This window comes from Helianthus annuus, chromosome 13 (assembly GCF_002127325.2).
Source record: "Helianthus annuus cultivar XRQ/B chromosome 13, HanXRQr2.0-SUNRISE, whole genome shotgun sequence".
Lineage (NCBI taxonomy): Eukaryota > Viridiplantae > Streptophyta > Magnoliopsida > Asterales > Asteraceae > Helianthus > Helianthus annuus.
In genome coordinates this window covers 153,778,837-153,840,799 of record NC_035445.2, presented here as the reverse complement: position 1 = coordinate 153,840,799, position 61,963 = coordinate 153,778,837, and the positions used below count along the sequence as shown (strand labels likewise).

General features: G+C 40.3%; 2 protein-coding genes across 2 annotated transcripts; one reads left to right on the top strand and one right to left on the bottom strand.

Moving 5' to 3' along the window:
- Window positions 1-22,041: 22,041 nt before the first annotated feature.
- Window positions 22,042-26,185, top strand: LOC118485498 (protein HOTHEAD-like). Its single transcript, XM_035981650.1, has 5 exons — window positions 22,042-22,316; window positions 22,843-23,484; window positions 24,040-24,425; window positions 25,045-25,511; window positions 25,971-26,185. The coding sequence occupies exons 1-5, from the start codon at window positions 22,214-22,216 to the stop codon at window positions 26,029-26,031; spliced, it is 1,659 nt and encodes a 552-aa protein (XP_035837543.1). The 5' UTR covers window positions 22,042-22,213; the 3' UTR covers window positions 26,032-26,185.
- Window positions 26,186-45,404: 19,219 nt separating this feature from the next.
- Window positions 45,405-46,438, bottom strand: LOC110899758. Its single transcript, XM_022146647.2, has one exon. The coding sequence runs from the start codon at window positions 46,436-46,438 to the stop codon at window positions 45,602-45,604; it is 837 nt and encodes a 278-aa protein (XP_022002339.1). The 3' UTR covers window positions 45,405-45,601.
- Between the last annotated feature and the right edge of the window lie 15,525 nt (window positions 46,439-61,963).

The window sequence follows — 61,963 nt, the reverse complement described above, 5'->3', positions numbered from 1 at the left end:
AAATGCAACTGCAATCGATCTTCAGCCAAGTATTCATCTTCTCTTGTGTAGACAAATTCCCCCTTGACCGACGATCCAGGTAAGTAGTATCCTGATGCTCATTGTATAAGATTTCCCCCTCAAAGTACGCGTATCCGTGTTGAGTGTTGTGCAATTTCCTCAAAAGGATCAATTGACCGATCTTCCGCTGATCTTCCAATACTCCAACCGGCATATGATAAAGGTTCCATTCTTAAACAACTGCATCAAGTCTTGATCTTCAAGTGTCTGTGCAAAACATTCCACGCTGAACCGTTTGAATCACCAGAAGATCATAAACTCTACCACCTGAGATTGCGTTTAGAATTTTACCGAAGAAATTCAACAAATGAAAAATTTTATCCCCCCATTTCTTTGGTAAGATCTCTAAACCTTAACAGATTCTTTCCACTTCAAAGAAACTGTCGTCAAATGTTCACCAATTCCCTCCACTGAGCGGAACTGTCATCAATCTTCATTGAATGTTCTCGGTTCCGAAAATTCACAAACATGACTTTCTTCTTTGCATAATCTAGTTGAATAAGAACGTCCCCTGGTACCCCGTAGGATCTGACTTGTATCCCCCCAAAGACCAAAGTCTTTGTGAACTCGTTAGGACCGGTATAGACGTTCCAGGTTCATACGTACGTCTTCAAATGCGAGAATATGACAATAAACAAAATCCTTTCGAACATTTCCGAATAACCGGTAACAATCATAAATTTTGATGCGCGGAAGCGAACATATCGTGTTGTTTTTGGCCCATAATAGTCGCGTTACCATTTTTGTCACTTCATCGGTAACCGTGACTACCCCACAATTTCAAACATCAAGTCTTCATCATCTCTTGTGTTCATCATGCTGCATCACCCCGCGTGTTCCCAAATCCCGTACGAATTTTGATGTTGAAACTTTGAAGCCCGGTATGAATAATCCTTGCGAACACCCGACCCGACTCCAAGTGAATTAAATGATCTGAGTTCATAAAATTCCACAACATCTGGATCCTTCGAAACATCTGCATCAAACGAAAGATAAACACCAAGACAGCTTCGAAAGATGATCTTTCGAAGTCTTTCGAGCACATGTCACATATCTTTCGAGCATCTTTCGAGCACATGTCACAGATCTTTCGAACACCTTTCGAAGTTGGACATGGCTGATCCTTCGTACACTTCAGAATTGATCCTTCGAAGTCTTTTTGATCCTTCGAAGAACTGATGATCTTTCGAGCACTCCTGTTCATCTTTCGAATCTCCTTGATCGAAGGATGATCTTTCGAGGTCGAAAGTTATCCTTCGATGGTCCTGACACAAGGACAGAAAGTACGACAGGTGTCAGAAAAGTTGATGTGGTAGGTGACCAACTTTCGCAAATTTCGAAGCATGAAAATTTGAAATTTGAATTTTGTTTGATCCTTCGAAATCTGTTCAATCTTTCGATGGACAAACAACATCTTTCGAAACTTGAAGCTGTCAAGAACATCATGAACACGGAGGACTGTTCATCTGCAGATCCGACGAAAACACTTGTACACGTTGTTTTGATGAAGAAAACTTGAGTATTTTAGAGAAAAACATAAAACCCAACACCCGGTTTAGCACAGATCTGGATATCCGGGTCCAGATCTGGGTTTTTCTCATTTTCACCTTTTTACATCTTGAACAAAAACCCACAAAAATCACAGATCTAGAGCACATGTGACTTAGTAAACGGTTAGTTTTACTAAATCGGGCACCATGGCTCTGATACCAATTGTAGGTCCAGGTTTCGGGACCGAAACCGTGATTTTCATGTTCATGTTCAAAGATGGAAGAGATAAGAGAGGATAAACATAACAAACTTTGTATTAATCCGGTAATAAACATTACAAGTCGGCCCGGTTACATGACAACCGAACTAATACCAAAGAAGTATACATCCGGGGAGAAACCAAGTGGTGATTTCTCCCGGTGAGGTCTCAGACCTCCATTCACTCTCTAGCACACACTTGTGCTTTCACTCTTGTGTTGCAAATGACAAAGTGTTGGTATTTATACCAAAACAAACACTGCAGGTCGAAGGATCAGACTGACTGGTCGAAACATCATCCTTCGATCAGACAGTCTTCGAAAGATACTCACATACCTCGAATGATATCCTTCGATATCCTTCGAGGTCCATCCTTCGAAGGGTATCTTTCGAGCTCATCGAAGGATATTCATAATCCTTCGATGCCTTATCCTTCGACACCAATGACAACACAGCAACTTTGTCTAGCAACACACACACAGTCAAACCAACAACCCTCTCATTTGACCACTTCAAACGAGCGGGTCTATACACGTTCGTTTGACCGTTTCACTAACTATTACAAATTCAGCATAAAATAAAACTAATCTATTCGACAAGCATCGGACACAAAATCTGCATCAACACACGTACAGACCTGTATGTGACGTATATAAAGGTCCCATTTAGATGTGTAGATAGCCATCAAAGCGTATGAATATGGATACCCTTATTATTCATCTCCTCCTTATTTTGCTCTCCTTTTAGCTGTCATTTCCTTTTATTTACTTTTCGTCGTGTATAAATATTATTTTCCTTTCCCTTGTATTCACACAACCAGAATCAATACAATATATGTTATGCCATCATAGACTTTAGGAGGTGTAGGAGTGAAAAGCATACAGTGACTAAATGGATTGCAAAGCATGCAAAGAAGACGCGTGGAAGAGGGGAAGACGCGTGGATCATCCAATCAGATTACTATTTATCCGCGTTTATAATTCATATAGAGTTAATTATCTGGCTATTACAAAATATGTAACTAAATTAAATTAAATTTTATATATTAAGAATCCACACACAGATAAAGGATAATACACCAAGCATGCAAAAAAAAAAAAAAAAAACCCTAAAAAAAATGATAGTAAATTACGGAAGAGTGCCAACCACATCCCTTCAATACTCAAACTCGTTTCCCTCTTCAGATTATTCCTCTCCATATTCATCATCATCATCTTAGTAGTCTTCTTCTTCGCCGTCATCCTCATCATTGTAGTCTTCTTCTTCGCCGCCAACCTCATCAACTTGATCATCAATTTGGCCTTCGTCTTCGTATTCATCTTCAACTTCTGCTTCCTCTTCAACTTCAGCTTCCTCTGTTAGGCCTTCATTAAGGGCATATAAAGCCGCAACTGTTCCAGCAAACAAAACAGCTTCAGCAGCCACTTTCGTTACCACACTTTTTGCAATACTTTTCATCATTCCATCTTTCTTCTTTCCATTGACCTTCTTTATTGGTGTGTGTTGTTTATCCTTGCCCTTACCATTGCCGTTATTCTTACTGCTTTTCCCACTGCTCAACGTTTCAGTATCAGCTTTGTTCTTGGTTCCTGATGTGCTCGAAACATTGCTGGAAGCCGTCACCTGATCATCCTTCGTTCTGGATATAACCACCTGTTCTATGAATTTATGTGAAAGGATGATTGACCCCATTACCTCCCCAGACTCTATCTTCACAGGGTACCTAGCATTTTTTCTTGAAGCATCTCCAGCGAGGAGTTCTGTGAAAGGCACTTGAACTTCTCCTATTTTCCGGTCCAACAACTTCCCATCGTGCTGGATTTCGCAGAAGAGGATATAGTCGGTTTTCATGGGAACGGCTTCATATTCCATGGAAAACTCCCAGACAGGACAAGAACCGGCATTCTTTGCGACTGCTGTTGTACGTATTTCGGACACCATGCCCCCTCCAGCGAACCAGACCATGGCATAGGGATCCATGGTACCAAAGTGTTTGACGTTGTAAAGGTCCTTTGCAGAGTGTAGAACGATCTCTAACCTGCGTGACTCCATTGACAACTATTGCAAGTAGACAGTAACTTACTGTTAGTTGGGCTTGTTATATGTATACATATATATGTAATGAGGAACAGTTTTTTGTATTATACAAATGCACAACATGCTTATAATAGTTGACTTTTATTTAATAACTATTGCCAGCTAGACAAACATTGGGCGAGCTTGAACGAAAATTCAGTGAGAGCCGGACTCTCCAAATCGGTAGGGGCCAGGTTCTTATAAATCCAAAATTTTATGCTACAAAATTAAAATTTTTGGATCTTTTAACACTAAGAGCAAAAAATCAGTGGAGGCCGCGGCACCCTTGGGCCACAAATAACCTCCGCCCTTGTAGACAAAGTAAATTACTGAGAGTTGGCTTGTGATATATGTAATGAGAACACAGTATGATGTGTGTCAAGGCCCATGCAACCCATGCGGGTGGTTACTGAATTATTTAGTTTCCTTTATTTTCATACAGATTGTTGGTTCCATTTTGTCTAGTATTCTCGTGGGTTAGTGCCTAGTGGAAGTAGAAGTTAGTGTTATTTATTTTCTTTTTAAGCCTATAAAATAGCATTGGTATTTTATTTTTATTATGAATGAAAGTTATGAATTAGTCTCTCCTAGATCAGAAAATTTATCAAGCTTCTCTCTAATCTATTTGATGTTTGACCCACTCAACGGGTTATCACTTAGCTAAATCCGATTGCGTATCACAGTAATTGTATTATACAAATGCACAACATGCTTACAATATAGTTGACTTATTTATAACAAATATTGTAAGTAGACAAAGTAGATTACTGATTGTTGGCTACTTGGCTTGTTATATATGTAATGAGAAATAGTAATAGTATTATACCAATGCACAACATGCTTATAAAAGTTGACTATTATACAACTATTGTAAGTAGACAAAGTTAATTACTGATAGTTGGCTTGTTATACGTAATGAGAAACACCAATTGTCTTATACAAATGCGCAACAAGATGCTTATAAAAGTTGCTTTTATGTAACAACTATTGTAAGTAGACAAAGTAAATTATTGATGGTTGGCTTGTTATATATGTAATGAGAAACAGTGATTGTATTATACAAATGCACAACATGCTTATAATAGTTGACTTTAATCTAACGAGAATTGTAAGCATATATAGTAGATATGTAAGTCCCGAAATCGGAGGATCGATTTACACAACCAAACCCTTGTTTATAACAAACAAAATTAAGTGTGTGGAATCCACTTAACTAAGCCAAATCAAACATAGAACAAAGTAAGAACAGTGGTTTAACCAAAGAAACACAATCGTTTGATTAAACTGGATGAGAAAGCAACTGATACAAACACAGTCTAGACAAAGTGACCTTTAGGGTATACTCTCATCTCTAAGTTGTAACTGAGATAATCTGTGCCTTTATATAGCAGCTGGGCCATTAGAGTTCGATGAAACACAGATTGGGCCGACGAAATGGAACTGGGCCCAACACTAAGCCGATCAGACGACGAAACACATCTGTTTCGTCGCTGATCTTGACGAAACAGAAACAAACAGATCAAAGTCTGTTTCGTCGACAAGTGTTCGACGAAACACTTCTGTTTCGTCGAAGGCTGCAAATTGTAATCTGTTTGCTGCAAACAGACAGCAAACAGCAGGCACCTATAAGCATACACAAATGACAGAAATACCCTTAACATGCAACATGCATTGTTCAAAGACTATTACATAACCACCGAGACAAATAAGTGGACACAAGCGGATAGGAGGATATCCGACTTGGTGGACCGCGAATACAGACTCGATAAACGATAAATGACCGTACAAAATACATCATAAATTACAAGACTAGTGACAGACACAAAAATGCATCAACAAACTCCCCCTTGTCTGTTACTCATCTTCGGTCTTTATATCTTCCTTCTTCAGTGTCGTTCGGACCACGAACTGCCCGAATGTATTCCCCTGTAGTAACAGAAGCAAGCGACGCGCTGAAATTTTAACGCCTGATGTGCGTCCTTGTCTTCATAGAATATGTCATGCCGGTACAACTTGTTAATGTCGGATGCGGACATATTAACTATCCACATTGGATCCAACATCCTGAAATTCTCTTGATCGCCATTGAAAACGATCACTGCCTCATGTGTGTCGGAATCATAACACCAAAAACGCATTTCACCCAGAAAGTCTTGCCTCATTGGCATCAAGGGAATCTTGTCTACCACTTTTGCCGGCTCGTAAATAAGCTTGTATCTGCCAGTGTTGGTTGCCGGATCAAGCGTAAACTTGATTTGTTGGTAGATGGGGAACTGAGGTTTGTAAGACTTGTCCTTCCACCCAGACTTCTTGTTCATTCTAATCAATCGCTCGAATAACGTTGCACCATCATATTTTGAGCGATTTATGAGATCTATCTTTGTCAAAGCGGCCACATCATAAAATGGCAAAGATAGAATGCTCAGTAAAGATCGAAAGTACTGGATCCCAAACTCCTGCTTAATTGCAACACAATGTATCTCCTTCACAAACATCCAACACAGGATTCTCCTGCTAGGCTTCACTTTCTCAAACCGCAAGTAGTCAACTTGAGCAGCCTTAGGCACGGGTTTGGAAGCCTTTGACAAGAACCGTTGCCGCCACGCGGAGAATGCATCGGTGGCATTTTCTGATGAATCGCGGTTCTTCAGATGCTCGTCAATGTCTTCTACATTGTCTTTTAACCAGTCTTCATCAAACGGGGCAAACTCAGTTCCATCTTGTCTAACATACGAAGACTTCTTCACATTTCCCTTGAAGACAATTTCTTCGATGTTTTCAGCATTTGAAGATTCCGGCTCACTAGGCATCTTTTCAATCTCATCATCATCTACATCTCTCATTGCATTTAAGGTAATAAGTTGCTGCTGTGAGAGATCTTCAACAATTTCTCCTTCTTCCAGCAATTCACCGGTGAATGGATGAATAACCTGCAATGCGAGATCAGCACTGCTAGGAATAGAAGAAGTACCTTCAATTTGCTGTACTTCTTCAGCTGCTCCAGAAGAAGTTCCTTGTGTATATTCAACTGTTTGTGGCTGAGCAACAATAATTGCGGAAGATGTAGCTGCTGTCGGTTGCTGTGATGTAGCAGAGGGATCAGGATTCCCTTGATCCTCGGGATCATCATCCCTTTTCTTCAGTATTTCTTGCTGCTTACATCTTTCCTCCCACAGTGTAGCAACCCGAGATCGTAGAAACTTGTAGCCAGTGTTTAACTTCTTAGCCCCTTCAAGTATTGTGGTATTTCGCGAGTCGTACCACTCTTTCATGACATCGCATCTACTTCTCAGATCTTCTGCCAGCTTTTGAAGTACAGAGCTACTTCTTTGTCTTTCTTCGTCTGCAGCTCTTAACGGACGTTTTCAGCCTTAAGTTGATCGATCTCAGCTTGTTGGCGTTGTATTACAGCTTGTTGTTCGCCAACAATGGACTTCAACCTATCAATGTCCACCTGATGAGTGATCTGATCGTTTTTCGTGATCCTGATGAAGTCCGTCTGTCTTTGAATACGATCCGTCACTGCTTCAAGATGAGAGAATAGAAAGTTATTCTTCTCCTCTTGAGTCATTTCCAAGAAGATCCTCTAACGTTCACCACTCGGCTGAGAAGTTGTTGCTCTAATTGCTTCAGCCATGGATCTTTGTGGAATAGCCTGAGGAGATACAGTTTGAGTTTCAGGAGGAGCTGAAGAGACTACCGGTGGATCTTGAACTGGAGCATGAGGGATAGATTCTCGAGTAGAGGTACTCAAGTATCTGCGAGCTTTCTTCTTTTTCTGATGCTCTGTAGATTTTTCTGCTTTCCTTTTCCTTAGACATTCCGCCTCAGACTTAGAAGGAACGTATTCTGGATCATCTTCTTGTCGAATCCTCCTGAATCTTTTTACACCGCGTTCGTCGAGATACATCTCGTATCCAGGTTCGATCAGATGATCATCATCAAAATCTGAATCAGCCTCGTCATCACCACCGGCTGACGTATCACCAGCTGACACTCCACCTGCTGATGTACCACCCGTTGATGTACCACCAGCTGATGTACCACCAGTAGTTCCAACACTAGATGCACCAACGGCACCAGTATCGCCACCATCTCTACCTTCATCATCACTATCACTCCCCCAACTATCCGAATCAATCGGATCTGGACCAAACTTTTCACTCATTCTCCTTTTCAACTCCGGCTCTTCATCATCTGATTCACTATCATTGTGACGCCATTTGTTTTCTTCAGGAGCAATGTAGGCAGTGTTTCCTAGCGCACCGAACAACTTTCTTGGAGGATCACTTTCTTTGTATCTTTTGTGCGCAAGATTCTTGATAATCCTTAAGGAGTTGAAGTTCATCGCCTCGATCTTCAGAACATCGTTGTCGGCTTTAGGAAGACCCGGATGTTGAATATTCATAACCATTTGAAGAAACCGTGGATACATCCAAAACTTGTTCCCGGTTATCCTACTCCCAGTTCTCGTCATGTTTTCTTTCATGTTGCCGAAGATGTACCTTGAAATGCTAAACGGTTTGTTCAGCACCAAAGCCACCATAAAACCAACTAGATCCTTGCCAGCCATGTCATAACCGGCACGTCTATTGCTAAGGCACTGGATGAGAACGTGTAGCAGAAACTTGTAGCGTAACGGTAGATCACCCTTGTTGATTTGAGTGCTGAAGATGTCTCCGGTACATTTCATGCGTAACAAGCAGCCTCGCGTACACATAATTGGAATAGAATCTGGAGCGTCCGGATGGTCTTGTAGTTGTAGCACTTCGTTCAGAATATCCGGAGATATGATCACATCCAAATTGTTCACACGTCCTCTGATAACGTCCTTTCCATCCACTTGCACAACGCTTGTGGAATCCCAGAACGCCTTGATAAGTGACTTGTAAACCGGCGTCGAGAACGTGACATCATAATTTATCCGCGACTCCCTGATCCACTTCGTGATATCTTTCAATTCAGCAAGTTTTTCTTCCGGATCCAAATAGGCGATTTGATTATGGCGTTTCTCAGACATTATCTCCTCTTCCGTTTTGTTCTCCTTCTTTGTCGCGGGTTTCCGTTTGCCTTCTTTCGGAGCCATCTGAAATTGGAAATGTCCATAATAAGCAACAATTACATCACATATGTTTAAATGCTATACTTTGTCATTAATCGTGATTCCGACAGGATGTTTGAGTGCCACCCGAACTCGGGGTGTACTCTGTCATTCATTGCGAATCCGATGGATGTTTAAGTATTGCACTTTGTCATTCGTTGTGAGGGTATTAATCTCGTGAGTTATCGTAAATGTTGTATTAGTTACTGACCTAGTTCGTGTGCATTATTATTAAATTAGGTTATCAGGCTTATCAGTAGACTAAACTCTACCCCATACACTTACAATCAAAGTAGATGCTAATTCTCAGAAGAACTTGAATCAGGAAACTTGTTAAATCAATACTGCATGCTTATAATGTGAGTCATTCTCTTTTTACCAAACTTGCTTTCAAAATCATGTTTGTTTTCAAAGTTATAATTACAGGGATTAAGTCTTTGTAGTCTTCATTACAGCCGATATGTGGGGTTTTGTATACATTACTTGTTAAATCCATCACTATTGGACAACGAGATAGCCAAGGGGTGGTCGAGTGACAAATACCGTGGGTATATGGTTGACATGTAGAAAAATTGTAATCGCTCTTAATACTGTAAATTATAACTATGGGTCATTTTGTGCAAACTGAATGAACTCACTCAGTATTTCCTGTTGACAAAACCTTTTTAAAACGCGTTTCAGGTAATTACAGTGGATTGTAGTAAGAGTTGGATACGGCACTGAAAGGCTTCAAGAAGTGGCTTATTTTATTAATTAAATCAAATTAAGAAATATTGTTTTATGTAATTGGGTTATCCCTTATTAAAGCTACCTTTGTAAACCATGGATTTATCCCATCTATTTAATAAATAAAATCCGGTGTTTTCTAAACTCTGATATTTTTCCTAACTCACGGTCCTGATGAAATTTCCGCTGCAATATTTTTCAAAATAATCACCGGTACCACTTGGCTGTTCGCGGCTCCCGATTCCGTTCAGGGTGGGTCGGGGGTCGTGACATCTAGGTTATTGGTCAGAGGCGTTGTAGATCGGATTATACGATGAATAGCCACAATACGAATTAGGATGAGAGATCGAAGTGTTAGAGTCAGCTTCAAATCGAAATTGGTGAAATCCGTCTACAATCTTCGATCTCAGTACTTTTTTTTCAGGCTAATGTCCGAACCAGAAAATGACCTTGAAAATAAACCCTAAACCCTAGAAAGATTGACTTTGTGTGGTATTGCAATGATTCTGATCATCATTGCCTGGTATAGTGAAAGAAATGGAGATAGATGAGAATTGCTAAATATGAATCAGGGATAGATATTAGGGTTTATGAATGGTGCAGCTGAAAAAGAACGCAATGAAAAAAGGAAAGGATCTCATAATTTTGGGAAGATTGGTTTGATTGAAGAGAGAGGGCGAGTAGAGGAGAAAATAATGACCGCTCAAAGGAGAATTGAGAATTGGAGGAAACAAATTGTGGCTCAAACAACTATTCTCTGGCTTAAAAGCATGTCTACATCATCAAAGTGGTGGCCTAAAAATATAATATGTGGCTAAGTTGTATTTTTAATATACGAGATATATTTACAAAATTAGTTTCCTAAATATTATTAAGTTAAAATATTTAACTTGTATTATTTAATCCGAGGTGTTCTAATTAATAAACACTATTTATAGATATGTAATGTATATGGTAATTGTTAAAACAACAAGAGTATGTCAGGGGGAATGTCCAAGATCAACTCCAAAAGACAGTCCCTTGATCAGAATCTGCAACCAAAGAACACCGTTAGCCTTAACGCGAGAGGGGGCCTCCCGCGTTTGGACTCCAGCGTGAGAATCTATAGAATTTTCTTTGAGAGTCTTAGCAAAAGAAAGGATAAGAGATTAGAGTGTGAGAGAGAGAATAACTTAACTTTTGGCTGGGACAAGACTCTTCTTATATAGGCAGACTGGTCTGCCCAAGGAGCCTTATGCTAGTAGTACACCGTCTAGTCCAGGTAAGCTTATCCATCCTGATGTTGCTTGCAGGTTTGGCCTTTACCTCTTTAGGTATGTTTCAGGTTTTGTGTGTCTCGAGGACACTTTATGCTTTATAGAAAGTTTGTCTTTTCATCTTGACTTATTAAATTCAAGTCCCGAGGTTGTACAGTAATTTTGCCCTCCTATCATCAGTTGTAGGCGCATCAGCTCCAGGTCAGGAGCTTGACCCGGAGCTTCTAGCTTCTTGCTTTGTGCTTTAACGTTGTTTATTTACTTTTACTATTACCATTGACTTTGACTTTACTGACTGGGATCTCCGAGTACCCACGTCATCAGCCCCCCAGTCATGAGTATTGGTATTGTAAATAGCAGCACTTATGACTCTAAGCTTAGGGGTCTTTAATTTTGTCCTTTTCAGCAAAAGGTTTTTTAGCTATGCTTCATTGATGTGTTCAATAAAATGTGAGTTTTTTGTTAAGAAAAAAGATGCATTTTATCGAACTGATGTTCTAGAAGCATTAGCGTTTTCGAGCTTCTCTTCGCTAGGTGTAGTTTAATCATTAGGGCCCATTACCCCACTTGTGGATTTGGGCAACCCGGATATGACTGATGTGACAGTTCCATCAGTTTTCTCCTTGATTACCCTAGCCTTCTAGCCCTGAGGGTTTAATCCCACCCCTCTACTTGTCGGTTTTTTATACAAGTTTGAATTTTGAAATCCTTATTCACTTTATATAACCGTCATCATTGTCCTTCCATTTCTCATCTTCAACATCTCATTTTCTTGTTTTTATCCAGTGGTTACCTTGACGGTTTTCCGATCGTTCTCCTTATAATCTCGGTGAGTTACTGTTCTTCTTCCTTTATTTTTCTTATGGCGTCAAACAAAAATGACACACTTGTTCAGTTTTCAAAACTCACTCAGTCGGACATTGATCAATTTTGTGCCGATTATGGTATCGATCCTACCCTTGAAACACAGGTTCCGGGGGATAGGACCGCGAATCAATGTCCGCCTGGTTTTGTTGTGTTCTATACCTGAATCATTGATCAACCTAACTTGCGATACCCTTTTACCAACTTTTTTCTTGAGGTCTTGAAATATTACCGTCTCTATTTGGGTCAGTTGGCCCCTGTTGGTGTTGCCCGGATTATGCACTCTGGAATCCTGTGTCGGGCTCTTACTTATGAGCCTTCTCTTCTGATGTTCCACTGCTTTTTCCGGGTTGCCCGGAATGGCAACTGGTATACCATCGAGAAGACTCAATGTGAGGCTCCCCTCCTTTCTCACACTGTTGGTCATACCTATGCTTGGAAGAACCAATTCTTTTTTATCTCTGAGCGGTTACTTCCTTTTACAGTTGTCTCTCAAAAGTTTACCGATGTTTTGAATGAGAAGGAACTGGGGGTTAATGAGCTTGAACAGAAGTTACTCCTTAGGCTTCGTGCCTATCATTCCAAGTTGAAGGCTTACCCGGAGGAGCTTCTTGTTATGTTGGGTATCAATCAAGACTGAGTTGAGTCTGGTTTTGAAACAGTGTTGTATTTAAATGAGAAGGGTATGCAGTTTTTATGTTTTCCTTACCTTTTATAGGTTTGTCTGATGCTTATGTTTTGTTTCTTTGTTTTTCAGAAATGAGTGCCCTGGACTAAATTATGCTTAATGACCCTTCTAATGTGGAAATCGGTCAGAAGGAGGTTCCTGAGGGTGCTCCTTCTGTGGTTCGTCATAATGAGCATGTCCGGACTGGTGGGGATTTTGAAAGTGTTCCCGTTCAGCCCCTTGTTGATAGCTCTTCTACTAAGAAGCAACCTGCCCCTCCTCGCGGTCTACCAGGTCTACTGCTTCTCCTGCTGTTGCTTCACAATCTTCTGATCCTATCTATGTTGATATTGGTGATGAAAATGATGCCAATGTCATCACATCCATTATTGTTGTGAAGCCTGTTAAAAAGGAGATTCCAGAGGTTTCCAGTGAGGCAGGTGATGCTCCTGACCAGCAGATATCTGCTATTTTGAAAAAGTTGAATGAGTCCAAGAGGACTGTTCCTGAGAGGTTTGTTCCAGCTGTTGATGAGGTTAAAAAATCAAAAAATTTTTGGAAGAAGGAGGTTAAGGGTGGTACTTCTAAAACTGCTTCCTCTAGGGGAGGGGTTTCTGTTGGGGGTGTTGAGGAAGCTGCCTCCTCTGTGTTTATTGATGAGAAGAAGAAGAAGGTTGAGGTGGTTTTGAAAGAAAAACCGGAGGTTGTTAAGGGGAAGATGCCTGTAAAGGCTAATTTTCCCGTGTTTGTTCCTTAATGGAACGTTCGTGTTTGTGATACTATTACCAGTAACGAGACTTGCCATGATATGCTAAGGAATATGGCCACTCCTGTTGAAAAAGAGCTCTTATCAAAGTTATCCGATGAGGATTCTGCCTATCAAGCTATTACCGATGCTGCCTGACTTGTCACCTCCCTTCCTGATTGCATTGAACGTTGGGCTTCCACTGCTAACAGAGTTGATGAGGTTACCGCTTCTTTGAAGAAGAAAGGAGCAGAACTCAAGATTTCTCAGGAGGATTTGGCAGCCTTCCAGGTAAAGGTAACTAAGCTTGAGGGTCAATTGCTTTCTTCCCAGGCCAAAATGAACGAAGAAACGAAAAAGGTTAAAGTCTATGCTGGGCAACTTTCAGACTTCAATAATTAGTTGGCTAAGGGGAGGGCGGACTTTGGTATTGAGAGGGCTAAATTCAGGCAGGAGCGTGTTGCCGATGAAGCAGCTACGGAAGAGCTAAGGCAACAGGTGAAGCAGTTGGAAGATGATAGGAAATGGTTGATTGGTTCCGGTCTTCGTCGTTCTATAACTTACCTTCTTCATAGCCATGAGTTAAATTAGAATCTTGCAGTTATTTACTCTAAAGCGATGGCTCATGGTCGTCATACAGGTCTTGTTGCAAGGTTTGATGCTGCTTCAAAGGGGGAGCTATAGAGAAGCTTCATGCCTTCAAGCCAAATTCGCTTCCTGATTTTGTTGATACTGTGAAGAAGATGGACGCCCTTTCCTATCCTTATGTGGAAGCCTTGTCTCGTATGGTTGACTGTCCCATAGCTGAACTGGAGGCTTTGGAACCAGCATGTTCGAACAAGGAGCTATGCGATCAACTGCTTTCGGTGGCTTCCATTAAGCAAGCCTTGTTTGAGACCAGTGATGAGGAGGGTGATGATGTTGGTCCTTCTTCAAAGAAATTGAAGGTATTTCCAGATCCTGAGCTACTTTCTACCATGTCAATCCTTATTGATGCTCCCCCTTTGTCTTCTGTAAGGGTTGAGACAACTTTCGTTGCTTCTGGTGATGATGAAGAAGATGACCTGGATGGTTTGTACGACAATCTCTCCTTGGGTAATGATCCCCTCTTCACTGGTGCTGGTTGTAATATGAACAATGTTTAACTTTTTGTGGTTGTATGTTGTGCCCCTATGAGGGCTTATGATGTTTTGAACTTTACGGTTTTAATTGAATGGAAGCTACCCCTAGGGGTACTTAGGTTTTAGTATTTCATACTTTGTGCACTTTTATTGGTTTTTTCTTGCTATTATTTTGTTGTCAAACTTGTGTTTAGCTTATGTCATGGAAAATTTTGTGCCTTAATTTTCCTTTTATCAGTTGTGTTTCTGCAATGTCCTTTTCCGTAAAGGTTTCAAACTAAGTGTTGCAGTCACCTGGTTCGAGTCTTTTTGGAGAGAATTAATGCAAGTTGTTATGGTTCTATCTCTTTTCTAGTCCACCTTTTATTCTGTTATTGTGGTATATTGGACATAAGCTTATTGTGTTTTATAATGTTAGCTTATGGAGCAGAGTTGGTGTGAGGTGCTCACTCTCTTTCATGGACTTACTTTGATTTCCTAATGTTTGATTTGTTTATATACTTGTAACTTTGTGTTTACTTGCATTTTTGCAAATAAACAAGTTTGTAGTTTTTTGTGTGTACTTATACTTATTATAAATGAATTTGGAAGAATCTTCCTTGAGTCCATGGAGTTGTATTATTTTAGGAACTTACCCTGTATACAGGAAGGTATAGCGCCTTGTTCCCTGTTGAGCGATATGGCCTAGGAGCTCATCCCCATTTCATGGGTAGATATAGCATCGGATCCCATGGAGCTTTATTTGGAGGAGCTCACCCTTAGTATAGAACAATGAAATAAGAATTAAAGATTTTTTAACAAAAGTGCTATCCTTGTTTTCATTAAACTGATCTAGGCAAGTACAAGTTTGCTTTTGTCATTACATTGGTTGTCTAGACTATGAATTTTTTGAGTTGCTTTCCATTCCAATGCCTTGGTACCTTACTGCCCTCAGGTGTTTCAAGCTTGTAGGAACCTCCTTTGTGCACCTCGCTAATAATGTATGGGCCTTCCCATTTCGGGCCCATTTTTCCAAGGTCTTCTTGCCTACTTGCCTCGTTGTTCCTGAGTATGAAGTCACTAGGTTTGAAGGCTTCCTTTTTGACCCTTGCATTGTAGTAGGCCTCCATTCTTTGTTTGTACCTTGCTTCTCGGATCAAGGCAGCTTCCCTGGCTTCCTCAAGTAGGTCAAGGTTTAAGAGTATCTCTGAATTATTTCCGGTGTTGTTTTTCTTCGAACTTCTCAGCGTTCTAACTCCAATCTCGGCGGGTCTCACAGCTTTTGAGCCATATACAAGGCTGTATGTGGTCTTTTGATGGCTTGTCTTCTCTAGGGTACAAATGGACCATAATACACTGGGGAGCTCCTCTACCCACTGTTTACTATATCTCCCTAGCCGAGTCTTCAACCCCTCTACAATGCTGCGATTCATTCGTTCTACTTGCCCTTTGATTGTGGATAACAGCAGAGCTGAAGACTTGCTTGATTTGAAGTTCCTTGCACCAGGTGCTAAATGGTTTTCCTGCGAACTACTTTCCATTGTCAGTTACTATCTCCCCTGGTAGCCCGAACCTGCATATTATCTGCTCCCAGACGAAGTTGACAACATATTTTCCTGAGACTTTCGCTAATGGCTTAACTTCTGGCCATTTTGTGAAATAGTCTACTACCACCAGGAGGAATTTTACTTGTCCAACTACCTGGGGGAAGGGTCCTACGATATCCATTACCCACTTATAGAATGGCCAGGCAGCCAATATCGGGACAAGGTCATGCTTTGGACTTGCTTTGACTGGGGCATGTAGTTGGCATGCTTCACATTTGTAAATGACTTCAGCCGTGTCTTTATGCATCATGGGCCAAAAGTAACTCATATTCATTAGCTTTGCCACGACTGTTCTTACTCCCGCGTGTGATCCGTAGGTGCCCTCGTGGACTTCTTTTATCAAGTAGTTGCTTTGGTTTGGGCCCACACATCGTAGCAAAGGGGAGAGGTAACCTTTCATGTAAAGCTTTCCTTCTTCTAGGACATATTGCTTGGCTTTCGTCTTTATCTTGGCGGCTTCTAATTCTATGGGGGGGGGGGGAGGGAGCTTCCCTTCTTGCAGGAACTGTTGGATATGTGTCATCCATGTATTTTCATTTTCTATCACCACATCTTCGATTTCAGCTTCTTCGATAGATCTTGCTTTGAGCACTTCCACGAGCACCTTCTTGGTGAGGTATGCGAATGTCAAGGAAGCTAGCTTACTAAAGGCATCTGCCTGCTTGTTCTTTGTTCTTGATACTTGAGTTAATGAGCAAGATTTGAAGTTACCCATCAGCTCCTTAACTTTTTCTTTGTATTTTACCATGGATGGCTCCCTTGCTATGTATTCTCCCCCACTTGACTTGCTACCAATCTTGAATCGGTGAAGGCGTGCAGCTCCTTGACCTTCATTGTTTTTGCTAATTGCAACCCAGCTAACAAGGCTTCGTATTCAGATTCATTATTTGTGTAGGGAAAATCAAGACGAAGTGCATAAGTATATTCGGTTCCGTGGGGGTCTGTTATGATGAGACCTGCCCCGGAACCTTCTATACAAGAAGCTCCGTCAGAGAACAATGTCCACTTCCCTGGGATTATAGTTTGACATCTTTCTTCTTCTATCTCATTTACCTCCTTGATTACCGACATTTCTATCAAGAAATCTGCCAATACTTGTCCTTTGTAAGCTTTCCTTGGTACATACTCAATCTTGTGTTCCCCCAACCCTATGGCCCACTTAGCTAACCTTCCCGAGTCTTTAGGTTTTTCTAGTATGAACCTTAGTGGTTGATCAGTGAGGACCTGAATTGGATGAGCCTGAAAGTATCTCCTTAGTCTTTTAGCCATGTGTACTAATGCTAGTACCAGCTTCTCGATTGGAGAGTAATTGACTTCGGCTGCCTTTAGAACCTTGCTCACAAAGTACACTGGTATCTGCTCCTTCTCTCTTTCCACCACAAGCACAGAGCTTATTGCTTCTTGTCCTGTGGAAAATCATTTTTAAGAAGCTGTTAGCTTAAATAATCATGGGCATAGGGCGCATGGATCACAAAGTAAATGAGATGTTTATAGTCTGCGAACCTGCCGACAGGTAGACTATGATTATTTCTTCTTTCCTGGGTGCTGCCATGGTCGGCAGGGAAGCTAAAAGCTCCGTGAGTGCTATGAAGGCCACTTGTTCTTCCTCCGTCGATATAAAGTTTTTCTTATCAGCACAGTTTTTCAACGTCTTGAAGAATGGTTATGATCTTTTTGCTGACTTGGGGAGGAAGCGCTTGAGAGCTGCTATTTTTCCATTAAGGCTTTCAACTTCTTTTTTGGTCCTGGGGGACTTCATTTCTATGACCGCTCGGACCTTTTCCGGATTCTCTTTTATTCTTTGTTTCCCCACAATGTGACCGAGGAACTTTCGTTCTTCAAACCCAAAGGTGCATTTATTTGGGTTTAATTTCATGTTGGTTGCTTTAAGATTGTGGAACGTTTCCTTGATGTCTTGGAGCATGTCTTCTCCCGTGTGATTCTTTATTACAAAATCATCAACGTATGCTTCCATATTTCTTCCAATTTTTCGGAGAAGGCCTTGTCCACAAGACATTGATATGTTGCCCCGACGTTCTTCAATCCAAAAGGCATCTTTTTGTAACAGAAGATCCGCTTATCAGTATGGAGCGTTGTCTTCTCTTCATCTTCCTTCACCATTTTGATCTGGTGATACCCTTTATAGGCATCTAGGAAGCACATGTATTCAAAATCAGTGAGCGAGTCCACCTTCGAGTCGATCTTGGGAAACAGGTAGCAGTCTTTGGGATATGCTTTTTTGAGATCTTTGAAGTCAACACACATTCTCCAAGAGCCATCTGGCTTCCTTACCATGACGGGGTTTGCTAGCCAAGAGTGATACTTTACATCCCTTAAGATACCAGCTTCCACAAGTCTTTCTACCCCTTGATAGGCAGCTAGACTATGTTCAGGTGCTATGCTTCTTTTCTTTTGTGTGACAGGCTGGTAGGTGGGAACTGTGTTCAATGCATGCTCTGCTACTTCCCTTGGTAACCCTACCATATCTCCCGAACACTAAGCGAACACGTCCATGTTCCCTCGGAGGAGGTCGATCAACCTTTTCTTGATTATATCAGGGAGGTGATTGTTGATTCTTATCTTTTGTTCCGGGTAGGAATCATTGATGCTTATCTCTTCAACTGGACTTTTATTTGTTTTACTACATTCCCATTCTTCTATTTCCATGGATGCGATCAAGAGGGCTTCTTGTGTAGGTACCAATGAAGCGATACCCTTATCCGTTGGAAACTTCATCATTCCATGTGTTGTCGTTACTACAACATCGAATGCTGCTAGCCCCGGCCTTCCTATCAACATGTTATAGTTTGAAGGGGAACTTTCAATAATGAAGGTGAGCTCCTCTGTTCTTCATAAGTCTCCATCCCTGAAACATAGGTTCAGTGTTATCTTCCCTAAGGGTTGTACCTTTTCCTAAGTGAAGCCAGAGGGACGTCTCAGTAGCTTGTAGACGAGCTTTTGTTTCACTTCAGAGTAAGTCAAAGCATCTTTGATACATAATATTGGAGGCCGCTCTCGAATCCATGTACACTATGTCGAGGGAAGCCCCTTCTATCTCAGCTTCCACGATGATTGGATACTCCTACTTATCGTTTGGATCTGTAGGGGGGAAGCAAATGAAATGTTGATTCCATGGTATGGTCCTCCTCCTTTTCCCTTCTTTTTTGCTTTCTGAACAAACCATGTTTATGCTAACCGCTTTCTTCCCCTCCTTCTTGTCTTTTAATCCTTCACCAAGTGAGCAAGCCCCCACCCCCCGACTTAACAACTTCTTCTATTCTCTTTTTCAACTGATAGCAATCATTGTGTGGTGTCATGTGTCATTGTGGAAGGCACAAAATTTACTTGCATCTCTTTTGCTAGCTGCTTTGGACAGAGGTCGGGAGTTGTACTTGACCTCTTCAGTTGACAAGATTTCTTGGGGCGTCTTGGTGAGGAGGGTGAAGATCTGCTTGTCTTTGTCCTAATTACGATTCAGACGAAGGGCACTTCTTCTATCTTCGAACCTTCTTCCTTCGTAGGACCTGAAAGGCCGTCAATCGATGAAGGGTTGGAACCTTGCCCTTTTGGATGGAGGAGGTAGCTCCCTCCAGCTTCCCTGTTCCCTCTTCTTTGATGCTTGTTTTTCTAATGCTTCGTCACCCTTCAAGAATGATTCTGCCCTTTCATAGGCTTCATCCATTGTCTGAGGGTTGTTTTCATGGAACCTTCTGAGAAGCTTCTTGGGTTTTATAGCGTTCATGAATGCAGATACCCTCATTTTCTCAGTTGCCCTGCTGTACACCAGTCCTTCCCTCTTAAATCTTTCTATGAACGCACGGAGGTCTTAATGATCTTTTTGTTGGATCTGATGCATGACGGTAGCATCTCTGGTACATCTCTTTTGAGGGGTAAAGTTGGCAAGGAAGCTTTTATAAAGGTTACAAAGGATTTTATGCTTCTGGTGGGGAGCCCACAGAACCATAATCTAGTTGGCCCAATGAGGGTTTGCATGAACATATGGCAACATTTGGCATTATTCCAATGCTCGACCGTAATAGCTCCTGTGAAGACTTGAAGATGGTCCTCGGGATCTTCCAGACCATCGTATGTCTTAACGTTAGATGGCATCTTTATCTTTTATCTTTGTTTGGAAGACATAGTTGGCTATCTCTTCGGAGAAGCATGACAATGAGCTAGGTTTATAAGGCCTGGATGGTATATAAAGGTTCACCCCTACTCCACTAGTGTTAACACCTGCTTGGATGTTGGGTTGGGTTTAAGCTTGCGACCCAACCTGGAAAGCTTGCCACATTTGACTTCCCACGAGCTGTTGGCTTAGTTGGGCCAAGAGAGCTGCCATTTGAGGATATTAAGCACCATACAAGGGGAAACCTAGTTGAAGACCAGGAAGTGGCGATAAACTCACAGCTACGGCTCTGCTAGCCAATGGTAACGATCGAAGGGCTTCTTCGAAGGTAGTTGGTGGAGACGGGGTACCTGCTTGAGCCTTTTGGAGGAGCTGTTCAACGGTATATTCTGGGCTTCTTGGGAGCATAATAGGTGAGCTAGTAGGGTAGCTCCCCGGCCCAAGTGAACCATCGGGCATAAGGTATGGATGTGAGTAAGAACTGGGTCCTGCTCGAGTAACACTTGGAGATGTAGTAGTGCACAATGGAGAGGGCATAGGGGAGAGTGCAACTTTAGGTTCATCATAAGAAAAACGTACTCTGACCCCTTTTGTCCGTTCTTCTCGAACATACCCATTCAAGAGTTCTCTTAACACTATGAAATTATTTTTTACTCCATCTGGGGTAATTTCCATGGTTTCAACTGGGAAGAGAACTTCACTCGGTGAAGATGGATTAACTCGTGTAGAGGGAGGAGTTTGGAATTGTTGTGCGTCTTGTGTCATCGGTGCGACATGGAGTCTGTCCGGGTTGGTGGAACAACTATCTACCCCCGGAGTAGCAGGAGGGCTAGACCGAGGCCTAGAACTGCTTAAAACTTCTTTTGGATGAGGATCCCTTCGGGCCATAAAGGAAAGTAACTTCGGAACAGGGCTGTACTACTGGAAAACTGTTCTAAGTAGCGTAGCCCCACAGTGGGCGCCACTTGTCAAAACAACAAGAGTATGGCAGGGGGAAGGTCCATGATCAACTCCAAAAGACAGCTCCTTGATCAGAATCTACAACCAAAGAACACCGTTAGCCATAACGCGAGAGGGGGGCTCCGGCGTTTAGATCCGACGTGAGGAATCAGTACAAGTTCTTTGAGAGTCTTAGCAAAAGAAATGATAAGAGTTTAGAGAGTGAGAGTGAGAGAATAACTTAACTTTTGGCTGGGACAAGACTCTTCTTTTATAGGCAGACTGGTCTGCCCAAGGAGCCTTATGCCAACTGTACACCGTATAGTCCAGGTAAGCTTATCCATCCTGATGTTGCTTGCAGGTTTGGCCTTTACCTCTTTGGGTATGTTTCTGGTTTTGTGTGTCTGGAGGACACTTTATGCTTTATAGAAAGTTTGTCTTTTCATCTTGACTTATTAAGTCCCGAGGTTGTACAGTAATTTTGCCCTCCTATCATCAGTTGTTGGCGCATCAGCTTAGTTCAGGTAAGCTTATCCATCCTGATGTTGCTTGCAGGTTTGGCCTTTACCTCTTTGGGTATGTTTCAGGTTTTGTGTGTCTCGCGGACACTTTATGTTCTATAGAAAGTTTGTCTTTTCATCTTGACTTATTAAATTCAAGTTCCGAGGTTGTACAGTAATTTTGCCTTCCTGTCGTCAGCTGTAGGCGCATCAGCTCTGGGTCAGGAGCTTCTAGCTTCTGACTTTCAGCTTCTTGCTTTGTGTTTCAGCGTTGTTTATTTACTTTTACTATTACCATTGACTTTGACTTTGTTGACTGGAATCTTCGAGTACCCACGTCATAAGTAATGTCAAGAAAAAGAGAAGAAAAAAATTATGACAAGGTATTAATTTACTAGAAATATATAATATAATTTGTTGAATACATTCTGAACTTAGCAATAAATTCTTTCTTTCCTACATAAAGTCTTTCTTTAGTGTTATGGCATACCTACTCTTGTTTTTATAATCTAAATAAATTCTTTCTTTCCTACATAAATTCTTTCTTTAGTGTTATGGCATACCTACTCTTGTTTTTATCATCTACCCAATGTCATATAAATAGCTTGCAATTCATCTCCTTTTCAAATCACACATAAGCAAAAAGCATCAAGACACTTTAACAATCTTAAGTTCTTGATAAACGTATTGATAGATGTGTTGTCCTCAACGTAACATAATGGTTTACAGTTCATGGAGAATGAGTACCACTCTTGTTACCATTCTTTTCTTATTTAATTTTGGTGTCGCTGAATTAGGTATGCATGTTTTGTCTTAATTTCTGATAAGTCGTCTTTATGATATAACCAACATTCTCAGAATCGGAATAGAGCAGCCGGCCACATAACTGGTCTGGCTGATGCTATTTATACCGCTTTCATTTGACAGTTGGTTGCTAGTCGGATGTGCGGACCGGACGGGGTTGTTGGATCATGTTTCAATTTTTTTTATCCTTTTTTATTTCAAATTCTAATTTATTGGATTTATTTACCAGTTAAGACTCCATATTTAATTTGTTAACATTATAAATCTCCACAAAAGATAAAACATTTACATATTATGTTTATAATTAAGTTTTATATGTATGCATACGTATATATTATTTTCAGAATATATATGACGTTATCTGGTTTCCGAAACTCTAAAGTTGACCGATAATGTTGCTGGCTCATGTTTTCTTATAACTTACCATTCATTTTCATTTTGTACCATTTTATAACCAAGAATAAAAATGATTACAACCGTGGTTAATAACTTAGTTTTGTGCCTATTACATTTTTACAGCTCCAAACTATACCTTCATGCATGAAGCAACAAAAGCCCCTAGGGTTTCTTTCTTTGACTACATCGTTATCGGAGGAGGTACCACCGGTATCCCCATAGCCACCACCCTATCTGCGAACTACTCGGTTTTATTACTCGAACGCGGTGGCTCACCTTACAACGATGCCAACATCACCAAGGCCGAAAATTTCGGTCTCTACTTCCTTGACACATCACAAGATTCACCCGTTCAACAGTTTGTAGTTGAAGGTGTTGCGAATGGACGAGCTCGTGTGTTGGGTGGTGGAACATCAATCAACGCTGGTTTTTACTCTCGTGGTGAAAAACAATTCAACAAAGAGGCCAGATTAAAGGATGAAGATTTGATCCAAGATTCCTACGAGTGGACCGAAAAAGTTATGGTTTTTGACCAGGATGTGCAAAATTGGCAATCGGCAGTTGGAGCTGGTCTTGTGGAAGCTGGGGTCACACCGGACAATGGGTTTACTTATGATCACCTTGTTGGGACTAAAGTGGGTGGGGCTATTTTTGATAAAAATGGTACCCGACATACGGCTGCCGATTTGCTACAATATGCAAATCCAGAAGGGTTGTCTCTTTTTCTACACGCAACGGTTCACAAAGTCTTGTTTAAGCATAAAGGTACGTTATTTAGATGTCATGATAACACTACAACATAAGCACAATTGGGAAAATATATAAATCTTTTATAGCCATGAGTTACAATTATAATTATAAACATATAATAGATAGAAATGAGTGACAATTATAATTATAAACATATAATAGATAAGACCACGAAATAGATAGACATGAGTTACAATTATAATTATAAACATATAATAGATAAGACGACGAAAATAAGCATCTCTAAAGAATGTTAAATATTTGGGGTCATATTGATAATCATTACATCATTCATGATTTATGTGAAAATTTAGAAAAAGTCCATGTCTGTCCCTATCCCCAATTCCCTGTAGTTGTTGTTTACTACAGAAACAAGTCTACTTTGGTTATGGTTTGTCCTAATTGGCATTCTCCTGTTAATTAGTCATGAAAAATATAATACATATCCCTTTGTTTATATATAAATGTCGACAACTTGATACAGATTTACACAAATGTCTACAAATATATATTTGGAATATAGTGACATAATAATTATTTACTCATTTCTTACATTTCAATCTTGCATAGGAAGCTCAAAGCCAAGGGCTTATGGAGTAGTGTTCGAAGATACGCTAGGGACAAAGCACGTTGCATATTTGAAACGTGAAAAGAATAACGAAATCATATTGTCTGCTGGAGCTCTTGGAAGCCCACAACTTTTGATGTTGAGTGGCATAGGTCCAAAAGACCAACTTGACGCCCTTAACATAAAAATTGTTCTTGAACAACCCTTTGTTGGTCAAGATATGGCAGATAACCCACTAAATGTACTCTTCATTCCTTCTCCTATCGGCGTTGAGCGATCTTTAGTCCAAGTTGCGGGTATTACTCCATTCGGTAGCTATATTGAAGCAATTGGTGGCTTTAACGTTATCTTCGTGAATCTTTCGGACTATCAGGGTTATACACCAGAGGTATGATTTATAAGATTAAAGAGCTCATAAATATGTTGGTTGTGACAAATTTAGGACCGAAATTGTTGTACAAAATGTTTGTGGTTAATCAATTTTGTGACGGTTTAAGATCCTTTTGTTGCACAAATTTATGATCTGTCTGGGATTGACGTTTAATTTTGTTATATAGTCTTTTCCTCTTTGTGACTGATTTATGATCGACATTTATTTCTTTTTTTAATATATATATATATATTTTTTTCTGATTTTCAAATGTTTTGCAAGAAAACGGTCTCTAGTTATGAGATCCGGATGTAGTAGTGAACAAAGTGATTTTTTTTTCAGTTTATGTGTATACATGTTTTATGTTGTACCCGCTTTATACAAAAATGTCTGGACCAATCCACTAAATTGATATAAAAACGATTAGAACTTTAAAGATGAATACATTGAAGCTAATAAAAACCACATAGTTGCATAAAATGGTAAAAGCTGAAATTTCTTGCATTTAGATATCATTTGGCCTTAATTAAAGATCTGACCTCTTTTTTTTGTGTTTGTTTTTTTTAATTATTTGGCCTTAATTAAAGATCTCACCTCTTTTATTTTGTTTTTTGTTTTTGTTTTTAATTTCTTGCAGGAGGGCGGTTTCATATATGAAAAGACTAATGGCCCTTTATCTAAGGGTAACCTAACGATTGTAAATCGTAATGCATCTGACAACCCATCTGTAACATTTAACTACTTTAGCGAACCTGAAGACTTGCAGAAATGCGTGAAGGGGATCAAAACCATCCTAAAAACAGTTAATTCAGAAGCATTCTCAAACTACAAGCTCGCCAACATGACAACCCAGGATATTCTTGATCTTAACATGAAAATACCCTATAACATGAATGCACATGGTAATACAAGCACCTCCTTAGAACAACATTGCAAGGACACTGTAAGAACTATATGGCATTATCACGGCGGGTGTCATATCGGGAAGGTTGTTGATGATGAGTATAAGGTTCTTGGTGTCGATTCTCTTCGTGTTGTTGACGGGTCGACTTTACTTAACTCTCCGGGAACTAATCCTCAAGCTAGCTTGTTGATGCTTGGAAGGTATCTTTATTTTGATATTCAAAACATACAAGGCTCTTTCCGACGAATTTCCATCAACACTTGTTTCGTTTGAAAAACTAGTGGGAAATATTTTCCGACCAATTTTCCAACAAAACATTTATTAACAACTTTTCGACAAAAATACTAAAATCCCCCACAAAAAAATACTTCCATTTCCAACCAATTTTCGACAAAAATATTTCCTACAAATTTCCAACCAAATCTAATTTTATTAATAAAAAAACAAGATAAAAACCCGACGAATTTCCAATCTTTATCATGTCGGAATTTTTGGCGTAGGAAAACGGTTGAAATTTATGACCAAATTTTTTGAATTGGAAACTTTTGTTGGAAAATTTGGTTATCTCTAGTGGTATATTGATCATGACATCATGTATTGTTGTGTGTTAATTAACTAACAATAAGGCGTTATGGTTATCTGGTTTTCATTTATTGCAGATACATGGGAGTTACTATACTGTCCCAAAGGATCGCAGGGGAGAAGCGATTTGCAAATTGACCGGGCATTCTATTTCTTAAATACTGGTTTTATTTTTAATATTTTGTTTTGTCGGTTTTAATGGTGGTATACTCATTTTGTTTTGGTGTGAATGATTTAGATTTCAATAAGTTTGTAATGTAAGGATACATGGAATAAGGCTATATTGCGCCACTTTAGCATGACGTCTGTGTAACGTAGACAAGAGGCTCTATTGCCTTTTTCTAATAACACCCATGCAATAGAATAAAGCCCTCAATTTATCACTCAACCATTTTCTTTTGTTTTTTATATCATATTTAAACTAATTAAAAAAATTGATTACAAAATAAAATAGCAAGTTAAAAAAATAGCATAACATTTCAAATAAAAACTAAAGGTACGAATTTTAAACAAAAACGACAACACATTGTTCTCAAAATTATACAAGCCGGGTTCTCAAATTCTCCAAGTTGCAACGTTAGCAAACTGGGTGTTGTAGATGATCTGGTACTCACTACAGGCCGTAACAATCGCTTCATCCTCAAGTATGCCTTCTTCGCCGTTCAACGCATTCATAAAGCACCTTCTCTGTAACCCTCGTTCCCATTTATACCGAATATCTTAAATATTCGGATGATTTAATCCCAGATTTTTTTTATAAAATAGAACTTACTAGTTTAGGTTAACTGCAAGCCCATACGGGTTATGTTAGGATATGAGTTTTAACTTGTATGTTTTAGGTGAACACAAAAATTTAGAAAGATATCAAACTTGTATTGATGATTATAATCAAAAGATTACAAGAATGATATTACACTCCCCTTCAACCTAATCACCCACAATCTGTTCATTCAATGCTTTGATGAAATAGATCACTATCAGGTGAGATCTATTTATACTATGTACAAACATGTGTTTGCAATCAAGGCTGACATCACCCTGATAGCGACATCTAACATTCCTAACAGGAAAGATTCACAGAGCTTATAAAAATCTGATTGAATTAATAACTGATTAAATATACTTAACATCCTTTTTTTCTAACACTGTTACATTAATAAAGTCTGTTCTCTAAACCTCTGTACATTAGTTCTAAACATTTGTTTAGGCCTAATTGATGTTTGGTCTTCACCATCAATGCTTTGTCTTCAATAGGGCTTTGGCCTTTGAACATATGTTTCTTCTTCTTCTTCAACAGTGTTTCCAGTCTTTGACTGTGCTTTGTAATCTTCAAACATATGTTATGTTAGTGTTCAAGATTCACTATCTTTGGGGAGAGCTGCAAATCATTACTCGTTTATTTCTTGATCAGAATAGTATGTTTTGGCTTTTGATACCATATGTTCTTTTGTAGGTCCAACAATCTCCCACTAGAATAGGAGATGCCAAAACTCAGCTTTATTGATCAACTTTTATTCCTCATCAACTTTTCTCTGATTTACCCTTTGAAATTGAGTTCAAACTTCATAGAGTAGTTGTCTTCCGGGTCCCTTTCAAGTTCAAGACCTAATAGGTCTTGTTGATATTCACCTTTAGCCCAAAAACACTATTCATAGAGATCTTTTGAACTTCTCCATTAGCCCCGAACAATGTCAATTCATGGCTTGTCTTATCACACTTCCATTTTAGAATTTTGAGCCTAGATGGGTTTCTTAGCCCAAAAGTTATTGGTGCTGTTTTGGTGAAGAAGGTCTGCCCAAGATTTTCCCAAAGAGATCTTCTAGATTTGTATCTCGGTGACCATAAATGAACTCATTCCTGATCCCTTCCTTCCTATATTCGTCTTGATATTTCTTTATATCTTCTGCTAACATCTCTTTTTGTCTTTTTAGATAACTTCTTGTGGCCGAGGAGATATTCTTTGCATTTGGAAGTTTTGAGGGATCAACAAGAGTCTTGATAGGGAAATTACCATTGTAGCCCTGGGAAAAAAATGGCCTGTACGCAGCCCACTTCAGGGGTATAATTGTAATTTCATTTTTATGTTAATCTTCAGGTTGTGTTTGGGGTGGGGGGGGGGATTTGACCGCGACGCACTGACGTAGTTTTTACTCGTTTATCAAGCTTTAAATTTATAAAACACGATATAACACTATCACTCTCTACAACACGATAGGGCAAGTGCACCCATCATTGGCGTAGTATAGTGATGATAAGATACCGAGGTCGTCCAAGGACACAAGCGCTTTTAATACCGGAATATCATCAATGTTTAGTCTAACCAAATTTTGAGAAAATATATTTAGATAAGTAAAATAAAGAAAGAAACTAAACAAGTAAAAGAAACAAATAGACAAAATAGGATCACTTGGTTCCGACTCATCTTTTATGTATCCTTTGTTGGTGCACTTGTGTCTGTACTTTGTCTGTATTCGGTCTGATATAAACGATGTCCTGATTTGTGTTGTAAGTTGACCAAGTCAACCATCCTCCGGTTTGACTTGGACAACAGTTGAAAGATGTTCTGATCGAAGGATAGCCTCGAAGGATACACCTGATCCTTCGAGGTGATCGAAAGATATGGTTCGACCATGGTTCGACCATTAGACCTCGAAGGATGATCCTTCGAGGTCCATGCTGATCTTTCGTGTAACATGTGGTCGACAGATGATCCTTCGGACCATCTGTCGAATCCTTCGAGCAGACATGCTGAGCTGGGTATATATACCCATGCATGTGTTGAGTGTGAGTTAGTTCTGCCATTTTGCACCGAGAGATAGAAAGCTTAGAGAGCATTCTGCCCAGAACTCACACACACACTTAGAGAGTTTATAGAACACTTCTGTAAACATTGAGCTTGTAACCGAACCCTCATTGCATTAATACAAGTTGTGTTAATCGGTGAACTTGTGTGTTTTGTTTCTCTACTTGCTACTAACTCGGTTTGCTTGCTAGCTTGGATTCCGCACTCGCTAGTAGGTTTGTATAACAAGGTTTAGGTTCGTCATCCTCCGCGAAAAGGGACCTACAAGTGGTATCAGAGCTTGGCTCTTTACCTTGTTTAAAACCGGGTTTTTACAAGTTTTGGTGTGTTGAAACACTTGGTTTTGCACCTGTTTTTACTTAGTTTCTTGCATTTTCTCTGAGTAAAAACGTGTTTAAACTAACCGGGAGTGTTTAAAGTGGGGTTGGGTAACTTGAAAAATTGTTTTAAGTGATTTTGAATTTTCCGGCTATATTCCGGTTCAAAATTCCGGTGACTGGTGTTGAAGATAAGGTTGTCATTTTTGGCAAATTTTTTTGGCAAATTTTCAAAGTTGGTGGTGATAGGACAGCCTGCACATACCATCTTGCCGAAAGTTGACCTACCAACCTGTCACCTTTTCACCAACCTATCACATCAGATCAGTGTGTGTCAGGACCTCTCGAAAGATATCTTTCGACATCGAAAGACTATCCTTCGACATCTGTCGATCAAGGAAGGCTCGAAAGATTGTTATCCTTCGACCCATCTTTCGAAGTCTGAATCATATCCTTCGAGAAAGAAATCTTTTCGAAAGACTAGTGTCCGAAAGATTAGGATCCTTCGTATTGGTGAATCTTTCGAGATCTGTTGTCCGAAAGATAGGGATTTAGCTCGAAAGATAAGGATCTTTCAAAGGAGAATCCTTCGAGCTCTTGAATCTTTCGAAATCATTGTTCGAGACTCAACAGTAATCTTTCGAGTACTGTTGATCCTTCGAACAATAGTTGATCTTTCGATTGTGGTCAGTTTGTTGTTAACAAGTTTCTGTGATTTCAGATCCTTCGACCAGGATCCTTCGGCTGTGTATCTTTCGGATCATTCTTACTTAGCATTTATTTTGCTCATCTATCATGAATCCGAGTTGGTGGGGAAGTCCGGCTCCAGACAGTGGAAAATACATGAATACCAGTCAATCTCCATCATGGGCCGAATCTCCGGTATCTACATCCTCACAAGCAAATGCCACTCCAGCTGGTCAATGGGCGTTTGTTTCAAATCAAACTCCGAGTATTCAAAGTCTTCTACTAAGCGAAAGTGAAACCGGAAGTTTAAACAGGCCTCCAAAGTTGATGCATCTTCATGAATATCCAGGATGGGTTGATCGTTTTCATACATACATTCTTGGTCAAAATACAGAGTTGTGGTTGCGGTTCATTACGGAATTCGATCAAACTATCGAGGTTGCTGCTTCTTCGACAGATACATTTGCCGATCTTCCTGATGATCAAAAGAAGACGTATGACTTAGAAAAGAAAGCATACGCTATTCTCACTCAAGCACTGAGCAAGGATATTTATCATCAGTTCGTCAGTTTCAAGACTACGAAGAAGCTGTGGGATGCATTGAAGACGAGAGGAGTAGGTAATGAAGCCACACGTCAACTACGACGAGATCTACTGAAGAAAGAATTCGATGGCTTCACATGTATGGATAAGGAGTCCTTGGGAGATATGACAAGCCGTTTCTATCATCTACTTACTGAGCTGACCAACTTTGAAGTCACAACGACTCCAACAGAGGTGGTAAAGAAGTTTGCCGATGCATTGCCTCCTCAATGGAATAACTTCCTGGAAATCTTGAAGTACAACGGAACGTTGAGAACTACAAATATCAACGATTTCGTGCAGCTACTGGAGAACAAGGATCAGGAAGAAACTTTGAAGGCAAAGAGAGTTGCAGTGCCACAGAATCCAGAGATGTATTATGGCACCTCCACTTCTTCATCAGCAAAAGCCGGTTCACATGCTCCACTTCAAACGGCGTTTGTCACAAGCACGGATGTGTATGGCAATCCAGTGCAAGTTCCTGTAAAGCCGCCTCCAACCACAGATCTGTATGGAAATCCAATACAACCACCTCCTCCTCCTCCTGCTCAACAACCTCAATATGCGTGTTATGGAGGAACATCATCTGCTGCAGGGCAACAATCAAAGTCAAGTACAGTGCAGCTCGACACATCAAGCTTTTCTAAAATCAGTGTAGAAGTAGCTAAGGAACACATGGAGCTGCTTAACACTGTAGTGAGCGCGTACTGTGGGCTGATAGAAGGTCAGATTGGAAACATTAATCTGACACAAGAAGATTACAGGCAGATTGATAAGGAAGAGATGGACTTGATGGATATCAAGTGGGCCTTTGCGAGTGCAGTGAGAAGAGCAAAGGATTGGATGGAAAGCACTGGCAGAACCAGCTTGGAAAGTAAGCGAGACACCAAGTATGGGTTCGATAAGCAGGCTGTTAAGTGCTTCAACTGTGGTGAACGGGGTCACTTTAAAAGGGAATGTACAAAGCCAGCACAGCACGGGAATCAAAATCCCTTCAGAAACCGAGGCAACCAGCAGAATCAGAACAGAAACACTGAGCGTTCATTGGTGCCTGCAAATAACCAAACCAACCGAGCACTTGCAGTTCAAGTGGATGAAGGTTGTGACTGGTCAATCCAGTTGGGTGGTGATGCTCCTGATGAAACAGCATGTTTTGCTCAAATTGTGAAAGAGTTGGTTCACACCAGTGGTAGAGAATCTTCTGCCAGTGGTGGTGAATCGTCTGAAGATGAAGACTCTTCTGGTTATAGCAGGAGTGCTGATGAAGAATCATCCAATTCTGGTGATGATTATGTGGGTGAGACATCGAATGCAGCAATCGATGCAGATATTGATGAACTTTTGGAGGAAGCTGCAGCAGAAACTCAAAGAAGATCTATTTTGGTGGATCAAGCTGCTTATACTTCGTCTTCTCTCCATTCAGCCTTTATGGCTAATGTCGACGGTTCATCAAGTCAGGTATGTGTCGATGAACCCACTGCTAATTGTGATGAATGTGCTAGGTTGCATGCTAGATGTACTGAAATGGAGAAAAGTATGTCTGAGTTGCAAGGCAAACATGATGCTTTACAAGCTAGTTTGTTTGACTTGCAAGACAAACATACTACTGTGAATGAGAATTTGAGTGACTTGCAAAGTAAGCATGACGCTTTGCAAGAGAAATATGATGTGACATTCATCCACAATCAGAAGTTGACTGTGGATCTCTCTAAATGCACAGAAGCCAACATGTTTTATGAAAACCATGAAAAAGAATTTAAGTCAGTAATTGAAACATTAAAGAAGGATAAAACAGAACTGACTAAAATGGTTTCAAGAAAACAAACTGATATTAATTTGTATATATCTCGCCTTGAGAGTATGCAAAAAGAGATGGCTTGTGTGAAAACCGAAAGTGATGCTATCAAACTCAAGCTAGACAGTTATTTGAGTTCTAGCTATGTGTTAGATCACATCATTGACGTTCAGAAGGAAAAGAGAGATGTCACATGCATAGGCTACAAGAAGTGTCCACCACCAGTGAGACATAATTATGATGCCATGCCTGATGAAGAGGACAGGGTTTTCTTTGAACCTTCTGTGCCTCTAGATGTTAAGGAGTTTGCTGCAGGACTCGGATACCAAAAGGAAGTATCCTCAGATTCAGATGTGTCAGCAGATACATTTGTGAGTGCTGAACAGAATCAAGATCCTCCAGTTGTGATTGAGGATGCTGATTCGTCTGATGATGAATCTGATGATACTGTCCCAGCAAAGTCTGATGCGGTAGTCAAAAATGAGGACATACCTCTTGAGAATCACATTCTATGTGATCCCCCTGTTCAACCCGCTAAGACTGTTGCAACTGAGTCCTCATCTGCAGGAGAGTCGGAGAGTGTGAATTTGCTGTACACTCTAGTTGGTGATGATAAAATTTACTCAGACAAAGATTTTCCCATTAAGAACGTTAATCAATCCTTAATCTGCAAAGTCTTTGAGAATTCGACGAGTAAGTTCTTGGGAAAGGCAGGACCTAAAGTTACAGTTACACAGTGTCCTCCTATTCCAAAGGCTGAAATTCGAAAACAATTTGGCAACAAGAAATTACCAACAGTGCCAACACAGCAAAGTCACACCAAACCCAAAGGTAAAGCACCGGCTCAAACTAACAAGAAGCCGAACCAAAAGAAGAAGAAAAATGTTAACTTTGTGAAATCGACGGGAACAGACAAAATTGAAAAGTTTGAAAATCAATCTAACTTAGATTTTGTCAAGAAAGCTATTGTCGAGAAAAGAAATGAACCAAGCAGTTCAAAGCCTAGTACCTCGGGTTCACAAAGTTCAACATCATCGGCTAGACGATCACATGATTCTTCGGGGTTTGTAGAACGAAGATCATGTTTTGAGTGTGGAACCATTGGGCATATTATTAGAAACTGCCCATATCTTCATAAACAAAAAGGAAAGGTTGATGATCCCCGTGGCAAAACTGACCGTAAGCCAACTGTTTCCACAAAACATGATCCCCGCCTTGTAAAAGAAAGGGAAAAGAAACAGAAACGCCAACAGGTCAAAAAGATAGAAAAAGCGATTAAAACCGATGTGGTTCAAAAACAATCTGTTGTTGTAAAACCAGACAATTCTAAAACTTCAAATCATCAAGAAGTTAAACTTTTAAAGAAAAACACTGGTGAAACCAAACAGACTTGGAAACCAAAAACGGTTACTGAATCAGGGGGGCCATCACAATTCACCAACCATCAAAGACAAGAAGTTATTGTCATTGATGAAAATGGAAGACCCAAGACCACAATGGCTTGGGTCCCCATCTCCAACTAATTCATTTGAGTTCATGTGCAGGGTGCTTCAGGAGGAACTATCAGTAGTCATTGGATTGTTGATAGTGGGGCATCCAGGCACATGACGGGCGACATGAAGCTTCTCTACGACGTTAAATCTATTAGAGGAGGTTATGTTGCTTTTGCTGGAGATAAGGGTGGATATATAACGGGTGAAGGAATGATATCTAACGGGATTGTCAGCTTTGACAAGATCAATTTTGTGCAACAACTTGATCACAATCTTCTTAGTGTTTCTCAAATTTGTGACAAGAAATTTTCAGTACACTTTGATGCTAATGGATGTTATGTGCTGAAACCCGGCTTCAAAATTCCAAAAGAATGGATTCTCTTGTCGGCTCCAAGGATAAATGATTTGTACGTCCTTGACATGAGCCAGGCTATTACTACGTCTGCACAAGCAACTTGTTTCGTTTCTAAAGCCACAGAAAAAGACACTATCTCTTGGCACAGACGAATGGGTCACATTCACTTACGCAAAATGAATCATTTGGTTTCAAATGAATTGGTGAATGGTGTACCTCTCAAAAATTTCCATCTTCAAGACGTCTGTGTTTCGTGCCAGAAAGGAAAGCAAACAAAGAAGAAGCACCCTACAAAGAAGTTCAACACAGTGGCAGTTCCTCTTGAACGCTTGCACATGGATTTGTTCGGTCCTGTCAAGCACAAGAGTATTCGGGGTGATCAATACTGCCTCGTGGTTACTGATGATTATTCAAGATTTTCTTGGGTTGCGTTCATGGCACACAAGAGTGAAACCTTTGGCATCATCAAAAACTTGATCATTCAGATTGAGAATTTGTATAAGTTGAAGGTTAGGCGGATACGTAGCGACAATGGTACTGAATTTAAAAATCATTCCATGACGGAGTTCTGCACTTCAAAGGGTATTCTTCATGAGTTTAGTGCAGCTTATACTCCTCAACAGAATGGTGTCGCTGAACGTAAGAACCGCACATTGATCGAGACTGCTAGGACAATGTTGGTAGAGTCACAGTTACCCATTCCATTCTGGACTGAAGCTGTGGCCTCTGCATGTTACACATTGAACAGAGTCCTTACAGTCAAAAGACACAACAAGACCTGCTTCGAGCTTCTTCAAAAACGGAAACCAGATTTGTCTTATCTAGAACCGTTTGGAGCTCCATGCACAATCATCGATCCTAATGGAAAGTTTGGGGCAAGAGCAATTGATGGATACTTTCTTGGGTATGCCACCCCTAACTTACGAGTCTGGAATCTAGAGACTAAAAGGGTCGAGGAATGGTCTGAGGTCAGAGTACAAAGGCACACCTTGCCAGTCAAAAATCCGGGTCAACCTTGGATGTTTGAGTATGATGACTTCTTCAATTCGATCAATGTTGAAGCCGTTGAAGAAAATGCTGCGGCTAGGATGTTTTTCGAGAGTGACAATGCAACACTTTCACCGGTGGTTCGTCCAATTCTTGTTAATCAAGAACCATCTTCTTCGGTGAACAATAATACTCTCAACAATGAGGATTTTCATGATGCAAACGAATTGAACGAATCTTCAGAGGATGATGAATTTCTAGATGCAGATCAAGAAGCTCCTACAACAGCAGTTCATGGTACTTCAGAGGGTACTCCTCCAGTAGATGCTCATAGAACAGCTGAGGCTACTGCATCATCCTCTTCGTCAATTCCGGGTCTTGAATTGGTTGTTGATCTTAATCTTAACAACCTGGGTATAAATGTTCCAGTTCCAGATAATCCAGAAACAAGGATTCATAATACCCATCCTCAACAAAACATCATTGGAAATGTGCAAAGTGGCGTTCAAACAAGAAACATGTTGCGAAATAACAACAATGCAGGCTTGTATGCAGCCATTCGAGAATCCGGGCAACAAAACGACTGGTCCTTCGCGTGTTATGTCTCACAAGAAGAACCAAGAACGTGGAAAGAAGCCTTGAAGGATAATGCCTGGGTTGAAGCAATGCAGGAAGAACTGCAACAATTCCAGAAGCTGGGTGTCTGGAAACTGGTAGAGAAACCTCCTGGATACAAGAAGATTGGTACCCGTTGGGTTTTCAAATGCAAAAAGGATGACCGCGGAGTTGTTATCCGAAACAAAGCTCGTTTAGTCGTTCAAGGTTTTCGTCAGATTGAAGGGATCGACTACAACGAAGTCTATGCACCAGTGGCACGTCTCGAAGCAATTCGAATCTTTCTAGCCTATGCGTCCTTCAAAGGATTCAAGGTTTATCAGATGGACGTGAAAAGTGCATTTTTACATGGTGTGGTTGAAGAAGAGGTATATGTCGAACAGCCTCCAGGTTTTGAAGATCCTATCCATCCCGATCGGGTTTGGTTGCTCAACAAAGCTCTTTATGGTCTTCATCAAGCACCACGAGCTTGGTATGCAACCTTATCACACTATCTGCTGGAGAACGGTTTTCGACGGGGTCTTATCGACTGTACTCTCTTCATCAAAGAACAAGATGGAGATCTTCTACTGGTACAGGTATATGTTGATGATATTATTTTTGGCTCTACTAATGATGTCTTGTGTAGGGAATTCGAGCGCATTATGCAGGATAAATTCGAGATGAGTGCTATGGGGGAAATGACCTTCTTCTTGGGCCTACAAGTACAACAAACGGAGTCTGGGATATTCATCCATCAGACTAAATATGTTGGTGACATCTTGAGCCGGTTCCAGATGTCTGATGCAACGCCCATTGGTACCCCATTGCCAACTAATCACGGAATTACTCCAGACTTGAAGGGAGAAGCTGTTAGCCCTTCAATCTATCGCGCTATGATCGGATCTCTTATGTACCTCACAGCATCAAGGCCAGACATAATGTACCCGACGTGCCTGCTTGCCAGATATCAAGTTAACCCGAAGGCCTCACATCTTGTTGCTGTTAAAAGGATTTTTCGTTATTTGAAGGCGTACCCTGACACCGGTTTGTGGTACCCTAGGGATAATAACTTTGAATTGGTAGCTTTCAGTGATTCTGATTTTGGCGGATGCAAAATCGACGGCAAGTCCACAACGGCTGGATGTCAGTTTTTAGGAAATCGCCTAGTTACATGGCAGTGCAAGAAGCAGACGTGTGTAGCTACATCAACATGCGAAGCTGAATACATTGCTGCCTCAAGTTGTTGCTCCCAAGTTCTTTGGATCCAACAACAAATGCGGGACTACGGTTTTGAATTCCTAACTACTCCTATTTACGTTGATAATTCTGCTGCTTTAGATATCACTAGAAATCCTGTGCAGCATTCAAAGACCAAACACATCGAAATCAAATATCACTTCATACGTGATTGCTTTGAGAAAAGGCTAATCGATGTTGTTAAGGTCCACACCGATGACCAACGTGCCGACTTATTTACCAAAGCTTTTGACAAATCTAGATTTGACTTCTTATTATTGGTAAACGGCATTAAGGTCAAGCAAGAGTAAAACCAACATCGGAAAATCATTTTTTTTTTGTAAATACCTTTGTGTTTTAAATTTGTCTTAGTTTATTGATTTTAGGGGGAGTAATTCCAAATCCAAAAATCAGAAAATCCAAAAACATCGAAAAATTTCAAAAACACAAAAACAATAGAAAAACAAAAATGAGTTTCCTGGCGAGCAAAAGAGAAAATGATAGTACATCAGTGGTCTATCCAAGCCTCTTTAAACCTTAAATGAAAAACGATAAGCAGCTCTATATAAGATGTATCGGTAGGCTCACAATCATTTTAAAGTGTGCAGGGTGATATAAATCTTAATCGACTGAAGATCAGGTGGGAACCATTCATTGGCATATGGTCTTAGTACCGAAATTTCGTTTGATAGATTGCCGAGGTTCTGAGATATTCGGTCTTTATGCTGCTTATCATCTGGGTATCATGGTTGTATCTTTTACCGAAAAATAACGGGGACGCAAGTCTAGATCTTCCATGATACTATACATACGTGTACATATTGCATACTGCATTCGACCTCAATAAGTGATAAACAATCACATGTCCAAACAAATAAGTGATAAAATATCACATTTATCCGGGTGTCAAGTTCGTCTCTCTGCTGTACGAAAGTACTGACCTGTTCACGGACTTGCACCTGTGCCCTCATGCATACGAAAATCAAGTTCCTCATCAATAAGTGATTATATCACAAAGGGCTTGTTTTCAAATCAAAATAAGTGAGTATCTCACAATTTATACGGTCAAACAGATGATAATCGGTATACTCACTGGTAAGATGAACCCTCGTGCATACCTTGATACGGGAATGTGTCGTGATGTGGATGAACACCGGTCGGTAAGTATAAATCATACATTAACGTATCCTCTAAACATGATTACATCTGATAAGTTGAGCTTAAGTGGACAACAATACCGATAATTGTTATAGGATGCTTATCTTAATGTTAACTAACTGAACAACAAGAGTGTTTTGGCATGACCGTACACTGATATGATTCTCTTACCCTCGAAACTCGCAAAAAGAATGTTTGTATATATTTATTTACTGCTTAACTTTTATTGTTTCTTTTAAACAGTTTTGTCGTTTGGTGCATATCAGCACGACATTAGCGGTGATGTCGTTTGATAACACTCAAAGGATTTTAAATTGTTGTCTTTTAATTTCAAAAATACCAAAAAGATTTTAGGCTTGTTTTAATATAAACTTTATAAAAGCCAAAAAGATTTTATTTCTGCTTTATTCTCGATTGTACGATGTTGGAGCTCAAGTCTTCGTTACCTGAAACCTGACTGAAAACCGAACTGACTAAATCTTCATAAACGGTCAAAAATTTGCATGTTTGAAAGTTAAACACTAAAATTGACAAATTGAAACTTTCAAACTGTCGGACGGTGTTTGATTATGACATGGTCATTCGTGTGTCATGTGTTTATGTTAACTATATTCCAAGCAGTTGTTCTCATTATGCGTTTAGATTTCTTGCATGTGCAGATTCTAAAGGCTGGGAGAACATGGTCGATGACAAGCTTTGGAATGAAGACACGACAAGAAGGCACTCAAGTGATGAAGATGATCGAGTTGCCGCTGGCCATCATCAACACCACAAGGATCTCACTTCATAAAGATAAAGTCTTTTCACGAGCATAACTCAAGGGGGAGCTTATGTTAAGGGGGAGTTTGTCAACACACTTCCTACATGATACGGGTAGTTTGTTGATACACTTTCTACTTTCAAGACGTGAAGACTTTGAAGATCCTCCGACATTGAAGATTTGTAAGGACGTCAGAGTTTTGGAAACTCGAAGACCAAAGACCGTCGAAGTTCAAGACGAGTCTACATTCATTGGAAGACAAAGACAAAGCTACAGCCAAGGGGGAGTTTGTTGGTGCACTTGTGTCTGTACTTTGTCTGTATTCGGTCTGATATAAACGATGTCCTGATTTGTGTTGTAAGTTGACCAAGTCAACCATCCTCCGGTTTGACTTGGACAACAGTTGAAAGATGTTCTGATCGAAGGATAGCCTCGAAGGATACACCTGATCCTTCGAGGTGATCGAAAGATATGGTTCGACCATGGTTCGACCATTAGACCTCGAAGGATGATCCTTCGAGGTCCATGCTGATCTTTCGTGTAACATGTGGTCGACAGATGATCCTTCGGACCATCTGTCGAATCCTTCGAGCAGACATGCTGAGCTGGGTATATATACCCATGCATGTGTTGAGTGTGAGTTAGTTCTGCCATTTTGCACCGAGAGATAGAAAGCTTAGAGAGCATTCTGCCCAGAACTCACACACACACTTAGAGAGTTTATAGAACACTTCTGTAAACATTGAGCTTGTAACCGAACCCTCATTGCATTAATACAAGTTGTGTTAATCGGTGAACTTGTGTGTTTTGTTTCTCTACTTGCTACTAACTCGGTTTGCTTGCTAGCTTGGATTCCGCACTCGCTAGTAGGTTTGTATAACAAGGTTTAGGTTCGTCATCCTCCGCGAAAAGGGACCTACATCCTTTGATGATTTCTGCACTTTGGATTTTTTTAATAGATTATCTTAGTTATAGTGGCATGTCCCTCTTTTGGAGGCAACGCTACCCTCAGCATATTGGTCTGGGTCAGTAGGGATATATTCCTGCATGGCCGGAATATTGAAAGATAATTAAGTAAATTTTTAATGCAAAATGTGGCATATCCCTCTTTTGGAGGCAACGCTACCTCAGCAATATTGGTCTGAGTTAGCATGGATACAGTCCCGCAAGGCCGGTTTAAAGTTTTAATAGTAGTTTATTTATAAGAGATTCAAGTTGTTCTTACTTCCCCCGATTTGATGCTATTTACCTCAAATGAAGTCCTAATAAGCTTGAATCAAGTCCTCGCATGATCTATACATTGAACGAGGCAAGAACTTTACCCAACCACCATTCTAAAGCCCTTCTATGCAGTTAACGCACTTTATATATACCGTAAAGACATGAATGGGTGAATAAACAAAACATGAAGAGATGGTAGAATAAAGTTCGCTTTCAATATAGAAAAGCTAGTTATTAAAGTAATTAATACATACCTAATTAAAAAGTTAACCAAAGCTTGCAAATCAAAAGTAATACATAAATGACTTGTCTTCACCAAGTGATGTAAGAGATTAGCAGGCATGACCTTTGTTTGACAAAAACTCTTACGATCAATCTTGGATCCCAAGACTGCTACACACTCTAAAGATGGATGATGGATGATTGATGAAAGTGGTGGATGATGGTGGTATTGTGGTGGTGGAGTGGTGGCAGGTGTGTGAGAAGTGGTTTGCCAAGGGATGATTTTCAATTGAACCAAGCACCCCTATTTATCGATGGAAATAGAAGCTTTACACGGCTCCGTGCCTTCCTTCTTTATTGTCTTCGTTTAATGATGTCAGTCCGGATGCTCACATAGCCCCGTGTGTCAACGGCACGACCTCGTAGCCATTGTACATGCTGTACTATCCAAGATTTGAAAATCTGGGAGTTGGCCACGACCCGTTTGGGACACGAACCTGTGTCTCTTGTCTTCTTCTGTTTGTTTTTTTCTTGCTGGAATCTTAAGAGGGGCACAACCCCATGCCTTGGTGGCAGGACCTCGTGCTTGTATTCTAATCTGTTATTTTTGGTCTTGGAGTGAAGCTCGGAGGGTTGATATTATGTATCAACTTCCTTTCTTTTGTACTTATGCTGGTTTAATTTTTGCCGTTAATTTGTTCCTTTTGTACATTTAAGCTCTTTTAATCCTTAAAATCAAAAGTATACAAAGAAACACACTTTTTCCAACATTAGTACTAAAAAAAGTTGATTTTATACCTTATTTGATATAATTAATATGTTGAATTTAGTGCATATCACGCACATAAAGTGGCAAATTCCATTTTCACTCTCCTTTGGAGCTATACGCAACTCATTCCAGGGGCAGTTTGGTCATTTACCAAAATATATACGTCCCGTATAGTATTGTACGCGGCATATATTTTTTTAAAAATTATGTTATTAATAGTATATAATGCAACAATTTTTATAATAATAATAATAATAATAATATTAATAATAATAATAATAATAATAATAATAATAATAACAATAATAATAATAATAATATTAATAACAATTATAAAAAATTCGTTTAATCTTCGATAAGATTTACACTCGGGTCTGGGTGTGGTTTTCATTTCATTATTCATGCGTACCATTGTAGATGCGGCCTATACAAATCTCGCCATTGGTCGGAAATGGCTTTTCGGTTTAACAACCATAGATTGTTCACTAAAGTCATGGGATAATCCTCTTCTTGCTTAACATGTATGAAGTGGTTCCCGTGAACATGTAAGAGTGTTATCACTTGAGGTTCTGGAACATTAGGAAGATCCAATATTGGAAGGAAAGTAGAACTCCTGACGATGCTTAACATGTGTATGACAACATCATACCTTTGCGAAATGAGAAGCCCTGCTTGGGGCATTTCCATCCGGTGACTTGGCGGATAAGGTGCCACTGAATTCCAAGTTAGGCTATTACGTAGCCGGTTAAAACGTCATTCGACCCATGTTTCAAATATCACCCACCATATTGATAAGTTTTGATCCATCACTTTTACAAGATCTCTTCTAATGTGGGGCCACAGTTGTTTTCCCATACGTAAGGCCACAACCACAGACCGAAACCCACAATGAACATCTGGTTTTACATCTTGTATACACGAGATGTATTGGTGAAACACTGTTGAAATTAGTGGCTTAAACTGTTTGATGCTGAGCACGTGCTCGTCCCCCATGATTAATGGAAACCCATGATCACTTCTTTTCTTTTTAGAAGTCGTTGACCGGCTTCGTTGCAGTTTGGGTTTCTAAGACTTTACAATCGAACCTGTTCGACGAGTGCTCTGTGACAGTACAAGTTCTCGCCGCTTTGTCTATCCTTTGTTGTACTTTCTTTGATGTTGGCCGACTTCGGGTATCTTGTTGGAAAACCAATGGTTTTTTGGTAGATTTGGTTGGGGTTAAAACCACTTTAATCTTTGACAACAAGCTTTTCTTCTGAACAGGGGGTGCAACTCTAATTGTTGCCTTGCAATATTGAGCTCTTCTGCCACATTGACCTCCTCGTCCGTTAAATCTAAATAGGGGGTGCCACTCTAATTGTTGCTTTACACGGTAGTAAGTTAAGTTTCTACAAGAAGACATCTACGTCTTCGAGTTGAATCTTACCCCCTACATGGTTAAATCAATGTAGTGTTTAAGCTATAGATATCGTAGTAAATCAGAAAATGTTTGTATGCTTAACATTTATTAATTGCACATTTACACTTATCAAGGTGACAAGCATAAGCAACCCGCAACTAATCCACATCTGGAAACCACATGATATATTGTTTGTGCGAAACATCTAGCTTCATAAATAGCTCTCCTTCTAGAAAGTCAAGTGATTTATGGGAAACATTTCCACGTAGGTTGTCAAACAGCGATAGTTTGTGGTGGTTCGTCATTTTTTCTTCGATGCTTTCTTAGAAACTTTTTGTTATTTCTCTCAACTGTGTTTCAACTATATCTATGGCATATCCCACTATTCAGTCCAATGAGCTCTTACGTCGAACGTATCTCTTTAAAGGGGTGTGCTGGCGCTTAACTCTATTGGTGGTACTCTGATTACTCCACGCAAAGACAAACATTTCTTTCTAATCTTCCGGCCAGTTATCATACATATAGTTAAAGACCCCTGAAAAAATAGAATAATATATTACAATATACATTTGAGTAACATATTGGAAGGTGTGGATCATATGTTTTGAAAAAAATATACTTTCACGGTTGCTAGCTACAAGTTGCTGATACAGTTTGTGCAAGTTGGACTCATATATGGGTACCAAAGGAGACTCACACAATGTCCCCTAGAATAAAAGAAATTCTCCCGGTCTGCGTTATTGATGGCTTTGCAGTGTTTACAAATGTTCTGTTGTATGTGAAACCTGCAGAGATACCTAGAGGCCTTCAGGAATACTTTAGAACACGCGTTCATCAGGGCCAACTCTCTATCCATTACAATCACACATGGCTCCATACACTCATTCAACATTGACCTGATATTTCGAACACCCATACGAAGTTATCATTCCGTTCTTTAGAGATAACTGTGTGCGCGGCAGAAAACGACTTCTTGGTGGACGTCAAACCCACAACCTGGATAAATGGCATGTTGTTGATATTTGTTTGGTATGTCACGTCAATTTACAGCACGAGCGGGAATGCATGCCACATATTACTAGAGCGGGGATGAACATAGAAAAGCTCTGTTATGACATTAGTTACGGGTTCATGCCGGGTCTCATAAATGAAGTGGTTATTAAACAATATTGTTTTTCCAATGTCTGCAACTGAGTATGCTCGTCTCTCTTGATGCTCTAAGATTCAGCACCTCATTTTGTACGTCTATCTGAACATGGAGGCTGTCGGGGAACTGCTTCCATATGGTTTGAAAAATGTCACGTGGCACCATGTTTTGAGTTCTCGGCTGCTCTATGAACTTGTGTTCGCTGGGAGAAAATCTTCACACAAATGCGTGGGCAGACAGATCGAAAGCAGGTTCGTGGTTATGTTCTAGGTTTCCCACTACTATCTCCCAGATGGTTGTCAGCCAGCACCGCTATTACTGAAAACGGGCAATCGAGTTTTTGTTGCCGACTTTTAAAACCGTTGCTTAAGTTTGGCGCTCACCACAACAGTCGCATTCAATCTATACCCTCCCAAACTTCGATCGACACGTCACAATAACATAACCATTCTCGTGTGCCCTTTTATGTACCCATTCGTTTTGTCCTTTTAGAGACTTGATAAGCTCTTACACCCATATGGTTAACTTATATTTCATATTTAGGACTCTAAAATAATTTTTTATTATATATATACTAATTTTAACATATAACATTTAAATAAATAATTGTGATGCCCGCTTAGTTTGATAGGGATTTCCCGGGTTAGGGAATTGCTCATCGGACCCTTGCCAATCATCATACGGTAGTGTGTTCAGAGGCTTACCATCTTATCCTCCGCCGTCCGGATCGTCTTTTTGAACATATAAAGAGTGTGATGCACTTGTTACTTTCATAATATGGTTGCTCACCACCGTATCCTTCTTATCCATCCCGATGGTCTTGTTGCACGTAAAAAGAATGTGATGCATTGTTACTTTCGTAAGGGTTGCTCGAGTTAGGTAGTTGCTGATCATAATACGGTTGGTCACCACGATATCCTCTGTATCCAACCGAATAGTTCTCGTCCCAGATCGATGACATTTTAGCTTCATGATTGTTCAACAATTAATAAACCAGGGAAGAATCGAAGAACAAAGAGAGTTATGAAGAGTCTTATGAAGAAGCGTCTGCATGCCACTATCTGAAGAAACCAAATTCACATGTATACGCCTCGTACAACCCTATACTTGGTGTATACCTTTATCACGAGCCTAGACAATATTGGATCAAAGTCAAATCACTCAGGTATATACGCCTCCTATACATGGGCAAAGCTTTTAAGGGGGGGGGGGGTGCGGCCGACCACCAAACTTTTTGCTCGGTAGTGGAGAGTATATAATTTTCGTATAGAAATTTTTGGGTATATACGTTTTTGAACCCCCGGTTTTATAGAAACTTTTAGGTTCGGTGACTTTCGCCCATCCGGTCGTAAATCTCAAGCTTCACCACTGCTCGTATAGGCCACAGGCTTGCACGCCACGTACTGGCCTATCATATGGAAGCCTCGTACAGGCTTGTATGTGGCGTATGTGTAATTGATTTGACACTGTACTTTGTTTCACCCCCTAGTCGGAGACATAAACCCTATGCGCCACGAACAGGTAGGTCTTTACGTGGCGTATTTAGGGGTCCCATTTGTGGTATTTTGTCAAAGAAATAAACCCTATACGCCACGTACAGACCTGTATGTGACGTATATAAAGGTCCCATTTAGATGTGTAGATAGCCATCAAAGCGTATGAATATGGATACCCTTATTATTCATCTCCTCCTTATTTTGCTCTCCTTTTAGCTGTCATTTCCTTTTATTTACTTTTCGTCGTGTATAAATATTATTTTCCTTTCCCTTGTATTCACACAACCAGAATCAATACAATATATGTTATGCCATCATAGACTTTAGGAGGTGTAGGAGTGAAAAGCATACAGTGACTAAATGGATTGCAAAGCATGCAAAGAAGACGCGTGGAAGAGGGGAAGACGCGTGGATCATCCAATCAGATTACTATTTATCCGCGTTTATAATTCATATAGAGTTAATTATCTGGCTATTACAAAATATGTAACTAAATTAAATTAAATTTTATATATTAAGAATCCACACACAGATAAAGGATAATACACCAAGCATGCAAAAAAAAAAAAAAAAAACCCTAAAAAAAATGATAGTAAATTACGGAAGAGTGCCAACCACATCCCTTCAATACTCAAACTCGTTTCCCTCTTCAGATTATTCCTCTCCATATTCATCATCATCATCTTAGTAGTCTTCTTCTTCGCCGTCATCCTCATCATTGTAGTCTTCTTCTTCGCCGCCAACCTCATCAACTTGATCATCAATTTGGCCTTCGTCTTCGTATTCATCTTCAACTTCTGCTTCCTCTTCAACTTCAGCTTCCTCTGTTAGGCCTTCATTAAGGGCATATAAAGCCGCAACTGTTCCAGCAAACAAAACAGCTTCAGCAGCCACTTTCGTTACCACACTTTTTGCAATACTTTTCATCATTCCATCTTTCTTCTTTCCATTGACCTTCTTTATTGGTGTGTGTTGTTTATCCTTGCCCTTACCATTGCCGTTATTCTTACTGCTTTTCCCACTGCTCAACGTTTCAGTATCAGCTTTGTTCTTGGTTCCTGATGTGCTCGAAACATTGCTGGAAGCCGTCACCTGATCATCCTTCGTTCTGGATATAACCACCTGTTCTATGAATTTATGTGAAAGGATGATTGACCCCATTACCTCCCCAGACTCTATCTTCACAGGGTACCTAGCATTTTTTCTTGAAGCATCTCCAGCGAGGAGTTCTGTGAAAGGCACTTGAACTTCTCCTATTTTCCGGTCCAACAACTTCCCATCGTGCTGGATTTCGCAGAAGAGGATATAGTCGGTTTTCATGGGAACGGCTTCATATTCCATGGAAAACTCCCAGACAGGACAAGAACCGGCATTCTTTGCGACTGCTGTTGTACGTATTTCGGACACCATGCCCCCTCCAGCGAACCAGACCATGGCATAGGGATCCATGGTACCAAAGTGTTTGACGTTGTAAAGGTCCTTTGCAGAGTGTAGAACGATCTCTAACCTGCGTGACTCCATTGACAACTATTGCAAGTAGACAGTAACTTACTGTTAGTTGGGCTTGTTATATGTATACATATATATGTAATGAGGAACAGTTTTTTGTATTATACAAATGCACAACATGCTTATAATAGTTGACTTTTATTTAATAACTATTGCCAGCTAGACAAACATTGGGCGAGCTTGAACGAAAATTCAGTGAGAGCCGGACTCTCCAAATCGGTAGGGGCCAGGTTCTTATAAATCCAAAATTTTATGCTACAAAATTAAAATTTTTGGATCTTTTAACACTAAGAGCAAAAAATCAGTGGAGGCCGCGGCACCCTTGGGCCACAAATAACCTCCGCCCTTGTAGACAAAGTAAATTACTGAGAGTTGGCTTGTGATATATGTAATGAGAACACAGTATGATGTGTGTCAAGGCCCATGCAACCCATGCGGGTGGTTACTGAATTATTTAGTTTCCTTTATTTTCATACAGATTGTTGGTTCCATTTTGTCTAGTATTCTCGTGGGTTAGTGCCTAGTGGAAGTAGAAGTTAGTGTTATTTATTTTCTTTTTAAGCCTATAAAATAGCATTGGTATTTTATTTTTATTATGAATGAAAGTTATGAATTAGTCTCTCCTAGATCAGAAAATTTATCAAGCTTCTCTCTAATCTATTTGATGTTTGACCCACTCAACGGGTTATCACTTAGCTAAATCCGATTGCGTATCACAGTAATTGTATTATACAAATGCACAACATGCTTACAATATAGTTGACTTATTTATAACAAATATTGTAAGTAGACAAAGTAGATTACTGATTGTTGGCTACTTGGCTTGTTATATATGTAATGAGAAATAGTAATAGTATTATACCAATGCACAACATGCTTATAAAAGTTGACTATTATACAACTATTGTAAGTAGACAAAGTTAATTACTGATAGTTGGCTTGTTATACGTAATGAGAAACACCAATTGTCTTATACAAATGCGCAACAAGATGCTTATAAAAGTTGCTTTTATGTAACAACTATTGTAAGTAGACAAAGTAAATTATTGATGGTTGGCTTGTTATATATGTAATGAGAAACAGTGATTGTATTATACAAATGCACAACATGCTTATAATAGTTGACTTTAATCTAACGAGAATTGTAAGCATATATAGTAGATATGTAAGTCCCGAAATCGGAGGATCGATTTACACAACCAAACCCTTGTTTATAACAAACAAAATTAAGTGTGTGGAATCCACTTAACTAAGCCAAATCAAACATAGAACAAAGTAAGAACAGTGGTTTAACCAAAGAAACACAATCGTTTGATTAAACTGGATGAGAAAGCAACTGATACAAACACAGTCTAGACAAAGTGACCTTTAGGGTATACTCTCATCTCTAAGTTGTAACTGAGATAATCTGTGCCTTTATATAGCAGCTGGGCCATTAGAGTTCGATGAAACACAGATTGGGCCGACGAAATGGAACTGGGCCCAACACTAAGCCGATCAGACGATGAAACACATCTGTTTCGTCGCTGATCTTGACGAAACAGAAACAAACAGATCAAAGTCTGTTTCGTCGACAAGTGTTCGACGAAACACTTCTGTTTCGTCGAAGGCTGCAAATTGTAATCTGTTTGCTGCAAACAGACAGCAAACAGCAGGCACCTATAAGCATACACAAATGACAGAAATACCCTTAACATGCAACATGCATTGTTCAAAGACTATTACATAACCACCGAGACAAATAAGTGGACACAAGCGGATAGGAGGATATCCGACTTGGTGGACCGCGAATACAGACTCGATAAACGATAAATGACCGTACAAAATACATCATAAATTACAAGACTAGTGACAGACACAAAAATGCATCAACAAACTCCCCCTTGTCTGTTACTCATCTTCGGTCTTTATATCTTCCTTCTTCAGTGTCGTTCGGACCACGAACTGCCCGAATGTATTCCCCTGTAGTAACAGAAGCAAGCGACGCGCTGAAATTTTAACGCCTGATGTGCGTCCTTGTCTTCATAGAATATGTCATGCCGGTACAACTTGTTAATGTCGGATGCGGACATATTAACTATCCACATTGGATCCAACATCCTGAAATTCTCTTGATCGCCATTGAAAACGATCACTGCCTCATGTGTGTCGGAATCATAACACCAAAAACGCATTTCACCCAGAAAGTCTTGCCTCATTGGCATCAAGGGAATCTTGTCTACCACTTTTGCCGGCTCGTAAATAAGCTTGTATCTGCCAGTGTTGGTTGCCGGATCAAGCGTAAACTTGATTTGTTGGTAGATGGGGAACTGAGGTTTGTAAGACTTGTCCTTCCACCCAGACTTCTTGTTCATTCTAATCAATCGCTCGAATAACGTTGCACCATCATATTTTGAGCGATTTATGAGATCTATCTTTGTCAAAGCGGCCACATCATAAAATGGCAAAGATAGAATGCTCAGTAAAGATCGAAAGTACTGGATCCCAAACTCCTGCTTAATTGCAACACAATGTATCTCCTTCACAAACATCCAACACAGGATTCTCCTGCTAGGCTTCACTTTCTCAAACCGCAAGTAGTCAACTTGAGCAGCCTTAGGCACGGGTTTGGAAGCCTTTGACAAGAACCGTTGCCGCCACGCGGAGAATGCATCGGTGGCATTTTCTGATGAATCGCGGTTCTTCAGATGCTCGTCAATGTCTTCTACATTGTCTTTGAACCAGTCTTCATCAAACGGGGCAAACTCAGTTCCATCTTGTCTAACATACGAAGACTTCTTCACATTTCCCTTGAAGACAATTTCTTCGATGTTTTCAGCATTTGAAGATTCCGGCTCACTAGGCATCTTTTCAATCTCATCATCATCTACATCTCTCATTGCATTTAAGGTAATAAGTTGCTGCTGTGAGAGATCTTCAACAATTTCTCCTTCTTCCAGCAATTCACCGGTGAATGGATGAATAACCTGCAATGCGAGATCAGCACTGCTAGGAATAGAAGAAGTACCTTCAATTTGCTGTACTTCTTCAGCTGCTCCAGAAGAAGTTCCTTGTGTATATTCAACTGTTTGTGGCTGAGCAACAATAATTGCGGAAGATGTAGCTGCTGTCGGTTGCTGTGATGTAGCAGAGGGATCAGGATTCCCTTGATCCTCGGGATCATCATCCCTTTTCTTCAGTATTTCTTGCTGCTTACATCTTTCCTCCCACAGTGTAGCAACCCGAGATCGTAGAAACTTGTAGCCAGTGTTTAACTTCTTAGCCCCTTCAAGTATTGTGGTATTTCGCGAGTCGTACCACTCTTTCATGACATCGCATCTACTTCTCAGATCTTCTGCCAGCTTTTGAAGTACAGAGCTACTTCTTTGTCTTTCTTCGTCTGCAGCTCTTAACGGACGTTTTCAGCCTTAAGTTGATCGATCTCAGCTTGTTGGCGTTGTATTACAGCTTGTTGTTCGCCAACAATGGACTTCAACCTATCAATGTCCACCTGATGAGTGATCTGATCGTTTTTCGTGATCCTGATGAAGTCCGTCTGTCTTTGAATACGATCCGTCACTGCTTCAAGATGAGAGAATAGAAAGTTATTCTTCTCCTCTTGAGTCATTTCCAAGAAGATCCTCTAACGTTCACCACTCGGCTGAGAAGTTGTTGCTCTAATTGCTTCAGCCATGGATCTTTGTGGAATAGCCTGAGGAGATACAGTTTGAGTTTCAGGAGGAGCTGAAGAGACTACCGGTGGATCTTGAACTGGAGCATGAGGGATAGATTCTCGAGTAGAGGTACTCAAGTATCTGCGAGCTTTCTTCTTTTTCTGATGCTCTGTAGATTTTTCTGCTTTCCTTTTCCTTAGACATTCCGCCTCAGACTTAGAAGGAACGTATTCTGGATCATCTTCTTGTCGAATCCTCCTGAATATTTTTACACCGCGTTCGTCGAGATACATCTCGTATCCAGGTTCGATCAGATGATCATCATCAAAATCTGAATCAGCCTCGTCATCACCACCGGCTGACGTATCACCAGCTGACACTCCACCTGCTGATGTACCACCCGTTGATGTACCACCAGCTGATGTACCACCAGTAGTTCCAACACTAGATGCACCAACGGCACCAGTATCGCCACCATCTCTACCTTCATCATCACTATCACTCCCCCAACTATCCGAATCAATCGGATCTGGACCAAACTTTTCACTCATTCTCCTTTTCAACTCCGGCTCTTCATCATCTGATTCACTATCATTGTGACGCCATTTGTTTTCTTCAGGAGCAATGTAGGCAGTGTTTCCTAGCGCACCGAACAACTTTCTTGGAGGATCACTTTCTTTGTATCTTTTGTGCGCAAGATTCTTGATAATCCTTAAGGAGTTGAAGTTCATCGCCTCGATCTTCAGAACATCGTTGTCGGCTTTAGGAAGACCCGGATGTTGAATATTCATAACCATTTGAAGAAACCGTGGATACATCCAAAACTTGTTCCCGGTTATCCTACTCCCAGTTCTCGTCATGTTTTCTTTCATGTTGCCGAAGATGTACCTTGAAATGCTAAACGGTTTGTTCAGCACCAAAGCCACCATAAAACCAACTAGATCCTTGCCAGCCATGTCATAACCGGCACGTCTATTGCTAAGGCACTGGATGAGAACGTGTAGCAGAAACTTGTAGCGTAACGGTAGATCACCCTTGTTGATTTGAGTGCTGAAGATGTCTCCGGTACATTTCATGCGTAACAAGCAGCCTCGCGTACACATAATTGGAATAGAATCTGGAGCGTCCGGATGGTCTTGTAGTTGTAGCACTTCGTTCAGAATATCCGGAGATATGATCACATCCAAATTGTTCACACGTCCTCTGATAACGTCCTTTCCATCCACTTGCACAACGCTTGTGGAATCCCAGAACGCCTTGATAAGTGACTTGTAAACCGGCGTCGAGAACGTGACATCATAATTTATCCGCGACTCCCTGATCCACTTCGTGATATCTTTCAATTCAGCAAGTTTTTCTTCCGGATCCAAATAGGCGATTTGATTATGGCGTTTCTCAGACATTATCTCCTCTTCCGTTTTGTTCTCCTTCTTTGTCGCGGGTTTCCGTTTGCCTTCTTTCGGAGCCATCTGAAATTGGAAATGTCCATAATAAGCAACAATTACATCACATATGTATTTAGATATGTATGGATACTAGTACATGTACCCAACTGACAGATAACCTATCAGACCATGTCTATTGTGAACAATTAACACACTGTGAAATTTCCTAAGGCATGGATGACGAAACAGAATCACTCGACGAAACAGAAGTAGGTTCGACGAAACAGAATTTGCCAGTTGACCAGAACTGTTTCGTTGACCATTGCGTTTCGTCGATCAAGTCTTCGACCAAACGGACTCACTCTGTTTCGTTGACCAGTTACACGACGAAACGGATTTGTTTCGTTGACTTTTCTGTTTCGCCGACTGTCTGATTCGCCGGAGTTAGGGTTTTGGAAATTGGGCGTTTCGCCGTATGAGGTTTAAACGATGAACAGATCATCACAACTTACAAACTGTTACTTGTTTAACCCAAACCAAGTCGGAAACATACCCAAAATCCAATGGGGATGAGATTTCAGGTCAAAAATCCATTTAGGACGGTAAACCCACCACAAACATCAATCCCCTGTTTTTGTTACATAAACCCAAACCCGAATCAAAGCAAACACACATACAAGAACCCTAAATCTATCTGATTTCATACGATTCCATACTAAAAACAAGCTTAAAACATGAAATCATTAAGAAACAGGGGTTTCGGATGTTTCAAACAAAAACACACGGTTCATAATGATCGAAGCATGAACATGATAATTTTTGTACCTTTGAATTTTGCAAGATTTCGAGATAAAATGGATGATTTGAGTGATTTAGTGGGTGACCGAAGGTATGGGTGTTTGGGTGTGTTTGGAGAAGATGAACAGTTGTTGTTTGAAAAAAGTAACCACCTTCTGACCACTGGGACCCTTTATACACCGACTCACCTTTGGCAAAACAGACATCTCGACTAAACGGAGTTGTGGGCTTCGACGAAACAGAAACCTGGGCTGAACTTGGGCCTGTAAGCTTAGCCCATGACGAAACACACATGGGCCATTCTGTTTCGCCATATCCTCGACGAAATGGATTGTTTCACCGATGACCAAAACAGTTTGACCAAGCGATGACCTTTTGACTTTGACCAATCTGTTTCGTCGAAATGAATTTTGTTTCGTCGACCATGTTCTGATTCGTCGACAACACTTTTCAGAAAATACCAAGGCATGATAATTTTGTACACTGAACAGGTTTTGATTAATTCAACACTTTTTCATTTTGTTTGAGTTTTTCATATGCAAGGACGTTTTATGAAGTAGGTTTCAGGCTTCCGGCATAAACACTAAGCAACAACTTTGGCTTAATAAAAAACGAACTTACACACTACACAAAAAAAAAAAAACAATTTTAAAGCGCGGAAAACTAAACGAAAAGCAATTGAAAGAGACAAACAACTGTACAAGTGTAACTTTTTGCGAGTTTCAAGGATAAGGAATCATACCAGCTTACGGTCTTAGTCAACATGTTTTTGATTTCTGTTTAAAGTTCTTGATAAGTATACTACCTCGATTATCGGTATTGTTGTCCACATAAACTCAAGCTAATCAAACGTAATCACAATTAGGAGATACGATTTACGGTAAGGATTATACTTACAAGTCGATGTGAATCCACTCACGACATATTCCCATATCAAGGTATGCACGAGGATTCATCTTACCGGTGAGTATACCGATTATCATCTGTTTGTCCGTATAAAGATGTGAGATACTCACTTATTTGTTTTGAAAACAAGCCCTATGTGATAGAATCACTTATTGATGAGGAACTTGATTTTCGATGCATGAGGGCACAGGAGCAAGTCCGTGAACAGGTCAGTACTTTCGTACAGCAGAGAGACGAACTTGACTCCCGGATAAATGTGATATTTTATCACTTATTTGTTTGAATATGTGATTGTTTATCACTTATTGAGGTCGAATGCAATATGTACACGTATGTATGGTATCATGGAAGATCTAGACTTGCGTCCCCGTTATTTTTCGGTAAAAGATACAACCATGATACCCAGATGATAAGCAGCATAAAGACCGAATATCTCAGAACCTCGGCAATCTATCAAACGAAATTTCGGTACCAAGACTGTTGATGCAGATTTTGTGTCCGATGCTTGTCGAATAGATTAGTTATTATTTTACGCTGAATTTGTAATAGTTAGTGAAACGGTCTATCGAACATGTATAGACCCGCTCGTTTGAAGTGGTCAAACGAGAGGGTTATTCGGTTGACCGTGTGTGTGTTTGCTAGACAAGTTATGGTTGCTTATGTTGGTGTCGAAGGATAGGGCATCGAAGGATTGTTGATATCCTTCGATGAGCTCGAAAGATATCCATCGAAGGTTGAAGATGGACCTCGAAGGATATGGTATCCTTCGAGGCATGTGTGTATCTTTCGAAAGCTGGATGGTCGACAGATGATCTATCGACCAGTCAGCTTGATCCTTCGACTGTGCAGCCTGTGTTTGGTATAAATACCAACACCTTGTCTTGTAAAACACAAGAGTGAGAGCACAAGTGTGTGCTAGAGAGTGAATGGAGGTCTGGGACCTCACCGGGAGAAATCACCACTTGGTTTCTCCCCGGATGTATACTTCTTTGGTATTAGTTCGGTTGTCATGTAACCGGGCCGACTTGTAATGTTTACTACCGGATTAATACAAAGTTTGTTTGTTATCATCTCTCTTATCTCTTCCATCTTTGAACATAAACATAAAATCACGGTTTCGGTCCCGAAACCTGGACCTACAATTGGTATCAGAGCCATGGTGCCCGATTTAGTAAAACTAACCGTTTACTAAGTCACATGTGCTCTAGATCTGTGATTTTTATGGGTTTTTGTTCAAGATGTAAAAATGGTGAAAATGAGAAAAACTCAGATCTGAACCCGAATATTCAGATCTGTGATAAAACGAGTGTTGGGTTTTATGTTTTTCTCCTAAATCTTCAAGTTTTCTTCATCAAAATTCGTGTACAAACGTTTTCATTGAATCTGCAAGTTTACCCAGATGTCTGTGTTCATGATGTTCTTCACATCTTCATAGTTTGAAGGATGTGAAGAACTTCGAAAGATCAGGTTGCTTTTTCGAGAGATCAGTCCTTTAGTCGAAGGGTTATCCTTCATTGATTCGAAGGATCATTCTTTGTTTCGAAGGGTCAAGTTCTTTTTGAAAAATCAGTTCTGATATGACAGCAGCTGATGTGTGTCAGATCCAGATCTGACATGTGCCAGAAAAGTCAATTTCACAACTTTCGAAAGATTCTTTTCTCGAAGGATTATCTCACAACCTCGAAAGATCATATCTGTTCGAAAGACAGAAACTGATCTGTGGATCATCTTTCGAGACCGAAAGATCTGTGCTCGAAACCCCCAACAATTTCGAAGGATAATCATTCCAACAACCTCGAAGGATATCCTTCGGTTGTGGAAACATCTGTCACAGGAGGTTGTTTTTGTTAATTGAAGCATATGGCGGTGCACACCAACAAAAATCAATCAAATGTTATTGGCCCTTTTGGGCGGTGCCTTGGGCAGTAAACCCAAACAATAAACAACAAACTTTATTGGTCACATGGGCGGTGATGATCTTAATTTGATGGTTGTTGACTTTCGAAGTGAGAGAGAACGGCTGCTGCTACAGTTATCAATTAAAAAAAAAAAAAAAAAAAAAAAAAGATATTTGTTAGTGTTCTCGGCCCAGATCACGTGTTGATTAACAACTTCCTTTTAGTCAATGTTATGACATCATCATGACATCATCATGATGATGTCATGATGATGTGTAAACGGGAATGGGTTTGTGGCGCTCCGTGCTTCGCGTGTCGAACTCTGGGACGCACGACGGAGGAATGTCGTGACGTCGGACTTGAGCCAGACATAACCGTGTCGAAACCGAGTCGAACCGAGCCGAGTCGCGTCGACACAAAGTGTATCTATGTGAAAATCTAGCGCCTAAAGTTATATTTTGTTATCAAAAAAAAAAAAAAAAAAAAAAAAAATCCATTGGAACAAAGGTTTTTGATGCAGAGTGGGGTCGGGTATTTGCGGAGTTGACTTGAACCGCGCTTCTAAATGTCAACGTCAAAACTCGTATGAATTTGGGAGCGCGCGGGGTGATGCAGCATGATGAAAACAAGAGATGATGAAAACTTGATGTTTGAAAATTGTGGGGTAGTCACGGTTACCGATGCAATGGCAAAAATGGTAACGCGACTATTATGGGCCAAAAACAACACGGTATGTTCGCTTCCGCACATCAGTATTTATGATTGTTACCGGTTATTCGGAAATGTTCGAAAGGATTTTGTTTATTGTCATATTCTCGCATTTGAAGACGAACGTATGAACCTGGAACGTCTATACCGATCCTAACGAGTTCACAAAGTCTTTGGAGGGATACAAGTCGGATCCTACGGGGTACTAGGCGAAATTTCTTTATCAACTAGAATATGCAACGAAGAAATCTTTTTGTTTATTGTCATATTCTCGCATTTGGTAACGAATGAATGAACCTAGAATGTCAATACCGGTCCTAACGAGTTCACAAATTCTTTGGAGGGATACAATTCAGATCCTACGGGGTACCAGGGGACGTTCTTATTCAACTAGATTATGCAAAGAAGAAAGTCATGTTCGTGAATTTTCGGAACCGAGAACATTCAATGAAGATTGATGACAGTTCCGCTCAGTGGAGGGAATTGGTGAACATTTGACGACAGTTTCTTTGAAGTGGAAAGAATCTGTTAAGGTTTAGAGATTTTACCAAAGAAATGGGGGGATAAAAATTTTCATTTGTTGAATTTCTTCGGTAAATTTCTAAACGCAATCACAGGTGGTAGAGTTTGTGATTTTTCTGGTGATACAAGCGGTTCGGAGTGGAATGTTTTGCACAGACACATATTTGAGGATTTTAATTAATTCTCCAGCCAGCGTGAAGGGTTTTGCACGGAAACATACAGGTATCTAAAGTCGACAGTTGTTTCAAAGCGCTGTTTACTGAAGACCTGGGGGAATCTTTATAGAAGTTGATAGTTCAAGGCTGAAGACCTGCAGGATTCGGTTTTGGGTTTGATGTTTCTTTGGGATTTTACAGGGATCTGGGGGTAACTCAATTCGTTGAGTTTGCAAACGATGTACTTGGTCAAGCTGACTTCCTGAGTACTGATGCTGAAGATTCGTAGTGCATTACGTGGTCGACTTCACAAAGGCGAGACAATGAGATCTGGATGTAGTTCAACTAAGCGTGCCGTTTGGTTGAGCTTGCAAGGGATACACTTGGTCAAGCTGACTTTCCTGAGTGTTGATGCTGAAGATTAAAGTGCATTACTTGGTCGATTTCACAAAGACGGTTTACAGAAGACAGTTCACCAGAAATCTCTATCAATGTAGTATGCTTGAAGATCAAGACTTGATGCAGCTTTTAAAGAATGGAACCCTTATCAAATGCCGGTTGGAGTATTGGAAGATCAGCGGAAGATCGGTCAATTGAGCCTCTTGAGGAAATTGCACAACACTCAACACGGATACGCGTACTTTAAGGGGGAAACATTATACAAGGAGCATCAAGATACTACTTACCTGGATCATCGGTCAAGGGGGAATTGGTTAACACAGAGAAGATGAATACTTGACTGAAGATCGATTGCAGTTGCATGTTCAGCATTCGACAGCAACGGACAAGGGGGAATTTGTTGATGCAGATTTTGTGTCCGATGCTTGTCGAATAGATTAGTTATTATTTTACGCTGAATTTGTAATAGTTAGTGAAACGGTCTATCGAACATGTATAGACCCGCTCGTTTGAAGTGGTCAAACGAGAGGGTTATTCGGTTGACCGTGTGTGTGTTTGCTAGACAAGTTATGGTTGCTTATGTTGGTGTCGAAGGATAGGGCATCGAAGGATTGTTGATATCCTTCGATGAGCTCGAAAGATATCCATCGAAGGTTGAAGATGGACCTCGAAGGATATGGTATCCTTCGAGGCATGTGTGTATCTTTCGAAAGCTGGATGGTCGACAGATGATCTATCGACCAGTCAGCTTGATCCTTCGACTGTGCAGCCTGTGTTTGGTATAAATACCAACACCTTGTCTTGTAAAACACAAGAGTGAGAGCACAAGTGTGTGCTAGAGAGTGAATGGAGGTCTGGGACCTCACCGGGAGAAATCACCACTTGGTTTCTCCCCGGATGTATACTTCTTTGGTATTAGTTCGGTTGTCATGTAACCGGGCCGACTTGTAATGTTTACTACCGGATTAATACAAAGTTTGTTTGTTATCATCTCTCTTATCTCTTCCATCTTTGAACATAAACATAAAATCACGGTTTCGGTCCCGAAACCTGGACCTACAAAGACCATATGCCAATGAATGGTTCCCACCTGACTTGAAGTCTATTAGGTTTGTATCATCCTGCACATTTTAGTTTGATTGTGAGCCTACCGATACATCGTTAGTAGAGATACTTATCATTTGTTTAACATTTTTTTAACCATGTTGACCGACCACACGAGTGAATATCATCATCTTCCTTTTTCCAAGCAACTCATTTTTGGGTTTTCTAATTTTTTTTTTTGAATTTTTGAATTTTTCAGTTTTTTTTTTTAATTTTTGAATTTTTCAAACGAAAAGACAGAACATAAAGACATCTTTTTGGATTTTTGAATTTTCAAATGTTTTTGTATTTTCTTGAAATTTTCTCCCCCTAAAATGCTAAAAGGTTACGAAAGTGAAAATCCTTTTGTATTTTTTAGAATTTTGAAAGAAAATATTTACCAAAACGATTAGCCAAAGAAGTTTACTCGGGTATCACCTTAATGCCATTGACCAAAAGTAGATAATCAAACCGTGATTTATCAAAAGCTTTTGTAAACAGGTCGGCACGTTGGTGATCGGTGGGGATATGAACGACATCGATTAATCTTTTGTCAAAACAATCACGTATGAAGTGATATTTAATTTCGATGTGTTTGGTCTTGGAATGCTGCACAGGATTTTTAGTGATCTGTAAGGCAGCATTGTTATCAACAAAAATAGCAGTAGATAGGAATTCAAAACCGTAGTCGCGCATTTATTGTTGTATCCACAAGACATGGGAGAAACAACTGGAGGCAGCAATGTATTCTGCTTCACAAGTTGATGTAGCAACACACGTTTGCTTCTTGCACTGCCACGTAACTAGGCGATTTCCTTAGAATTGACATCCTGCTGTTGTTGATTTGCCATCAATTTTGCAATCACCGAAATCAGAATCACTGTATGCAGTCAAGTCAAAGCTATCATCCCTAGGGTACCAAAGACCGGTGTCTGGGCATCCCTTCAAATAGCGAAAAATCCTTTTAACAACTGACAGATGAGAGGCCTTCGGGTTGGCTTGATATCTTGCAAGCAGGCACGTTGGATACATGATGTCAGGTCTCGAAGCAGTGAGATACATAAGAGATCCGATCATGGCGCGATAGTATGAAGAGTTGATGCTTTCACCCTTCAAATCCGGAGTAATCCCGTGATTCTGCGGAAGTGGGGTACTAATGGGCGTTGCTTCTGACATCTGGAACCGGCTCAAGATGTCACCAACATATTTAGTCTGATGGATGAATATCCCAGACTCGGTTTGTTGAACTTGTAGGCCCAAAAAGAAAGTCATCTCCCCCATAGCGCTCATCTTGAACTTTTCCTTCATAATACGTTCGAATTGCCTGCACAAAGAATCACTAGTAGAACCAAATATGATATCATCAACGTATACCTATACCAACAGAAGATCTCCATCTTGTTCCTTGATAAAGAGAGTGCAATCGATAAGACCTCGTCGAAATCCATTCTCCAGAAGATAGTTGGATAAGGTTGTATACCAAGCTCTAGGTGCTTGATGTAGACCATAAAGAGCTTTGTTGAGCAACCAGACCCGATCGGGGTGAATTGGATCTTCAAAACCTGGAGGCTGGTCGACGTACACCTCTTCTTGAACTATCCCATGAAGAAAAGCACTTTTGACTTCCATCTGGTAGACTTTGAATCCTTTAAAAGAAGCATAAGCAAGAAAGATCCTAATAGCTTCCAGACGTGCAACTGGTGCATAAACTTCATTGTAGTCAATCCCCTCAATCTGCCGAAAACCTTGTACAACCAGTCTCGCCTTATTACGAATAACTACTCCACGATCGTCCTTCTTGCATTTAAAAACCCAGCGAGTGCCAATATTCTTGTAATTCTCCGGCCTTTCAACAAGCTTCCAAACACCAAGCTTTTGAAATTGCTGCAGTTCGTCCTGCATGGCTTCAACCCAAGCATTATCCTTTAAGGCTTCTTTCCAAGATTTTGGTTCTTCTTGTGAAACGTAACACGCGAAGGACCAATCATTTTGAAGACCAGATTCTCTGATGGCTGAATATAAACAAGCATTCTGGTTGTTTCTCAGCTGATTATGCGTCTGCACACCGCGATGGACATCTCCTATAATATTCTGCTGGGGATGGGTATCATGAATCCTCATTTCAGGATTTCCAGGAACACAAGCATTGATACCCAGATTGTTAAGATTAAGATCAACAACCAATTCCACACCTGGAATGTGTGTAGAAGTGGATGCATTTCTTTCATCAGTATCTACATTTTGCACAAGAGGAGTTTCCAAAGAAGCACCCTGAACAGGAGCAACTGGAGCTGAAGATCCTTCTGCTGCATCATGATATTCATCATCTTCCGATGACTCATTGTAATCAGTAGCATCTTCAAATACCTCATTTTGTACCGTATTGTTAACCGAAGAAGAACCTTGAGGGTTAACGATAACAGGTCTGACCAATGGCGAGTCAGCAGCGTTGTCACTATCAAATAACATTCTTGCAGCTGCAGATTCTTCATCAAAGGTTGGCAGATTAAAGGAGTCAAACAGTCCATCGTAATCGAACATCCAAGGATCACCCGGAGCCCTAACAGGACTTGTGTACCTTTGAACCTTTACTTCACTCCATAGTTCAATCTTTTTGGTTGCCAGATTCCATACACGAAAATTTGGAGTTGCATATCCAACGAAGAAACCATCGATAGCTTTCGCGCCAAACTTTCCATCCGGCTCAATCATAGTACATGGAGCGCCAAACGGTTCTATGTAAGAAAGATCCGGTTTCCTTTTCTGTAGAAGTTCGAAACAAGTTTTGCCATGTCTCTTAACTGTAAGGACTCGGTTTAATGTGTAGCAAGCAGTCGACACAACCTCCCCCCAGAATTGAACAGGGAGTTCCGACTCTACCAGCATTGTTCTTGTAGTTTCAATTATCGTCCGATTCTTCCTCTCAACGACGCCGTTTTGTTGTAGAGTGTAACGAGAACTGTATTCATGCAGAATGCCCTTTGAAGTACAGAACTCATCCATCACATGATTCTTGAACTCCGTTCCATTGTCGCTTCTGATCCTCTTAACTTTCAATGTGTAGAGATTCTCCAACATTGTAAGAAGATCTTTGAGGATGCCAGGAGTATCACTCTTGTGTGCCATAAAAGATACCCAAGAAAATCTAGAATAATCGTCAGTAACCACCAGACAGTAAGCATCCCCGAAAGTTGTCTTGTGTTTCATAGGTCCAAACAGGTCCATATGAAGACGTTCGAGAGGCATGCTAACAGTATTGATTTTCTTCAAAGGGTGAGACTTCTTTGTTTGCTTCCCTTTCTGGCACGAAACACATATATCTTGTAAATGAAAACTTCTCACAGGCACACCATTCACAAGATTGTTTTTCACCAAATGGTTCATTTTCCTCAAGTGAATGTGCCCCATTCTTCTGTGCCAAGATATAGACTTCTTTTCTGTGGCTTTAGAGACAAAGCAAGTGACTTGTGCAGATGTTGTAATCGCTTGGCTCATATCAAGAATATAGAGATCATTAACTCTTGGAGCCGATAAGAGAATCCATTCTTTAGGAATCTTGAAACCAGGTTTAAGCACATAACAACCGGCATCATCAAAATGCACGGTGAACTTTTTATCGCAGATTTGCGACACACTGAGAAGATTATGATCAATTTGACGAACATAATTGATTTTATCGAAACACACAATACCATTGGAGATACTTCCCTCTCTAGTGATGTATCCGCCTTTGTCTCCCGCAAATGCGACATAGCCTCCTCTAATATTTCTCACATCATATAGAAGCCGTAAGTCGCCTGTCATGTGCCTGGATGCTCCACTATCAACAATCCAATGACTATTAATAGTTCCTCCTGGAACATCCTGCACATATCATTGAAAGATCAGTTGAGGATGGGGACCCAAGCCTTAGTGGTCTTGGGTCATCCCTGAGCATCACGAAACGTGATCTCAATTTCTTGATGATTCTCAAACACAGCAGCTCCCCCTGAACTATCACCCGTCTTAGGTTTCCAAGTTTGTTTATGTT

Bases quoted from the DNA above. Each gene is read 5' to 3' on its own strand.
- LOC118485498 (XM_035981650.1), top strand. From the start codon at position 22,214: ATGTGTTGTCCTCAACGTAACATAATGGTTTACAGTTCATGGAGAATG. The intron at 22,317-22,842 runs GTATGCATGTTT...ACATTTTTACAG, and splicing joins TTTTGGTGTCGCTGAATTAG to CTCCAAACTATACCTTCATG. The intron at 24,426-25,044 runs GTATGATTTATA...AATTTCTTGCAG, and splicing joins ATCAGGGTTATACACCAGAG to GAGGGCGGTTTCATATATGA.
- LOC110899758 (XM_022146647.2), bottom strand. From the start codon at position 46,438: ATGGAGTCACGCAGGTTAGAGATCGTTCTACACTCTGCAAAGGACCTT.